The sequence below is a fragment of the Buteo buteo genome, chromosome 7, assembly GCF_964188355.1.
Source record: "Buteo buteo chromosome 7, bButBut1.hap1.1, whole genome shotgun sequence".
NCBI lineage: Eukaryota > Metazoa > Chordata > Aves > Accipitriformes > Accipitridae > Buteo > Buteo buteo.
Genome location: NC_134177.1, coordinates 4,955,816 through 5,027,904, shown reverse-complemented (window position 1 = coordinate 5,027,904; position 72,089 = coordinate 4,955,816). Strand labels below are relative to the sequence as shown.

The 72,089-nt window shown below is 37.8% G+C and overlaps 1 long non-coding RNA gene across 1 annotated transcript; it reads left to right on the top strand.

The window, feature by feature from the left end:
* Positions 1 to 38,047: 38,047 nt before the first annotated feature.
* Positions 38,048 to 42,890, top strand: LOC142033301 (uncharacterized). The gene is made up of 3 exons (XR_012651142.1): positions 38,048 to 38,431; positions 38,530 to 38,772; positions 42,767 to 42,890. It is a non-coding gene; the product is annotated as an uncharacterized LOC142033301 (long non-coding RNA).
* Positions 42,891 to 72,089: the final 29,199 nt, after the last annotated feature.

The following is a 72,089-nucleotide window of genomic DNA, read 5'->3' as shown; positions in this document are numbered from 1 at the left end:
GAGCAAAAAGTCTACTGCATATGACCCAGCTGCTGCTCTTTTTTTTTCTTTTCCATAAAATGCATAAACTATACCTATGAGTTTCATTTAACATTATAATTTCTTTCCTCCCTGAAAAGCTTTTGATAAGTAGCTTAATACCAAAACACTGTGGTGTTAGGTGGTTCGGTTTTTTTTATTTTATTTTAAATTTTTTGAACAGAAGCCTCTATCCCAAAGGAAAGAATTTATAAAGCCCGATAATCTCACTTTAGTCTGATGTTTAATTAATTTTTATTTCAGTTGCTCAATTTCAGGGAATCTAAAGTGTTTTGCAGGAAGAAATAGAAAATGGGAGCATTGTGAATTCTGCTTAAAAAGGAAAAAAAAGTCATGAAAACAAGCCTCATAGGAGAGCACTGCCTCCATTCAGAACAAAATCTTTTTATTCAAGTTTCTTTTAATGAAAACTATTCAGCTTGCTTGTTGTTTTGTTATTCTGATAGATGGATAGTTTGAATGCTTTGCAGGACTACTGGACCTCATACAGCAAGTTAGCACAGAGTCAGTGGACTTAAGCTGCAGCGAGCTGGAACCTGTATTTTATCATTAGTGAGTGTGATTATTTGCTGCATTTGCCTGAACCAGAGGAGCAGAGGGCAAAATCAAACTAGCAAAACCCTACTTCTTTACATATAAATACTTAACCTGGCCCCAGATGTTTCATCTGTAGATCATAATTCCTAAATAGTAAGAAATTACGGTAGTAAATATTTCCAAGTGACTGAAATAGCCATTATTTGATTGCTGTTGGAGTGAAAGGAATAGGAAAGAGTCTGAGTCTCTACCTGGATCGGTGCCGGTGTTTGAGAGGAAAATGAAAAATGGAAGCCTTAGAGAAAGAGTGTGAACAAAACAGAAGAAGGCTCTCTACCTTCTGAGTGGTCTGCTGTATGCAAAGGCTGAAAGAGATGATTTTTTTATGCTGTCTCTTTTTTTTTTTACCCTCAACTGTTTAGACTTTCAGTTCCATAATATGTATTGACTTTGCAGGCATAAGCAACATTGTGCAGGACTTAGCATTATTTACTATCCAAGCACAGATCAGGGACCATTCCCCTCACTGAGGGTAAATTGAATTTGTCCCTGTTCCTACAGCTTTATATGTGAACAGGTGTCTTAGAATATAAACTTCAATGACGAGGGTAAAAAGCAGATGCTCTTTTGCTGATGCCTCCTTTTAATCTTTTGGGAATGTGGTTAAGTTTAGTACATGTTGTGAAGATAATGAATTTACCCGTGTTGAACACCTATAGTCCAAATAGAAAATCCCTAGTTATAATTTGTTTTTAAGTAATGGTAACAAGACAACCCTTCATTTATCTTGACTTTCTATACTGCTCCAAGGTCTGGTAACCCCTAGAGAGTTCCATGTCAGAGCAAACCAATGAAAAAAGCTGCATTAACCATTCAAGACATCTAAGAATGAAACTTTTACTGTAATTTTCAAGACCTGAAAAGAATATGATAAATCCATTGATGAACACTACCAAATACTTACCAGAATATCAGAAAAATATGCTTTTAAACATACCAAAGATTGATAATTCTTCCTGTGTTTTGTATGTCGGAGTATCCAAAACTAAAGCATAGTGCTCAGAGGAAATGTCTGACTAGCTGAGCAACAAACTCAGAACAAAACTACCTGCAGAAGTGTTATTTTAATGTTATTTATTTGAAAGTAGAGCTAAATACCTTACAGAGTAATGCAGTTTAGACATGGGCGTAGCTACTGCTTGCCTTCAGTAACTTGCTTACACGCACTTTAAATCTCACCATACCCAGCCTCATGGGAATTCAGTTTTGTGGGGTAAAGATTGTTGAAGTCTGAGTAGAAGCTGTTCTGAAAACTGTTATTTCTTTTCTTTTTTTCTTCCCCCCTTTTTTTTTTTCCCCATAGGCATTTTCTACCTGTGCCCCTGCAGTTTGACAGAAGTTTGATCCAAACTTTAATGGGACAAGGGATGGGCTAATGAGGGACAGCTCTGGTCTTTTGAACAGTCTTATATCCCTTTTTTAAGTACTTCGGGGGCACCGGGCATGTTTATCATCCTTGCAGAGCCATGTCAAATTTTTTGGTAAGAAAAGCAGAGACACCTGCTGGGAATACCCTCGATGACCCCCAGTTTCGTAACCAGAGCTGTGAATTTCTTTAACTAGTCTGAGGTACCCTGACAGGAGGAATACGAGCAGGAGTCAGGGAAGAAATCTGAAGCTTTCCTGCGTTCTTTGTGCGGGGCTACTCTGACCTTTTCTAGTAATCCTTGTTTCATTTCTGGCTTTCTGTTGTATCTTTGCTTCTTGATTACAGCTTCTTTTTCTGTGGGGAAGCTGTAGGCCACAATATAAAGTGATTAATGCATTCAGAGTAGAGTGGTTTATTGCACTGACTACACTGGAAACTCCAAATCGGAGAGTTTGTTTTTGTGGCAATAATTGCAAGAATCGGAATGGTGTGAATGAGGAAGGTTACACAGGCATGAGCTTAACTTTCCTAGAAAAAAGCTCCAAATGAAACCTTCAGTCCAAACCCCTCTGAGTCCTTACTATAAAACGTCTTAATATCAGTGGGAAAGACGTTTGACGTAAGATCACTGGAAGCAATGCATACCGTCAGCATACGTACAACATTGTTATTGTGTAGAAGGGATTGTACAAATGGGCTGATGTAATGTTAGTGTGGGAATAACAAACACGCCATTAAGGACTGCAGTAAATGGCTTGTGAATTACAGCACAGCAAAAGTTGCATTTGGCAGAATTATAAACTATGGATGAGCATATACAGGTGGGACCCAGCAATCCATCAGAAAGACATGTTTCCTAATCCCTAATGCCAGGAGGCCTGGCACTATGCAGCTAATAAAATGAGAGAGACAAGGGTATGTGAATGCACACTTTGCAAAGGGTCCTGTCCATGTATGCAATTAATGACGCTTCTGAATTACGGAGTGAGGACAAACACCATCACTATTGCAAAGGATACCAGAGGGTTCATTCTGGGCAGATAAAATAAATTATGTAGTCATAGAATCACAGAATGGTTTGGGTTGGAAGGGACCTTAAAGATCACGCAGTTCCACCCCCCTGCCATGGGCAGAGACACCTTCCACCAGACCAGGTTGCTCCAAGCCCCATCCAACCTGGCCTGGAACACTGCCAGGGATGGACGGGGCATCCACAACTCCTCTGGGCAACCTGTGCCACTGCCTCACCACCCTTGTACACAGCTCCTTAGATCTTCTTAGCCAATGGCCTCAGGCAATTAAATGAGCCAGAAACTGAGCTCTCCACAAGCATTTAAATAGCAACTGTTCACATGCATGCACAAGCAATTATTTGGTGTTGAAATAAGAAAAGAAAATTGAGTATAAAATCTGTTGGGTAGGGAATAAAACTGTATTTCAGTTTCTTGGTCAGTCAGGAACTTTGCTAAGCACAGTTCCAAGGTTCGGATAAAAAAAACCAAGTATGAAAAAGAGAATAGAAACACCAAGAAATTTTGGATAATTTCTATATGTTTGATTAAGTTGTGGCACAGTGTAAACACTAGTCTGCATGAATGCACACCTGCCTGTATTGAATATTGTGTGTTTCAAAAAGTAAAAGAACCGTTAAATGACTATCTGTACCTAATTACCTGTAAAAGACCCTGCACTGTTAAGCAGACCAATACCTTAAACTTAGAATTACTGTATTTTGGTTTCCATATGCACTGGGTACATAGGCAGGGCATACAAGTGAATGATGACATAATTGGGAGAATCACTCAATAATTTGAACAGTGAAAAGCTGCAAGGCACATACTTGGTGGAGGCATTTTCTAAATATAAAAAATGGGCTCCATTTCTTAAACAAATAATTTTGCATACCTGAAACAACTTCCAGAGTATCACTCTGATTTGTTTTTAATTTCTTATCTGAGTTTGGTAGTAATGCAAACTTTTAAAAGATCACTGCGAGCTTAACATTTCAAAAAATCATTAGTTGTTTTTCTTTCCAATCAGCTGCTTCTGATTCCTTACTTTTTTTCTGCAGTGCCAGAGTCTAGCACATGTGAAATCAAAATTCATTAGCAGGAAGAAACTGTGAGTTATAGTATTAGATTATCAAGTTAAGTAGGTTCAGAATGTTAAATGTATTGAGGGACTACAAATTTAAAGGGCAGACTTTTGGGGATGGTTATGTCTCTACTCCTTCCTGGGCTACAAATTCTAAATACCTGCAGAGACTTTGATCTTTAAATGGAAACTGTTAATGTCAAGTTGTCCAGCTCTAGATTTTTTTTATTTTTTAAATGTAGTTAAACATCTCATGAGACTTTCAAATGCAACTGGGTCCCATTAAGTTCCAGAAAGTTTAAATATCTAAATAGGTTCCTATCTGTACCGGAAGGTCTTAAAAAGTCTGGCTCTAGTGAAGGGTGGACTAATGTTTCAACAAGGAACAGTCTTTTTTTTTTAAGATTTTAATTTTGTTTTATTGTGATCTCTTTGTGCAAGCCGAGTAAACGACGTTGGTGTCTGGGGGAACCACAGTGCTATAGGATGATGAAATCCTTTCCTGACCAGTAATAGAGCCTCCAGGGCTGTCTGTGTGTGTTTGGTGCTGCTGTCTGGGAGTTGTTGGGTGCGCAGCTGGGCTTTGGGATTTGGACTGTGGGACCTACAGCCCCTGGTGTCCTAAGGGTAAAGTGAAAAGCAATTCATGCCTTTGCTGGAGAAGGTTCTTCCTCCTGGATGGAGGAAAGTTGTAAGGAAGTTCTTTGTGAAGCTACAGCAAGGTGCTGAGAAATTCAGGGAATGTCATAAGGTTATAATACAAAGTAAGATTTTAGAAGTTTGCTTAAAATTCACTGCTTTGTAAGCGGCTCCTTTATTCTCACTGTTTTTATATTCTTTTCTTAATTGTGATAGCAGATGGTACAAAGGTATCTAAATAAATTCAAATCTGTAATGTACCGGATCAGTGCATGGTGTTTGCATTAACTCACTTTCATGAGTATCCATTTGCTACTGTTATTGTGAGTTTGTTGGTAGTGTATTGTGTTCCAAACAGGCACATGCACACACTGTTCTTTCCTTCAGATTTTACTTTGGTTCTCATCTTGCTGTTTTTTTCTTCATCTAAAGTAAGATGACTATGAACAGAAAGTGCATATTTGCTTTTCATATAGAGAGAAGATATTAAAGGTTTTTTTCCTATTTATTAAAGTTTTCTAAAGTGATACAGTAAGATTTCCAGATGTTAAAAGTGAAATACCTTGTAAGCTGTTTTTTAAAGGAAAAAAAAAAATTTTTTTGAACTATGATCTATAAGCTTATAGGCTTTGAACTCATACATAAAATGGCATGTCCTTATTGTGTTTTAAACTTGTGTATTTGGCTGTACTGAAGCCTTTCTCTGTAGTCCTGTAGATTTTTGCAGTGTCACCAAACCACTGTAGAGATGTGCTGGCATGTGTGTTAAGTAACCTTTTATTCTAAGGGAATTTTAATTCAGTGGTAACATTTTTAATAGGGTGCAATTAAAAGTCAATCAGCAGTATTCTGTGTGCATAGTGCTGACTTTCAGAAATGTAAGTAAATATATGGCGTATTTTTCTATGTTAACATGTGTGAGCGTCTTCAGTTGGAATAACTACTTTGACTTGCCAACTACAGAATCCATAAATATGTTTAACGTGTATTTCAGAATGTGCAAAACAGTGGAAAGCTTGGTGTTAAACGCCTTATTTTCAGAACTAACATAGTCCAAGAACCTGCTGATGTTTATTGAAGTTTTTCTATCTGATACCCTGTTATTGAAAGATCCTGTTTTGATAAAGATAGGTATCTTGGGGAAGACATAAGTGATTTGTGTGTGTACTGAATCACTCTGAACAGCAGTAGAGAAAGGCATTTTAAATAAGAATGAAAATAATGAAAGATAATCCTGGATGATACATCAGTTACTTCTCTTATCTTGTCCACTTCTCTTCCATGATAAAAACTGTTTCTGAGAGGGGAATTTAACAGGTATTTCCCATGAAATTTCTTGATATGTGCTGATCTGTCAAAACCAAATTGCTGATGGCAGCCAGTTTATTCTGATTTGTTTCTACAGTCAACCATCTTGAAAAAATATTTCATGCAGTTGACAGATTGGATTTTTTTATTTAACAAAATTCAAATTCTTGTGTTGAAAATTTAAGAAGAAATTACATCGAATCAACCCCCTGCCTGTAAAACTGAAGTTTGAATTAAATTCCAATGATTCAAATTCTTGAAAAGGAATATTAAAATTATTTCAAAGTGTGGTTCCCCCCTCCAGTTTTATGGCAGATTTTGTATACTCAATTTTTATCTTAATATTTGTAACATTCCAGCGTTTGTGGGTTGGTAAGGTATTTCACATTCATCTTCAATGTGGACTGCCATTGTGCTTCTCAGTGTTAAAAGGAAGTTAGTAATTTATTGTTAACAAGACAGAATTTATGATTAGAAATGTGTCTGGCTTTTTTATTTGGATAAGGATGCAGGTGCATGAGAAATTCTCAAGTCAGAAGTGCTGAGATCTAGATTGAGAGACTAGTATCGTATGTCTGTGAGGGCTTAAATATATTCCTCAAGAATCATAGGGCAGCCGGAAAAGTGTTGCTAAATTCTTGTACACCTGAAACTTTGTCTAATAGAGGGAAGTAGAATAGATGAAGTTAAAATGAGAAGGAATATCTAAACTGAGATTACACAATGAGCTTGAGGAAATTTTTTTCCCTATGTTATTGCCTTGGAGTGGTTCCTTGTATACATGGCTGTGACTGCACGGGAAAACAACTTGATGTTGGGGTGATTGTCCTTTAATAGTTTTACTTTTTGATGATGATTTAAATAGAGCTGCAGCTGACTTTAAAAATCACCAAACGTACTTGGATGCTGGCGGTCTCCCCTCCCTCGTACACCCTGCCACCACGGCATGATGTTGCCAAGATGAAACTTAGAGCGACATTTGCAGCCAGTATGTTTCCATTCAGTGACCTTAAAACAATTTAAAACAGCAGTTTCTGCCATTACAGAATTTAGTGTGCTCTGTTCCTGGGGAGGAACATCACATCCATTGAGCACAGCACTATAAAAACCAGCACACAAGTACACTCATGATAATATAGAGAATTCTCCTGCATGTTATCCCTTTTATTTTCCTGCTACAAAAATAAAGGGCAAGCCTTAAATCCGACTGAACTATAATGTAAAAGCTGAGCAACTGTCGTTTTTATTTTGGCTGGCTTCCCTGTGGAATTTCGAAGACACGAAGCAAACCAAAGGGCCACCATGTGGGAAGTATGTAGAGTTCGAGGGCTCCCTTTATGTCTGCTGCAGTTACTGAAGAAAAAAATGCACCCTAATTCCATTCAATTACCTTCACTGTAATGCTATTTTTGAACTACCATACATATGCATGGTGTGCTGCTGAGTGTGACCCTGCAAAGGTCAACAGAGCTTCAGGAGCTGCATGGTGAAAGGAAAATAATGATCCTACATGGGAAGAAGTGTTACTTTTTAATTGTGTTTTTTGGTTTCAGCAGCTCTTCTTTTTCTTTTTTTTTGCTATATCTCATTTGCCTCATATGGGAGGAGTGCTTCTTTGTGGTGTTATGATCAAAGGGAGAAGGATGTCTCATAATACAAGGACTTCCAGAGTGTGCCAACATTAGTAAAGAAAAAGAGGGGGAGGAAGGAAAAAGTGACTTTTCAAAGTATTTTATTTTCAAGAAATATGGTTTGTTTCAAGAAAACATTGGTGTGCAATTTGAATTGAGACCACTCTGAAATCATGCTGTTGTGCTTTTATGATATAGGAAGGTGTAATTGTTCTTTCACAGCCATTTTTTTTTTTTAAACTGTAATGCTTGTCAGAATATTTACCCTGGCTTCCATTGCTTTGGCTATGAATTCAATGGTATAAAGCAGAGAAAAAAAACGGGGAAGATAAATCCCTAGAAAATAATAACTGATTAAAAGATGGCAAATCTTATCCTTGAGAGTAGGAAGTGTTAATGAGACACAGAAGTGATTTTGTTCCTTTCTACCAATGAAGGATTCATCTCAGCAGAGGAGTCTCAAATTGTACAATTGATACCATCTGCCTTGGAAGCTGGGACTTACCACTGTCACTTCCAGGATGGAAGCACCCAACAGATAGATTTTACCCAGTTTTCACTAACTCAGACAGGATACAGAGCTGGACTTTGCAGCTCATGCTTATCTTAATAAGAAATAACTAATAAATCAAAAACTGTAGTGTTTTGTTGCAGTGCAAAGAGACAGAAGGTCACTCCTGAGCTGCAGATGAATTTAGACACATAGCCTTTTTTCCTACTTCTTACAAAAAGTTTACTTCTCAACATCTTATCTTTGAAAGGCCTAAGAAATTGGGACTTAGAATATTTAATTTTTGTTGTTGTAATCTTTTTATGAAGATAAAAGTATTCCTTTTTGACATGGAGGACAACATTAGGGATTTTAGATTTCCCTTTTAACTCTCTTTTATCAAAAACATTGAATGTCTTGCTCTATTTTTTTTCTCATGTACAGCAGAGCTTGCAAATGCCTAAGTCTCTTGGGGAAACAGCAGTATTTGTAAGTGAAGAATAGAAAGGTGGATGAAAATTTGTTAAATGTTTACTGATTTTTTAAAATTTATTTATTTTTTGGTGAAAACAAAGCCTGTTGTGTGGGTTGCTTTCATAACTGTCTCTTCACCAGTGTTCCTACAAGTTATATTAATTAGGATCTGCACCATGTTCTCAAACTCTGTTAGGTTGTTCATAACTTCTAAGGAGGGGTCTTTCCAAGTGATGACAATTAAGCTCCTACTTCTTTACAGCCTAAGACAATTCCTCCCTTCATCCACAGCTATTATGGCTGTTGGATATGAAACCACCTGATGTAGGTTATGCTGAGCTCCTATTTTAAGTGAGATTCAAAAGTAGAGAAATTACAATATATACAACATTAACAGTCTTGATTCTAAGTCTTTTGCTTTCTCTCTTCTTTGCATCCAGTTTCCTTGAAGTGTGTGAGCTCTGCAGTCGCGTCTGTATGTCCAGGGGCGATGGAGAAGGTGCTGTTCAGAGGGTGGTTTGTGTCACCTTACCTGGCAGCCATCTCACAACAGCCTTAGTTTCATTCCGCTGCAATCTAGTGACCTCTGCTCGCTCCTCAGTGATGTGCCCAACCTGTTGTTATTTTTCTGCTATACCAAAGAAACATGGAAGTATTTTTGAGCTTTTTTTTAAAGCATCTCAGACATCTTCCGCTGAGGTGTATTTGAATAAAGCAACCTGATCAGCAGGTTGCCATGCAAGATGCTATGGCTGAGCTGGGTGGTAGGAATTTTGTAAGGAAAGAAGTGCTGGAATTGGTGGTGCCCTCTGAAACTAATGGCATCCCTGCCTCTGCTTTGGTTGTCCCTGCAAGTGGGGGAAATCATAGCATTCATCTGGGGAAGCTTTTCAAAAGCCTGTTTATGCTTGCAAATCCCACTGATCACTCAGCAACCTCCTCCTCCTCAGCCTTTGTCCCAGTCCTCGTTACTCAACATTCTCTCACGTTAAATTACATGAACTACCTGTTGGCGTTGAGAGACTAGAACTGGCTGGCACTTCACTGCCCATGTCTCTTCACATGGCATTTCCAGTTTGCAGGAATTCTTCACAGGGCTGTGTCTCCCAGATTTGGATCAGAGTTCACTGTCTTATTGCCTGTTGAGTCATGTTGAATTTGCATCTGGATCGAGAGCTATTGAATTGACTTTGAGGCTGCTCAGATTGTAATTAATAAGCTATGTGTAACACATTGTGATAATTTATATTTTAAAAAAGACCAATATATGCAGAGCACTGGGCTAAAATGTACGCTCAAACATAAATACTAAAAATTACATTTTGAAATCCATATATTGATTCCTAAGTATATGACCCAATTTCCTCCGTGTATGCTATGCATAGTCTGTGTTTCCGAGTCAGGCTTTCATTTAAACTAGAAATATGAGCTGGTCCTTAATAATTTAAATTACTTTATTATAAAATATGAAGGAGAAGGAAAAAAATAATCTCTTTTTCCTTTGTGTACCCCACATCTCCCTGAACAAAGTGTATGAAAACTTACCTAATGAGAAAGAATAGGCATCCAAATTAAGAGTAAAGTTTTTTACCTGGTTTCAGGATGCAATAAATGTCATGCTCTTAGCTGAGGTGTTAGGGGTCACTTGTTTAACTCAGAGAAGCATGGTATCCAATTAAATATGTCACTTAGTGTGCTGTAATTGTCACTTCTTGCTACAGAGGGGCCAAGGAGTGGGACATAATATAGTAGACTTAGTCACCCCTTGGGTTTAACTGAACAGCTCTAACTTCAGAGATAAAGGATGTTTGTGGGTGGTACATGCTGTTTCTCTCGGCTTTCTCTATATAAGTTACATGATAGTCAAATCATTAAGAAAAAAAGGGTCTTTCTGAGTGCCTTTTGGCAAATCATGAAAAATAGCATAGCATTGTTACTGATGCAGTGTCAATGATTCTTTACGTTCAAGGACTTTGATATAAGAATAGATAAAAAATAAAGACAAAATGAAAGGGAGCACAGAGATGCTGGAAGTGCGGGCAATCAATCTTTACATTATGCCTTTAATGTAGCTGGCTCCTCGCTCTGGGATTTCCCCTGTAGAAATGAGGTGAAATGACGTGTCTCCAGAAGCAGTCCACATCACCTAGAATAGGCTATTATTCAGAATAACCTTTTCAAAACCCCTCGTTGCTCTCCAGTCTTTGTAAGGAAGTCCGCGGAGACTAGCAGGCGAACTAAGTTAGGTGCCTAGAGTTAGATCGAATGAGTCTCCTTAAAACGATAATGATGCAACTCTGCAAATGTGAACAAGGTGTCCTTGAGGATGCCATGTGCTCAGAAGAATAACAAGATGTGAAACAGGCTATGTTCAAAGTTTCTCTTTTGGATGCATGTCAAAGATCGGGCAGATGTAGTGAGACAGACTGCTTCAAGGACCTTGAAGTCTGTCTATTATATTACTGTTTCTTCCATGAGTAATAGCAGAGTCATGGGCTCTAGCTAAATTTTCTCTTCTGCTTTTAAAATGTGAAATTCAGATGCATGCTGGTTTCTGTTATGGTATTGAAATATACTGTTGCTTTAGTTCTTTATAGTTAAAATGTAGTTATATTTATTCCTAGAGATGGTAGTATTTTGAAAGAAAATTATTACTTCTTTATTATTGGTTTGCAGAGTTCTTTTGGGATGACAGGTAGTACTTAAAAAGCTAGGTTGTTTTTTTTTTTCCTTTCTTTTTTTTTCTTTTTCCAGTGCAATGAAAAATTACACTCAGATTCTAAAGCAATTGAAACCAAATATTATAAAAGCTGAAAACATGATCAACAGACAAAACAAAACCTGTTTATTGAAAGACCCCCCCAAATCTGTCAAAAATAAAAAAACCCCAACCTCCTATTGATGTTAAGCAAATGTAGGTCATGGTTTCAACTATTATTTTGTAAAGCATTGATGCAGTGAAGTTGGGTTGCTTTTTGAGAAGAAAAGAAGTGACTGTTCCACTCCAATGGTAATAAACAACAGATACAACTGCATTCAGCTCTGGGGCCCCCAACATAAGGACGTGGACCTACTTGAGTGGGTCCAGAGGAGATGATGAGAGGGCTGGAGCACCTCTAATATGAAGACAGTCTGAGAGAGTTGGGGTTGTTCAGCCTGGAGAAGAGAAGGCTCCGGGGAGACCTTACAGCAGCCTGTCAGTACCTAAAGGGAGTCTACAAGAAAGCTGGAGAGGAGCTTTTTACAAGGGCAGGTAGGGATAGGACAAGGGGTAATGGCTTTAAACTGGAAGAGGGTAGATTTAGAGTAGATGGAAGGAAGAAGTCCTTCACTGTGAAGGTGGTGAGGCACCGGAACAGGTTGCCCAGAGAGGTTGCCCAGGATGCCCCATCCCTGGCAGTGTTCCAGGCCAGGGTGGACAGGGCTTTGAGCAACCTGGTCTGGTGGAAGGTGTCCCTGCCCATGGCAGGGGGGTTGGGACTAGGTGATCTTTAAGGTCCCTTCCAACCCAAACCATTCTATGATTCTATATACATAGGATATATTTTTTCATGCAGAATAACATGGTTTTTGGAAAATGTACCACTAGTGCAGATGTAAAGAGAAGAGAGGAGACCTCCTAAGCATGCCATAAACTCAAAAATACTGTCAATCTGATAAGCTGCAGTGATTTTGCTGTTCGTTTTTATCAAATGCAGTTTATTAGGTTCTTCATGCTTCAGAGATAACTAAAGCACAACATATTTGTAGTTTCAGTTTTCTAATTGACTCTGATTTTTTTTTTCTCAAGAAGTCTTCATTAAAGGGAAACGATTTTGCAGTCGATACCTTATGATTTGTTATAATGCAAATAACATTTAGCACATCTTGTAGACTGACTGAAGAATTCCCACAAGCTTCCTAGCAAATGTCATCTTACTTCTGGATTGAGCGAAGCACTGCCTTCCTTTTGCTTTCCTGCAATTTGTCATGCTTCATACTTGGCTAAATCTGCCAATTTTCATTGTCCTCACTGACAACAGCTGTCAGCATGCCATTTATGTCTTCAAAACTCTTGGTGGCAGCATCCTCTAAGTTACAGGACTGAAATGCAACCTGAGCAACTTCGAGATTTAGATCTGTGTGACTTCTCGCTGTATCATGCTCAGAAATAGCACCACAACACCCCTTAATTGCCCTAGGAAGGAAGAACACAGCTAGATGTAACAAAGTGGCCAACAAGTCCAATAAAGTCATCATTATCTCCGACATTCCTTTGAAGAACTCGTGTTGACAGTGATGGAATTAAAAATCGTTTGGAGAAGCATACATGTAATGAATCCAATCTCTGGAAAAGACAGGGTGCAGGCCAGCTAAATAATTTTCTTCTTTTGTTAGCTACAAGCCGAGTAGATGCTTTTCTTTGTACATTCTCATTTGTTGCAAACTCATGACTGCTTTTGAGTTCCTCCCGAACCTAAGAGCTGGGAATCTGTAAGATACAAATTGCGGACAATTCCCACTTTTGACAACAGAGTTGGGGATAATTTTTAGGCTGCCATGAGAGAAGTTCCACTCTTCTGTAATTAACCTATCAGCGGGGAGGTTATTTTGCAGCTTTTTCTTTTTTTTTTTTTTTTTTTTTAATTTGGTGGAAATGTTGGAATTCCTTCTGAATCGCAGCCTCTAATTGAGTTTGCATCTGCTGTAGATACAGATATATTGTAATTCAGTCACTGTTTATCCAAACTCACAGCCACTGTTGTAAAGAGTTGGGTAAGTTATTCCCATCTTCCTGATCTGTTGTTAGGTGGAATAACTCCAAGGAGGGTTTTGGTTTCTCAAAGCTATCTTGTTCAGAATTTTCTTTTGAAATAATTCAAAAGGTTGATGATTCTGGTCATTAATTTTATCTAACATAAAAATATTTGACTTAGTAATTAGGAGAAGTAGTTCCAGTTTGAGGCATGTTTCAAATAATCATTATTTATTGTTATTATTGCTGTTTCCTGTCATTTTATGAATACGATAATTTTCACTTAAATGTTTCAATTCTATGTAAAAGGGATGAATTCAGAAGACACTGAAAAATGATTTTTGCATATTTTAAAATGAAAAGATTTCTAAACATTAGATATATAATGTTGCAAGTAAGAAAACATAGGCCCATGGAATCTATAGAAGTAGAGAAAAATATATTACTCTGAGGGTTAATCTCCAGTAATGCTTATTATTTGGAGAAGTTTAAAAATAACTGCTGTTTTCCCTGCCTAAACTTGAATATGCAGCTTCAAGGAGGATGACATAATGGTTCAGATGTTACATTGGATATTTGGGATGCTTTTAGTTCATGCAGAAAAACAAACAGAATCTGTGAACTCATCTACCTGACAGCTGTTTAAGGAGCTGGTGAGGGTTCAGCGACAGTATAAAAAAGTTTGCTGGCAATACTTCTTCTTGCACAGATGTTTTGGGTCTTCTCCTATGCTAAGAAAAACGTGGCTAGCTCTTGGTAGCTCTGTAGAGAATCGTTAATAATCTATGATCTTTCTAACCTGTATTTCCATGGGTGTTTTTAAGGAGAGGGATGTGTATTAACATGGATTACTGGGTTTACGACTCTGGACGTTCTGGTCCTCCATAGTTGATCGTGATTACTTGTTAGATGCTTCGTGCAAAAGGGTTTCATTATGTCCGACCATTATGATGGCACTATACGCTTCGCTTGTATTTAGGGATTAAAAGAATAATAATAAAGTGACTAGAGTCTGTACCAGTAAGCCCCCCATCAGTTAGACTGGGTGTCTGGAGATAGCAGCCCTGGAGCTATTAGCTTAGCCTGCCAGTGGGTTTGCTGCAGGGTAGTGTTTTAGCAGCACTTCTCCAGGATGAAGAGTTTATAGTGCTGTTGGGCTCAAGTTGCTTTGGGCTGCAGGTGCAATTCCACCCTTAGGCAATCTAGTTTGTTGTTCAACTTTCTTTTCCACTGAAAGGTATTTGGAGGACTGTCTCTCTGCCAGCGTAGCTGTGGAGGGTGGTCACCAGAAGCGGTCAGGCATGGTGTAAGGGGTCTGTGGCTCCTGGGAATGGTTGGCCCTAGCAAGCGGTGTTGGGCTGTATTAAGAGGTTATGATTTTGCACTGAGCAGGGAAGGTAATTTTGCTCAGGTAGGTTGGTACAGAGATTTCCATAATAGACTGCCTGTAACTTTTTAGGGTTGTCAATATGGAAGTTTTCTGCTAATTTGGGGTACAGTCTCTAACTTGGCAACACTGCTGTTATAGAGCAGTTCAACTGTGGGTCTTACTTTGATTAGGTCTTAGCGACAGGACAGATCTACAATAACTCTCTCTCCCCTAAAATTTTTTGCAATGCTTTCTGGCTGTGATGACTGTATGAATATCCAGCAGCACTCCCTTACATGTCCATATAGACATGGTTACATTTCAGCGACTGCCACCTCAGTTAACTTTTAACAGATTACCTAGATACAGCTTTGCTCAAAAAGTTCCATAAGAGCTGTTGCCTAGTGGCTTATTTACTTCACTTTCAGGCAGGTTTCGAGCTCTGCTGTTGAAACCTCTTACAAGTACCCGAGACAGCAAATTCAGCTTCCATCCAAGCTGCATCTACACATCTCTGTGTTGTAGTAGCTGTATCCTAAAGTGCCGGTGATTGGAGAGGTACACCTGGTAATGAATTGAACTGTCTTATAGCTGGTGTTTGGGTAAGAGCAGAACGACACCGTCACTGGAAATGGTCTTTAATTTTTTTTTTTCCCTGTTCACCAATGCAACCACAAAAGCAATGTGTTTTTTCTGTAAGCAGTGTCTGTTATCTGCAGACGATGTGGTTTTCTCTTGCCTCAGAAAAACATCATTAGCTCATGCTACAGCAGCTTGCGCTTTTGTTTTTTGATACTTTCAGTTTATCAGCCAAAAATGAGGATTAGCATGCATAATCTAGTGGATCACATGAAGGCCAAGCACAAAGTTAGCCAAAATCACAATGTATCCTATGTAGCCTTCCCTCACAGCTGTTAAAAGGAGAGCTAATACCTTCCTTATCTCAGGGACTGAGGTAACAGGGGCCTATCACCTTGGGATCTGTGTCCTGCTGTGCATCCCGGAGTATACTAATCTCCGTATTTAGCTCTTCTTTCATATGCATTTATGAAAGAGCTTTGCACAGATGGGTAAGAGCTTTTATCCACATTTCTTGGTGGTTTAGTGTAGTTACATCAGGAGGAGTAATTATTTCTATCAGCAAGATTGTGACAGCCACCACATATTATGGAAATTTTCTTCATTGAAACTTTAAAATTTTTTTCCTTTTGTTTGATTCTCATAGTAGCACAAAGAATAGTTTAGAAATATAATTGCAATCTCTAGAAGAAATATAACCAGACTGGCTATGAAGCTGAATCACATTAGAGCACTGGGAATAGAGCCACCTATAAAAGAAAAAGAGCAGAGAGAAAATCACAGCTTGAGCAGTTGTCGTTTGTCAAGGAAGGGGAATCTGTGCTGAACCACCACCAACCGGCCACCCAGGAGAAAAGTCATCTTGACAGTGATGGTTTGTAGCCTGCCAGTGTTGGAAAACTCACAAGGTAGTTCTTTAGCAGCAATGATTACTTCATTGTCGAGCACATGCTGTATAGTTATGCTGCTTAACTGCATTTGTCTAACACATCTTACCTTGTATGGCCTTGGGTTAACCAGTGGTGCAGAGTGCTAATACATTTAAACTCTCAGTTAAGACCTTGAACAATCAACAAAACCTTTCCTAAACTCAAGGGTTTGACTTGTAAAACATCTGTGCTTTGCTGCCAAACAATAAACCTGGCTGCTTGTAAGGAATTGCAAATGAGATATTGATACAGTTATAATGTTCTCAAGAAAATCTTTGTAAAGGTTCAAGTTACTTTATTTAATGAAAGCATTAATTCATGACACAAATCTTTTAATGCCTCACCCTTTCTTAACATTGTGCTCACTGAATCGCAGTTATGTATATTACACTTTCAGATATTTTTATATTTTCCTTTCTTGGCTTTGCATACATGTACTCTGTAGTAACATATAATAACTGCCTGCAGAAAGTATTAATAATATTTTGTATTTCTATGTCTAGTAATAATAGACTGTTCTAAATTTTTTTGCTAGTTGAACCTTGTAAAAGTCTTGTGAGAAATCCGAATTAGAGTTTCACCGGATTGAGACATACACAAGTCAACTTTTGAACCCTGTTCTTCACATATGCTTTATGAACCTAAAACTTTTAGATTGACTAATGCTCACTGACCCAACAAGTCATGTCAGCATGTCTTTCTTACCTCTGCACTGTGAAGAAATCTAAAAGTCATATAAGTTTTTTTTTTTTAAATATGAGATAAATGTAAACCTGCAGCAATATGCGATATAAAAATATGTGTGCGTTCATATTCCAGTATTGCTGCGGTACAAAAATATTAGTCCAAGACATCCCAGAAATAAGTGTAGATCATCTTAACTGCAAATGAGAGCCTTGCATTTAAAAACAAAGCATATTTTAGATTGGAAAAGAGAAATGTAACCTTCTGACATTTGAGACTGGGATAATTATCTTTTATTAGTATTTAATTGTAGTGCATGAGTGTAGAGCTATTACCTAGAACTAATTACTAGTTAAAAACAGAGGTATGATTTGTTGAATGCTTTTATATCTGCAAATTCAAAATAATTGGCTTATCTATGAAAATATGCATTTGCCTATGGAGTAGAATAGAACTTAAATGTTTCCCCCTTAATTTTAGTAAGTACTAGTTTAAACATTATTTAAACATTGTTAGATACTTTCTTGCAAAATCTCGAGTGCATCATCAAATCCTTAATGTGGAAAAGGCTCCGCTGAAAGGGTGGCCTCTGTATTTATGTCCATGTAAGGAATTACAAGAAAGCTTTCAAATTAATAAAATCCTTACTGATTTTGATCATCCTGGAATCATTTAGGCCATGAGATACAGCTGGTGAGGAGCACTTTTATTGTGTTTCATGTTTCCACCACTCTCTTCAAGAACTCTCTAATGCCAAGATGGAAGGAGAGAATTTTGTCCCCCCTAGACACAGAGTGGACGTTTCAACCCTGATAATTGATGGAGAACTTCATAGAAAAGGACAGTTCATGTAGTGCTGTCCCAGCTGCTGCTATTTCTGCCGTTATTGGTTCATCCTCACTGTTTTTGTAATTGCTATAGGGACGTTGTGTCTGTAAGAGGGAAAGGTGAACAAATTTGTTGTGAGAGGTAGGGAGGTGATCTGATAGCAGCTCATAGACTTTTGGATTGTGCTATGGGAGTTTGGGACCATTGGGAAGAGATGGTATTACAGGGTTAGAGCATACATGTTATGTATGATAATCATACATGTTACGTATCCCAAGAAGCAAGACCAGAGATGCGGGGTTTGTAGGAAGAGGTAGTTATTTTTTAATTAGAATGGCTGACATGATTGAAAAAGTGATGAGTTTTGAGCTTTGTGTTCTTTTGTCTGGTCCTGAGAGCAGATTGGTTCTTTTCCATCAACATCAGGTTTTCTTAAAAAAAAAAAAAAAAAAAAAAGAGAGAGAGAGAAAAAAAATCTTCTGATAATTTTAAACTCTTTTTTTTTCCTCAAAGAACTTTATTTTGTGAGACCTAAATGGGGACAATAGGAAAATTTATTTCTATGTGTGATGATAGAGCTTGATTTATTTAGAGTGAATTACAAGAATCTGAAATCCTGTACCTGATCTGAAATGGTATCATGGTATAGCTTATCCAATTTTCAAACTGTAAATTAACAGTTGAATTAATCACTGCATCATGTAATTACTTTAGGAGTTGTCATCTTACCTCCACGAAGCGCTGAGCCCTCGCCTTAGACAAGTTTGGTGATAGTTCCCATTATGATCATCCGTTTTCTTTGTCTTTGCAGCTGTCTAGACTGAAAGTGTAGCAGCAGGGAACAGAGGGAGGAGGACTGGTGGAAAGAGGTGACAGTGGCATTTCTCTCTGAAACAGTCGCCTTTTGTGTCAGATGCACAAAGCCATGTGTTCAAGCTGCAGTCACCTCCCTACACATCAAGGCAAACAGCTCATGTTTGACATTTTCTTGGTCAAGTTTGTGCCCTTCACCAGACTTGCGATGCTTAGTTCTGCGTAAGGACTTCTGCGCTGTCTTAGGTATGTTGGGTCTGACTTTTTTTCCTTTTGAGGCAGAGGTTGGAGGAGGGAGGGGGCGAGTGGCTGCATCTCTGAACTTCATTACAAATGGCACAAATTGCTGGCTTGGGTTCTTCTCTTGCCACTGTTGCATGTGTTGGTGAGTAGAAAAAACATTTATTTTGGTGCCATCTGGGGACTTGGAATCACATCAATGTCACTGAACTGAGTCAAAACTGGTTTTAAGATACTCTTAACTCAGGCAGAAGCCACTGCACTGTCATTGTTGTTCATACCTTTAAGGCCGTTTCAGACTTTTTTTTTTTTTTAATCAAAATGTTTTATATTAAGAAATACTTAAAAATAAGGCTTTTCATCTAGAGAGTAAGTAGTAACATTTAAGAGCTCTTAACTGCTCTCAACTGCAGTATGTGAAATTGAAACAGAGCTTGACCGAATTGAGCTGACAGTAGTCAAGAAAAGTGATGTGATGCCCAGAAAGCCATGGGGCTGGCCAAGATACTCATTTCTGCAGCAGGTGAGTGGGAGGAAATGAGTTTCAATGAACAAAGACACCTTTAAAGATGCCTCCTTGACATTAAACCAAAGCAGCATTTTACTGTTAAGTCCCTGAAGTCCTCTGAAAGAAAATTTGCCTGAAACATCTATGGAAATTGGCAGGATATGACCAAGAATAAGATTCATCAATTTGATATTGCAGTGTAAATGACATTGATTTGCAGCATTCTTACACTGATAAAAGACAAAAATGAGAAGGAAAAAGGAAAAATTACTCTTAAGAACTACGTTTTCTCATATTTAGTTGTGATCACTTGTGACAAAGGAAATGAGTGTTTTCATTTCTGGAAATTATTCTAGATAAAGATGAAGTGGTGGAAAATGTGTGTTCAAAGGCTGTATCAATGCTTTCACTACTGGCACTTTTTTTTCTTTCAGCCATTCATTACAGGCCAATAAACTAGGAGCACAGGGAAATTTAAGCAGAAAGGAATGGCAAGTCAATAACAGGTAGCGTGTATTGTTCACATGATTTAACGCAAAAACCTCTGTTATGGAGTATTTCATGGGCAGAACTTGGTGAGTATCTTGCATCATACAGTTTGTATTTTAAACAGCTAGCAGAACTACTATGCTACCATTCAGAAAGTAGAAAACTACCACTGTGCAAAAGTGGAAAATACCTGCTATTGTGCTGATGGAGCTGTCAGGGGACTCTTGCTGGAAAAAATAGCTATGAGCTTGGTTCAGTTGAAATCGGTGAAGTTAAGCTGACATAAACTGGAGAAAAACAATTGTGAATTCAGTCTCGAGTATTTCATAGAAAATGTTAAGGGTTGTGAGAGGTATGTGTTTTCAGGTAAGCATTTAATATTTTATACAGTGACTTTTAGTATTGGTGTCACCACTAATAAAAGTATCATAAAAGAGAATTCTGCTTGTGTCTGCTTTCTTATTTTAACCTATTGAACATTTAATTATTTCTTGTAAAATTGCTTAGCTTTGACAGTTACTCTTACACCGGAATAAGCTTCAGTTGACGGTTGCTTAGGACAGAGAGGTTAAGACCTGTCAAAAAAGTAAGTGATATAGACATGAATCTTTTTTGGGTAGGAAAGGAATTGAATATGGGTACTCTTGTGCCTCTGACTACCCTAACTACTGAGCAGCCAAATAAATGGAAGATAATATTTTGTCCCTCAGCTTCTTTTTTTTTTTTTTCTCCTTTTTTTTTTTTTTTTTTTTTCCTAGCTGAGGAAAAATAATACTAGTTGGTTAGGTTGTTATGAGGTCTTTATGCTAGGGACCTCAACAGATATGGCAAGTTAGGGACCTTGATGGATAGAGCAAGAAAATGGTGATATTTGTTTTTTGGATGGGTTTGATTTTTTGTTTGTGAGGTTTTTTTTGGTTTTGTTTTGTTTCGTTTTGTTTTTGTTTTTTTTTTTTTAACCTGTTGCCTTTGTCGTTTCATGAATTTATCCAAGTGACACCAGAAATTCAGTGTATTTAAAATCTAGCCTTTTGAAATATAAGTATCATTAAAAGTCATTTTTAAAATTAAGGCAAACTCTTTTGAAAAATTTACCCTGGGACAAGTGTCAAGAAAAAATTAAGCTTTGCAGGCAAAGTGTGCTGAGATGCACAGTCATTTTGGGAAACACTTTTCTTTGGTAGCACAGAAAATGCAGACACAGAGATAACAGTTGATTGCTTTTCACTGTGGAATAAAGTATAGGTTTTTGAATTCCTTGGTAGTTACTAGCTTCATTAAAGATTTTTAGTGAGCAAACGCAGCTAACAGTGCTTTGATTCTTAGTTAAGTGGAAGTTATTAAAACAGTTGTCTGAAGTTTTTGTAAAAAACAAAAGATGTAAATAATTGAGGTTTTATATAAGTTAGGAGTAGTAAGTGTAGGAAAATATTCTATCTTAATAATAGGCTTAACAAGGGAAGGCAATAAATCATTTCTAATTACTAGTCTTGTCGATTATATGTTTCCTCATTCTAATCTTCCAAATTGCATCCTAAGCTCAGACTTCTTTGTAAATGAGATTGCTTTTCTTCTTCTTCCGTTTTGTAGGATGTGTCACATTGCAGAAAGACATGCATGTCCATCAAAATCACTTTCCTGCCTTTTGGATCCCTATCAACATTTTGTTGAAAAAGAGGGAGGACTTTCTACAGCCATCTGGAATATTGCTGTTGTATGGCTGGCTTCAGTTCTTTTAGGGGAAAAAAAATGGGCAAAATGGATTCTTGGTGTGGTCAGTCTAACGAATTAAATGTTGATTACTTTTGTGTGTCTGTTTGGTTTAAAGTCTGTTATTCAGATTCCATATTTAAAAAGAGAATTATTGAAACATTAAATCTCTGAGGATGATGGAGGAAAACCTGAGGTAGAGCTGCTGAAAGATGCATCTCCTTCTGTCGTTTTAGGAAAGCACGTGGTACACAAAGCTAAGTAAATACTGGTAACTTTCTTTTCCTGAAAATTAAATTGAGTCTTTGGTTTTTACCTAGCCCTAGGGGCTAGTAAATAAGTAGTGAAAGAGAGCTTGGGATCTCTGTTTTACTCCTTCCAGTGTGTGTTCCACAATACTTACTTTGCTGGTGTCTCTGAACACGCTGGGCAGCAAGGATAAAAATGCTCAGCGATCCAGCATATTCGGAAACTGTATGGCTGAGAAGTAGGGTATGTAGCTAAAATCAAATGGTCTTATGATTTTTGCTTCTTGTCTAACTGCTATGTTGTCACTTGAGCTCAGCATACTGATGAAAAAAAAAGAAAAGAAAAATCCCCCAAACACTTAAGGCAGTACTGTGCTGTGGAACAATATTTCTGAGTCACACTGCTTTCTTAGTGCTTCTCTGAGGGCTACAGATTGTATACGTACACCCAGGAGTTTACAAAAAGCATGTTTTAGTTTTAAAGTGTATGCAATGTGATACCTTTACATTTCTCAGAGTTGTTTACTGCTAAATTGGCAGAAAGTTTGGCCCAGTAGTATGTATAATTACAAGAAGAAACAAAAGCCCTGTTTTTGCAACCCTGGCCCCTGTAGGCAGTCACTTGCTGACATAACTGGTCATTTAAGTGAAGTAATTACCCGTCCCCTGACCCACAGAGGCTGCGCGTGGGAGCGCGGGGCTGCGGCTCTCGCCCAGACCTTGCCAACCCTGACGGGAGCTGCAGGACTGCGGACACCTGGTCCTCAGGAACTGCGCTGGGACCAGAAGCTGGTTTCACATGAGTCATTGTACAGCCGTCAGAGCGGTAATGACTTCTGGTTTTAATTATGTGGTTTAAAATCGCGGGGTTGTTCTCTGCAGCTGTTGGCGTTCGCTATCTTTTGACAGTTGTAGATTTAGACAGTCCATTCGTAGTCTGTTCTCCCAGGATGGGGACCTTACCGGTGGCTGCAGGAGGCTGCTGTTGGCAGTTTTTCTGACTACACGGCGGTTTAGTGTTATGAGAACCGAATGGCCGTCACTTTCGCACTGAGCTTAAATTTTTTTTTGTCTGGTCTTGTTCATGAAGTTCACATATCTATGTGCAGCTCAGGAAAATGAGTCTGGAACACCCATAACAGCTGCACTGCAGTACCCTGGAGCTGTACGTGGGAACCCAGTATATATTTGCTACCGCACATGCCATATATTCCTTTAAAAGATGATTTTTTCGGGATTAATGCAGTGGCCAGGCTTTAGTGTGTTGTGCAACCACATGGGTATCGGAGATTAAGTTTGATGGTTGGTTTCTGTTCCTTTCAGAGACCTGCTCTGGCAAGAGATGGAAGCACTAGCGAGGCAGCACACCAGACGCTGGGGGAAAGAGCAACTTGCTCACAGTTGATGATACCTCTGGCCAGCACCCAGAATGGTACTGATGAGCTTGGTAAGAGCTGTCTCCAACCCTGCCCAGCTGTGGAGATGGCTGTTGTGTCCGGCCTTAAGGGAAGGAAAAAGTAAAGAGTGGAAAATTAGAATGTCATGCAGGATAATTGGTCCTGAACTAGGTTTAATTTTTTTTTTTTTTTTTTTTTAATTAAGGGTTTAGGTTAGCACAAGAAGAAGACAGTAAGAGAATAACAATGTCTCATGACCTGCCGGTGATTTAGGGAATATACTTTGCGAACTGTGAAATTATAGGTAAAACACAGATTGATTTACTTATTTTTGTGCAATAGATTGCATCTATCTGTGGTGTAGTGGCTTAATAGATATTAAAATCAGAGATTTGGGGGTTTTATTTTATTGATTTCACCTAATTTATGTTTTTAAATCAGAAATGGGATCAAGTTTCTGGGGAAAAAATGATCTTGAGAAGGTTCTTATAAAGAGGTTTAAAGAAGCTAGAGGTATGATGGGAGAAGCTGGGAACCACAGCATGTGATGTGTTAGGGTAATCAGAAATATTTGAGTGAAGGATTTGCAAAGCTTTTTAAAAATCTCTCTCCTTTTCGTATTTAAGAGAACTATTATGCACATCTTCAGCTCTGACTTTGTTCACACGACTGGCTTAATGCAGCTCATAATAGTGCTGAAGGAAAGTATTTGCAGCAACATTTCTGAAGTATTTTGTCATTGATATGATGTAAGTCTCCAGCCACACCAATAAAACCCAATATAATCCGTTGAAATATTTGCCATTTGTCCTCCAAGCTACTATGACTAAATGTATTTAACAGCCTGGTATAAATATAACAGGTAAAGCCTGTAATATGGGCAGGTGTAGATAGTATGAGGATACCGAGGATTTAACATTGTCTTCGTTTATCCTATTCTATGCTCAATATTCAAAGCACTGTTTTAGAAGGAGTTTTAGCCTTTGTATTAGATGTAATAGTATGGAATTGCATTGGTTGACCAGGGATAATCCGAAGCAGCAGCTGCTTTTTTTTTTTTTTTTTCCCCTAGACATCTCACCCATTACTCTAAGTCTCATTATCTTGTAACCAAATAGTATATTTTAAAGAGCAGCAGTGTTTTACAATAAGGCATTCTTAAGAACATGGGCCCACAAACAAATTACCATAAAGTAAGGAAAGGTGGAAATTTACTGACCGTGTGTATTGGTTGCTTTGTTTTAACAGCCTCCGGGCAGAATCTTACCCCTTGTAGTGTAGAAGCAGTAAACTGCTTCTTTTATTGTATTGAGGGTATGTAAGGGCATGAGGGTAGTAAAGTGGAATAGTTGGGATTAGTTCTTACTGTGACTTACCTTCTGGAATCTCTGCTGTTTGCTTGTTCTTGATGGTAGTTTCTCTTCTACCAAGTTTTGGTAGGGTCTGCACTAAAACACATGTGAATAGCAGTCCAAAAGTCAGTAATAATTTTTTCTATACAAAGACCCACACAGTAACATGGACTAGGTGTTTAAGGGAGATATCTTTGGGCAGCGTTTCTAATGACTATGGAAAGTTGCATTTCTTTAACTCACATGAGTGTTTGTGACTAGAGTTCATGTTGCTTCAGGGAGCAGAGAAGGAAATAGGTTGTGAAAAGTCAGTGGTTATGACATGACTTGCAGTGAAAACCGGGAGGCAATGGGAGTTTGTTGGACCTCGTGTGCCATGGCAGTGCAAACATCTTACCACCAGAAATCTTGAGGCAAACTATGTCGAAAGAAAATTCTCCAGGTAACTGTTGGCTGGAGTCAGAGACTCTTTCCTCTTAGACTGAAAACACGTAAAACTTCCCGTGTATGGGTGTACAACAGTGTAAAGAAATGCGTATTTTACAAACTTTTGTTGTCTGCGCAGCTGGAGTTTTCCTAGGTTATCTTGTTCCCCCATGCATAGTCTCAGAAAGGCGTAACAATTTGTATGCTCCTGTCTGCGCTATGAAGCTCCAGGCAAAATGCCTCCAGCGCTCCCCTGGGGCAGTGATACTCTGTGTGCTGCCCAAATGGCCCATAAATTATTTGCTCACGTATTTTGAATATTTACAGCCTCAGCAAATGAGACCCTGTATAAACCTGATGACATTGAGGTATTTCATATAACCTGATAGTTTCATTCTTTGGTTGTCTCAACGTTTTGAATTCAAATTGTCTTAAGTATAATTTAAAAGTTGTCTTAGTGTGGGAACGTGAGAAACAACATCCTTGCAGAAATTTTTCAGTAAAATTCTCACTAAAAGACTAATCAGAGCACAATTCGAGAAATTAAAACTAGGTTTTGGGGGAGGGTGCTTTTCTTGTTTTAATCAGGGCAAGTTGTGTGCTAGGACTTGCAAGTCTAAAAACAAATTAAGCAAATCACAGGGGCAAGAAAGCGTAATGTAAAATTGGTGTCAGTACAAAATACATGTTATTCACATAAATCTCTAGGACTCCTTTCAGTGCTCAGTCAAAAAAAAAAGTTGTAATGAGAATATAATAATCAGCTAAGATATCAGCCTCATAATACACCAGATACATGCCTTTTTTCTTTCAAATGGTGTTTAGTACTGGTCAGAATAACACAGATAGAACTCAACATAATAACTAGATCTCTTCTGTTTAGTGTCCTGGACTGTTATGTTTAGCAGAACAATTTCACCACAAATGGTATTTTAACTCTGGCTTAATCACATTTTAATTGAAGTCCAAATTTTCTAACTAAGCTATTGCTATAGAAAGTTCACTGGAGTGCATTTCCATTATGTGAATTGCAGCATTCTGGGGGTGCCTAGCTCGATGGAGAAAGATAAAATTAATATCAATTCTCTTGTTTTAATACCTTGAGGATGGAGAAGGAGTCACAAATAAAGCAAATTTCATAACTGGCCTAAATAATATAATTATTTCAGGGGAAAAGGAGAGGAGGTGAGATTCCTTCAGACTGATTTGTTGGCCTTTTATGTAGAACTAGATAAAGAAGATCTGTTACAGAAGTAGTGCAAGCTGACATAACTGGCCTTTGTAACAGAGGCTACAACGGAGTTAAGATCTCTGAGCTTTCGACTGTGTCATGGAATATTTGCAAGGTGTCCAGTTATTTATCCAAATTCATCCTAAAGACTTCATCTATTGGTGAATATTGTATTGAGATCAGGATTTTTTTCTGGTGTGTCCAAGTCCATTTATGACTAAGTTTTGATTGTTTGTAGTTAATAGAAAACTTTGTCGGTACAGGTGTCTCTTTAATAGTCCAGATGCTTTATTTGAGAATTCAGGTAATATACAATTTACAAGTATCCTAGGTATGGAGAGAGTAAGGCTGTTCTTTGTTTTTAATGCCTTGGCTTCGTGTCTGCCCTTTTCTGTATTTTCTGCTCACTCTTTATACTTTTAATGGGTATAAAGTTGTAGATCTCAGACCCAAATTTCCTCAGGTAGATGGTATTGCCTGCTTAACCTCACACCATTTCTACAGATCTTATCTTCAAGAGAGAAAAGGAAACAGCATTTGATACTGCCTTTGAACTCAGACTTTGACCTAGAGCTCAGGAGAAGCAAGGACTCTTACCTGCCTAAGTAAAGAGCTGATATCATCAGAGAGCGAAAAAGATTTGCACTTGTTACCTTTTATTCTTTCCCTTTTTTCTTCTATCTGTGTTTAAGTTGGTATCATGAATGTGGAAGAGAAGTTTCTATAATCTCCATTTTTCTCATGGGGAGAATGCAGGGGAGCTTTCAAGAATTTAGATTGTGTTATTGCAAGGGTTTATAGCATAGAGTGGCAGACACATGATGCTGGTATAGAGGTACAGACAATGTTGCCATATCTCTACAGGTTGAACAAGTTCTGCAAACACTTCACTGATGCAATAAATACTTGACAAAGAAAACGATGATGGCTTTATTACAACCTGTCACATGTAATGTGTCAGTTGTATAGTGCTAGTGTATGGTCTTGTTTAAGCTGTGTACTCACTTTCTGGTGGAAATCAATTCTAAACCTGCTAACAGTTAACCAATTAATTCCTCCTTCTGAAAGACTTGAAGATCTTCTGATGTCTTATGCTGCGTGGTGTGTTGGAGACACTCTGGAACTTGCCTGTGTGACACTATCATTGTGGTTACTTACTCAGGCGTAAAGGAACCTTTGTGGCAAGAAAGTCCCAAGTTTTGGATGAAGCTTGTTACAGCACTGAAATCCAAACAGTGACTTAAAACACAATTACATCTTAGGTCAAGTGTCTGTTATTCTCGTACGTGGCTTCTAGTTATGTACTTTCCGTCTTGCATGTAAATTGCATACATGTCCATCTGTGTAGTAGTTACAGATAACTGTGGAGTGTCTTGTGTTTCCCATGTGCCCAGATTAGCCTTTATGGTAAATTTGCTCTTTTGCAAGTTAATATAACTACAGAGTTTTAAACATTCTCATTTCATTACTACCATTAGACTAGTGAAGTATTACATCAGATCATACTTTTTGCGAATGAGAACTTTCACTTCCAGTGGCACTCACCTCCCCTTCCTAGCCAAAGCAATTACGTTGAGTTATACTTCATATGTATAGCCACTCAATTACTTCCAGAAGGCAGCTGCAAAAGTCATTGTCTTAGGCCAGAGTAATCTCTATAATGCAGGTCTACTGTATGTATTAGCTCTTGCTCTTTTTTGTAGCAATACTGGCTCTATCAGCCTCTTTACTTTGGTTTTCTCTGCCTAAAGCTTCTCCAAGTTGTAAAGCTTAGAGAAGAAGTGCTCACTAATTGGTTATATTGTAAATGGAGAAAAATCTCATTAAAATCAAGGAGTTATTTGTGGATGTTGAAAAAGAAAATAAACCTTTGTAGCTGGAGTTCACTGCATCATTATTTTAATTTATATGTGGCTTGGACCCACATACAAAGGGCAGTCTGAGTCACTCCTACAGGAACTTGGTGGTAGCTGTTACTGTTTAATCAAGAAAGGAGAAGATGCACTAACAATGGAGATACATACACATATAAATATATATATATTTTGCTGTGACAGAGAGCTGGTTACAACATTCAGAATTCCCCAAGGGTCTTGAAATAGATTTTTTTTTTCATTTTTTTTTTTAAATACATGAGGAAAGCTGATCAGTTTGAGATAATTTTTTTATTACTGAAGTATCGCAGGCATCCAGACTGAGATTAACAAAACTTATTAACACATGTGTATGTTGGAGCACAAACAGGGTGAAGTTGGGAATAATTCCAGACCAAGTATCTTTCAATAGCTTTGTTCAACTATCTGAGACGTTATAGTTTGATTGTAAATACCTTCACATCCAAAGGATGAAATCAAATATGAATAAAGGTTGAATAAGACTTTGGCGAGGTTTTAAAAAAAAAAGATTAATCAGAGAATGGGAGAGGGAATAATAGGAGAATAACTATGAATCAACTGTAAATCTTTGTATTATAATGCTCTTGGATTTCTTTACCTTTCTCTGCAGGTCTCTTGGATTCCCATTCCCTTTTTTCTCACTCAAAAATACATGTTTGGGTTAATAGGTGAGTGAACCCACATTCCAACGATGTTCCTGTGGTGGGTCCTGAGAGAAGTTAAGTGTGAATATCAGCTTTATCACAAAGAACTTGCAAGAGAGCAGTAATTTTTCCAAAACAAAATTGTATTAGTTTGAGCTGTGGAAGGTGGCTGCTTTTGACACCATGAGGATTCAGTAAGGAATCATTTTTCGAGAGGCAAGTGTGCATTTCACGCATGCTTTCAGGGTTTCTTGAGATACTATTTTAAAAATTAAATTCCCAACAGTGTGATATGATTATATATTTCCCCTCTGTACTCCATTTTACAAGGTGTGGCCAGCAACTTGCAACAAACACAGAGGTGATTTCATTAGCAGGTTGTTTCATGGCTGGGAGACACAGAAGTAGTTTCAGGATGTGATCTTCATGAATGGTAAATAATGTCCTGGGTTCTGTTCTAAGGAAACTCATTTTTCGATAAATGAGACAGAGCAGTGCATGAGATTTTAAATGAAGGTTGCTCTAGTTATTTTTCCTTAATTTTGTTGGAGTTTTTTGTTGGGTTTTGGGTTGTTTTCTCTTTGTTTGTTTGGTTTTTTTCCCAATGGGAATGCAATTGATTTGGTAGAAAATGTTGCACTAATAGCTAGATATATTTCATGGGAAAATAAATACCAAAATAAAATTAGGGATTAACTAGCTCTTCTTAGTACTGAAACTAGTTCACATAATATTCTAAAGAGTTGTTATGCTACTGGAATAGAGACCCTAATTAACTAAACTATGCCAATTAGACATATATAAAAGGAAGAAACCTCCACGGACTTAAAACTGTAAATTAAGTTTTCCATAATTAATAATGATATATATTAATTATAAAATTGATTCTGTTATCCTTGCATTAAGAAATACCTTGGTCTGCAGCATACCAAGAAAGAAGTAAAGAAATTACTGCTCTGAGGGTTTGCAGACAAGACTCTTCTCTCCATGCAATTAGAACTTCTCTAGAAAGGTTGTACTTGTTTTACAGCTCTATAGATAATTTACTTGTTTCTTGAAAAAACTGACACTCTTTACAGCCTACTAAGACCCTAGGATGGCCTGGCCTTGGTTTCTCTTTGTTGACTAGTGCTAAAGTGTGATTCTAAGTTCTTTAGGCTTGATTTGAAGAGCATTAATGTCAGTGAGGTCCTGGATCAGGACTTTATTAAAAACAGTCACTAGAGCATCCATCAATAAATGGTTCAACACCTACTGTTTAGGATAGTGATACCACATTGTTACTTATTGCTTATATTACCATATATTTCTTTTCAGAAGAGCAATAAGAAATACTTCTCAGTGAAGTTACATATCATTGAAAACTCCAGTGATGTTGTGTTCTCTTCTTTCTCTTTCCACCACCTACCTTTGGTCTAAAAGATGGTAATGTATTCATCCAGTATATCTATGCACAGCTCCAGAGATTTTATGAGTATCTTGTCTAACAAAAGTTTACGAAAGAGAAAACTCCTTTTATTTGCTTTGTTTAAGGCCAGAAGAGAGTACGTAGCCTGACCTTCTGTAAATGTCAAACCTTAAGAGCTCCTGAATTGTTCTTTGCTTCTAATAGAAAACATGCAGTCATTTCTGTTACTTCTAGAATTGTTATGACTTCTGATGGGTTGTTCCAATAATTCATTAACTTAGTTATATACACTTCAAGGCTAATTTGCCATGCTCAGCCTCCATCTAGTTTTTCTACTCGATGACAAAATTATGTTGTTAATATTTTGTTCTCGAAATTCATGTAGCATTCTATACAGATGCCATTGTAGAGGTAGTAGAGGTTTGTGAATAAAACGGTAGACGTTCACATACCTCAACCTTTTCGGAACCTTGAAGGTGGATACACATAATTCATGCACATTAAACAATCACATTATTTTGACAAATACAGTTTGTGATCCTATAGGCCAGAACACAAAGCTAGTAGATAGATAAATGTAGTTAATCCTTCAAATAACTTTTGACAAGTAGATTAAAAAAATTACAGTCTGATTCTGTATTATGTCTTTTCCTGTATTCATTGATGTAAACATCACAACACCGGTAGCCTAAGTAGTACCCACCGACCATACAGGGTGCACAAAGCATATTCTGTACCACTTGTGCGATCGACTGCATTTCCAAACTAGCAGAGGTGGTGGATTGCTGACTCTCGATTATGTGCTGAGCAGTTTGTAACTCCGAAAATAAGACATTCTTCTGAAAGATGGAGTAAGAGAAAGAACAGTTTTGAAAATGTACACGGATGAGTTGTTCTTTCTGAGGGCAGTCATGAAATACTTAGTAATATTTAACCAGTCAGACTGCACCACTGATTTAACCATCCATAAGCTGTAATTAAGCAACACAAGCTGACGGGTGGTGCATTTCTATAAGCTTTTTGCACATCTCAGATGCCTTTGAGATAATTAGGCTTTCAGACTCCTCACTCCTTTTACTCTGGGCCCATAGATTCGGAATCGATTTGACTTTCAGCAGTTCCTTACCTCTGTCAGGTGCAATTATATTTCCATTCTTTGCAAACAAAAGAAAATCCCAAAGTATTTAATGTTTCTTTTTTTGGTCTCAGAATCAAACTGGTATATGTGGCAACAAAAGAAACAGTCTTGAAAGCCACTGCATGAATCTGACATTCAAGGAAAGGAACTTAAATACTGCTGGTGTTATACATTTCCCAGTCCTTCAATATAAAGATGTGTTTCCAAGGAGGAGGAATACTGCTGACATACAACCCAACTCATGCGTTTTTTTTTTAATTTTTTTTTTTTTTTTAATACAGAGCCCTTCATTGAGAGCATCATATAATGCTTTATAGCAAGTGTGAATTACAAGCTGTGGATAGTAGCTTGACTACTGCATTAAAGGAGCTCTGAAGTTGAAAGCTGGAATTTAGGGAGGGCATAAAAAAGGGGAAGGGGCCAGCAGTGTAGCAGCTCAAGCATGGGTAAATCCTTTCCTGGTAGGGTCAAGGTGGGATCTGTGCTGGCAATATTCCACTTGTGATGGAAGATCTGGGAGAGAAACAAGAATCTGGAGTCATAGCAATCCCCTGCTTTTTTGCCACCCAAGTCATGAGTGAGGAGAGTGTGGAGGGAACGGGTGGATCCAGAAGGAAGAGTGGAGGAAAGTGCTGTAACCTCAAGGAAGGTTTCTAAGCACTGTGAAGCTGTGGCTCTCTGGGACCTAAGCATAGCATAGCAGAAATGATGGGAAAGTCAATGGTGATGGGGAACTGTCTTTGCAAACACTAGAAAATTAGAATGGGACAAGGGTAGATTTCTGAAAAAGCTAACCAAACAAAATACCAAACCCCTGGGGCTTTTAAAAGACTTCAAGGTCTCTTGCAGGTTACTTCTGAGTTATGGAGAAAGCAGTCAAATTTGAGAATGTTTCATTAAGTTTGCCTTTTCACCAGATAAAGAACACATTGCTGCCTATACCGATTTTAAGACTACTCTGATCAGAGACTGAAAATCATCATAGAACAGTTTGTCTTCCCAAAATCTTACAAGGGACCAAGACTTATTTTCACTTCTTAAACTATTGTGGCTTGTATGCAAGACCAAATATGCGGCTGTTTTAAGCAGGATTGTGTTGAAGTCTTTTGTATTGAAGTTAACCAATTTCCAGCTTCTAGAGACAAAAACTAATCATACTGAAAATCCAAAATGAGGATCCAGAATAACAAGTTATAGGTGAACTTGTTACTTTTATAGGGTGCTCGGTATGGTGTTATTACTGTCCCAGATCTGTGGCTTTTTCAATACCAAGAGGAGTAAATGTCATATTTTTGTCTGTCTTTTTTTCTTACATAACTATTCTGCTTTAAACACTGAGAATTAATGAGGATAATAGAAAAAAAAAAAACAGTCAACTAGTAATGCTTTGCTTTTCTAGTTAAATGAATTTTCATAGAGCACAAACTTTAAAAGTAAATAGTATAATTTCTTAAGAAAGTTTGAACAGCTAACAAGTGTCAGAGAGCAGTTAGATGATTATTTGGAGTTATATTTATCAGAAGGAAAGAAGTTTCCCATTTAATATCTTGACAGGGATAGTAAGCAGACCAGAGGTCTGAACACAGAATCAACAAATGCAGGCCTCATTGATGTCTGCAACATAAATGCTAGAAGGGACAATCTGTTTTAGTTATGCTTTTGAGCACACTTTACATCTAATTTTAGTGCACAATAAAAATGAATGCTCTGTTTTCCAAATGCATCTGCTGAGCTTGAGTTTCCATACCAGATGGCTTTATATTATGTTAAAACTCAACATACAGTATGCTAGTGTTCACTGGATCTGCTGAAAGTGACCTTGCATTTTTTTTCTGTGTGAGCACAAAATATGACATTTATTAATTTTGACATGCAGAAATGTTGGTATTTCTAGCTTGTTGTCATGTTCGGTTTTACCTGGTTTTAAGGGTTAGTTGGTTTTTTTTATGGTCAGAAGTGTGTGGTGTTTCTGCTTTAAAGATTGATTCAGATACAAGCCATAACAAAATTGCATCTAAATCTTGTACTATATATACAATGTATATATTACTAAATTCTGTGCACAAATCACACCTAGGCCTCCAGTTATGTCTCTCTAAATTTTGTATTTTTGAACTTACATCTGGCTGATGTCCACGCTTTATCTTTCATTCATTCTTGAGCTTCCTCTGCCCTTGCGCTATGTCATTGCATCCATGCAAGCTCTGACCTAAAGGCGTTGCCATGCTGACATTAAACCAGTGCAGCAATGCTTTTGGATGGGAGTCAGCTGCTGTCCCTGGAGCTCTGGTGGCTTGACCTCAGTTTTTTCTGCAAAGACTCTGTGGATAGAGCAGTGCCTAAAATTAGACCGTGAGTAAAGCCTGGGCTCCACCTTACAGGTGAAACCTTGATGAAAAATGAAATTTCACCATGTCATTGACTTTTGCATGATTTATGCCGCTTCCTACACTGAAAACTCTGCAGTCCTGCAGAGCTGTAGCTGTGCAAAGTGTGTGCAAAATGCTCCCTTTTTGATTGTTTTTCTCGTATCTGCTTTAGAATGGCAAACGACTATCCAAGCTGCATGGCAGCTGTGAATGTCTAATTATATATTTCTTTCCATAGTCCTCTCCTCAGAAGCTTGGCCCTTCTTTAAAAGCAGGGTGAAGTTATAAGCATGATAACCTGCTAAGGGCAAGGGATGCTTCTGAGCACGTGCGGATGTGGAGCTGGTTGTCTTTGCATTCCTTTGTGGCTGCCAGGTGCTGATAACAATTCATTTTACCTGACCTTTAGGTGGTAAGTATGCGGTGTAAGAAAGAAGTGCTGCTTGGGTTGGTTTCACTTTGATTCTTCTATTACTTGGACCATATTTCCTAGCCTACAGGTCATGCAGACTACCTATTTCTCGGGGATTTTGTTAATTTGTACTTAATTGGCCTGGCTGTTTATTAGTCTGAAATTTTATATGGTTTCCATCCTATTTCCGTTTCAGTTATCAACAATCATTGATAACATTAATCCTCACAGAGTTTCTGAAAAGTGGAAAAAAATGTATAATACTTTATTCTGAGGCTTGAGAGATTAAAAAAAAGTCACTTGCCACCAAGTGCACAGGAATCTGTTGGGGATGGATTACCTATTCCAGGATATTTTCCTAACTACTGAATCATCTGTTTTCCTTCTAGCAGCAGACTATTATTTTATATGTGAATATAATGTATATAAACTGCGTATAATTTAATATTATTTAAGTATTTGGTGTGACCCAAAACTTGTTCTCTCATTATTTTTCCACGTGTTTTCCACTGTTAAGTCAATGTTTACTCACAATTGAAACACTGTGATAATATTTCAGCTACTGAAATTATTCTCTTAGCTTAAAAACAGGTATATTTTAGAAAGTGAAGTAATATTCAAAAAATTGGGGAACAGCTCCATGCAGTGACTCGTTACATGTTGTTCTGTTTCTCTGCACGCCAGATTTCATTAAAAATTTCGACCTGAATGCTTTATGTCCTCAATGTCCTTTTGAAAGTCCCTATGACAGCGTTTGCTTCTGACTTTCCTTGGTGGACTTAGTCACTGAATTAGCGGGTGTCTAGCAGGCTATCTCTGTGAGCGTCTCATATCTTCCTGACATTAAGTGAAACAGAGAAAATAGTGATTGAGACTGGCAGTTTGTTGGCTGGTTTTTGGTCATGTTTCACTGAAGTCAATGTCATTTGAGAGCTTCTAACACCTTTTTAGCCAGGAACTTTTGTGTTAGTTTTGGCAGCAACTTGTCTTTTTCATTTTACTCTGGTACCTTATCTAAGTCGTGTCACCGTTACTTATTTGGTAACTTAAAATACACACAGAGACACGCACAATATTCTGACTGCTAATGTTGCCTGCCATGCCTTAATCTAAGGGTTCATAGGCTTAGTCATGGTGATGCACAAAGAGGTGGACATTTCCTTGTTTTGATGTCTTAAATGGCTTAAAAAAATACTGAAAGATGCGTGAAGCAGTTTTCTTTGTAAGCAATCCTCACATTCCTACAGGCCATTTGTGAAATGACAGATGGAATAGTAAGAATCCCAATGGCAGGTACTATAGAAATTCTTGTTCATTGAGTAAGAAATGTTGAGCACCCCTATAATAAGCCAGTATATGGTAATTTTGTATTTGGGCCAATTCAGAAGTTTGTTGGATGCATTTTCTCTCCTTTCCATTGCGTGTGTACATTATATCCAAAAAAAATCTTGTCTACACAGCATTCTCACAGAACGGGGAAAGTGGAATGATGCTGCATAACAAGCACAAAGCATTTTAGACTTAAAAACAAACAAAGAAACTGCAATTTGTTAAACGACAGCAGTGACCGTGTTCAATTTTAGGCTGGACTTGTTCATTTTTAAGAAAACTATTGAGTGCAGGTACATTTTGGTAACAATTATGGCAAAGAGAAAGACAAGGTAACAGGAAAAATGGTTTAACTGGGTCGCAGCTTTATTCACTAATACAATAAGAAAACTATCTAACTAACTAACTAACTCAGCCGTAATCCATACCCTGGCAGAGCGCTACAAAAAGTGTGTTTTGTCTTCTCTTAACACTGTTGATAGAAGCTCATTGATGATGAGAGGGACAAGCAAGAGGCAGGTCCTCTCTTTAGGGGGTTTTGGGAACCCCAGGCCCTTTCATTCACCTTCTTCGAAGGCTGCTCTCTGTTAAGCTCATCCCAGTGTACCTTGCCAGAGAAATGTGTGTGTGGAAACATTTATACGCTCAGGAAGCTAGGGGTATTTCTGAGACTCAAATTCACAGCTATTTGTGTAACTGGTAAAAATGGTTAAAATTGTAAAATTTGGGAATTCAAAGGTTATTAATTTTTTTTCAATGGTATTTTCAGTTTTGGAAATGGAAAACTCTTGCAGTATTCTAACTCCTGTTTACCTAGCTATCCCATCTCAAATGAATCGTTTCCTCGATTCACTGGTGTGTTGGAGTTCCATCTACTGATGTCACTCCACCTGTTCCATCTGTGGTGAAATTAAATGTGATAGTTCAATGTTTTCTACAGCTACATTTTATTTAGTTATTTTAGGTCAGTTCCTCTAGAGCAATGTAGCATGTGACAGGGAATTCTCCTTTTTCTTACTTTGCAGCACCTGGCTGCTATTCTGGCTTTGATCTCAGATACGGAAATATTTTTTCAGTGACAGCATCGGTGGTCTTTTGGGGGACTGGAGCGGGCAAAGTCACCAACGGAGCCGTTACAATTTTGCAGCTCACTGGAAATTGCTGTCAGGGCTGTGCTCGGCCCTGCGTGGCCGAGTGGTCACTCTGGGATCTCTTAAAGACCCCTGGCTGGCAAGGCAAATTTTTCCTGAGATGTAAGTAGGAACGAGTCAGTCTTTTATACTGATTTCAGTAGACAAAGAAGCAAGAGAAAAAGATATACAATTTTGGTCTTAATTGACATTTGTCATCACCTGCTACTTGCAGCCCTAAATGAGTTTCTTGTGGAGGCATTTGGGTCTGTATCTAAGACTTCTGTTAGATACCCTTTGGAGATCTTGTGCTGATTCAGGATCAGTTTAATTTATTTAATCAATTTTTTCTTGTATGACACAAAACAGTTTTACTCTATACTTTTAAGATTAGACTTAGTGTTTTTTACTTCTTTGTGTGTTCTGATATTATTGAATTATTATCTGTTTTACCATACTTTGTCCAGTATTTATGGAAGATTGCATATCATTGAATACATAATAGTAATAATACGTAAATGCAGATTCTGAAAATGTCCGTGTACGGTTGTGAAACATAAAAAGTCATCTTATTATTGATGTGTTACTATTAATATTGATGTCATAACACAGTGTTGCATCAATTGTAATAAATTGCTCAGATAAGGAAAGTAAACAGAGAATGTTCCTAGTAAAGTAATTCAAACCTTACATATAGAACAGCAGTAGCAAAGTCAAGCAAGGAGACTTTACAATGGCATTTTACTGAATAACTAAAATTTTATTGACTTATGTTCCACATGATGGAGCATTAAGCAGTCCCCCACACCCTAATTCCTTTCTCAATGGCAGCAGGAATGACCTGCAATTCCCATCAAATTATGTTTCCTTGGTACTGTATCTTTCGCGCTTTATGTTGCTTTTTGACATTACCGATTTTTTTTTCCTTCCTCAAACCCATCTCTAGAGTTAAGGATTTTCTTTAGAAAAGTTTAGAAGTGTGTTTTTAATGCATTTTGAGAGACAAAACTTTTCACACGATTTGCCTCTATTTCACTCTTCTTTGGAAATGCATAATGATAATAAAAGGAGTCCTGCCTACCTGTAGAAATCTTTATCACAGATCAGACATTGGAAAGTGTTGATTCATTTCCCCAAACCACAATTGAGCTGAAAGATGACAATATGCTGGGTTGTTTGACTGCACCAGCACTTTGAAAAGAAAACTGCTGATGTGAGGACTCAGAACTTGTCTTTTAAGGGAGTGTATTTCAGGTTCTTTTATAGTTCTTATACAACCCGTACCACAGTAGCATAATACATATCCAGACTGGTACTCAAGTACACACAGGTCAATGCAGACAGAATCTTAGGTTTTTAAGTTCAGGTTGCTCTCAGGCATGCTCTGGAAGTTGCAGGACAAGCAGGGGTAAAACGCTGCTGTCCCAAGCAAGTGCTCCGCTTGTTAGGCCCAAAATGGGTGGTGGTTTTCCTGCTACTGTCTTAATTTAAAGGGAAATATTTGATTATGCAACCAGTTGTATACTCTCAAACATCCTGCTCTGGTCATCCACGTGAAAATACAATATGAAAATCTGAAAAACTGGGGTTTAGGCCTGTGAATCGCTCCTTCTGCCTAGGTGAGGTAAGGACATAATCTAAGGAGTTGTTTGGAGTTGGAAACTATCTCACTGTTGCTTTTTTTTTTTTTATTTTCAGACAGATGCATTGAGAGGACTTTCCTCTGAAGGCAGTACTGATAGTAGCTGTTCTCACGCTGATCCTAGAAGTGAGGAGGTACAGTCCTGCCCTGAGTCATCCAGACTCATGGCCAGTTATAACTACACTGAGGAGCTGCATCTAGTTGGATTTACTTCTACTTATATGTATGCTAAAGCAGCCATCTTAACATTTTCAGGATGAAACTTGATAAGTTTGGTCTAGCAAGGTAAAAATTCTCGATCATGACATTGGAAAGAAGTTTGCAAAAATAAGGAGAACATGTCTTTGCTTCTACCTGACACTGATTCTTTTCTCATCTATCAGAATTCTTACAGCATGTCTCAAACCCTGGGACTGTAAGAATAAGTCACAGAGCCACGTTTTGCCTCCCTGATCCCCCAAGAAATGAGCTGCAAGGCAATGGTTATGAACTTCTGTAGTCTGATGTCAACTTGAGGCCATGTAGAATAACAGCCTTCTGAGCTACCTCTTCCTTTGTGGAACTTTGCCTTTTCCTTGGGCTTCTGGATTTGTATCCATACTTTCATCTTCCAGTTAATTCCTCTGGTATGTTTGGTAATACAGAGCTTTATGTTCATTTTTGCATCCCTGACTGCTGTAGAAATGACACCTGTCACTAGGAAACAGACACTGAGGAAGCCAGATGTGCTTATGAGACTCAGATGCTCAACCAAAGGAGTCATAAATTATAATCCTGTTCAGATTATCAGTGTTCCCACTTTATTAGTCTAGATATTGCTCATGGGATGGTTGTGGCTAACTTTATTGCAGTGTTTAATCAAGCCTTGTATTGTGCGTGCTGTCCTTTTGCTAGGTCAAAACTTCCCCCCCCCCAGTACTCTTAAATTTCTTTATTCTTATGTGGTCATTTTTCTCTCTTCTTACCCTGAAGTTCTGCACTTTCTGTACTCCTTTCTATATGTTTCCTCACTCTTCAAAGGCTTTCTTGTTCTTTTTGTCTTCAGTGTCCATTTCTGAACTTGACATCTGACTTTTGAGGATACTGCTGGTGACTCTTGCAGGGGTTTTCTGATTAACACCCAGTAACTCTATACTGCAGTTGCTGGTCTAGCCACCTTGCTTTGGACTGTTATACCTCCCCTGGCAAAAATATCGAAGACACAACAGGGAACTTTTTCAAAGATTCACTTCTATGGTGAAAACTGGTACATGAAATATGAACAGGCTTGAGATTTCCTTGCATGAATTGTTCCTTCCTAATTAGAGATTTTGTCCTTATTAGGTGTTTAAAAAGGGCAAATATTATATTTTTTTCCACAGATTTTAACTATGAATGAAGTCTAGTTAAATTCCCATTTTCTTCCTGTTGCTGAAAAGAATGTTTCCAGCGCTCATGAAATAGTTTAGAGGTTAGACAAAGTGGAAGTTATTGAGTAAACTTTATTGCCTCAGGATAGAAATGATAATATTTCCTCCTGAGTCATCTTATTTTTGAGTAGCCATTCTGTTCGCTTAGATTGTGATATTTTCAAGGACATTTTCAAGAAGCAGCATGTACTCTTGAAGACAAAATTTGCTTCAGATGTCCTTGTATTACAACATGCAACTGCAAATGGTCAAACTTCTCTTACAGTTGGTCCCCTGCAAGCACCTTGGCCTTAACACATCCTACCTAGTACCTGAGTGCTTGCCAAAGAGATTTTCCATACATACATACACAGAAATATTTGTAAATTGCAAGGGCACTGTGAAAACTAGATGCAGTTCCAGTGGAAGATGCAACTTTTAATCATTTACTGGATGAATTCCACATTTTGAATTGTTTGAAGTGGGGAATACCACAGCAGGCCTTTAATCCTTCTGATGTTGGCTGAGCTCTGTAATGTCATGATAAAAGACAGTATATGACAAGAGATAATATAGCCCTAAAAAGATTTTCCTATTTCTCTTCCTTATTTGTAATTTGTATTAATTTCCTTTTTGGACATTCTATTATCTGTTAATGATATTTTGCCTTGTAATCTTGCTAGTTTAATTTAAAGGAGTGATTTGGAAAACAAGGGCAAGATAGGCTGGTGAATAATTGCAGAAATATGTGATATGTGTTGAAAAAGTCTGAGCTCCTTAGGCAAGACAGCCAATATTTTCAGCTGACCTCTAAAAAAAAAAAAGTTTGCAGGTGCATGTATTTGAATTTGAAAAGACCAACATTTGCATATGCATATCACATAGCTGTATTTGCATAGTATAGTTGGATGAGCAACTGATTATTCTATGTGCAGCAATAGTCATTTTTGTGTAGGTGGTGGCTGTTTCACCCCTCTTTTCTTTAATGTTAGTTTTGTGAAGCTGTGCCTGACCATGGCTACTTTCTGTGTCAAAGGTAAAAGACATCAATTTTCAAAGCTAAGCATCTGCAGAGATAGGTGGACATTAGAAACTTTGACTCTGAAATCTCCAAACAGTCACATATTTTGTTTTTATTTAAATCCATAGATCATAACATAGCTCTTCAACTTTAGACTTTTCATTAAACATAAAATTGCAAAATCTATATTTTTATCATTCTTATGCAATATTGTTATTGAAATATGTAGACTTAAGATTACAAATGTTTAGAACAAATCTTGCAAGGGTTCAGCATTTAATGTGAAGTGCAAAATCTAATAGAACCAATGTAAAAAGGCATATTTTAAAAGTTAATAAGCTATGCTTTGTCTAATGCTGCCTGCCTACTCCTGTTGCCTCTTTTTCATCTCTGCCTATTGATTTTCTATCTCTGCCTATCTATAGAGCATAATTTGGAACAAGAGGCTGACTTCTTTTGGTCTTCTTAGAAGTTTAGCTTGGATTTTTTTATGGTTGTGTCCCAAAGAGGACATAGATGTCTAAATCCCAACTGTCTCCTTGGTGCTTAAACTGAAGATAATGACACCCCGCTCCCTGACCTGTGACAAATTACCTGTCTTGTTCATGTCTGGAATTCTTATGTGCTTCAGATTTTGCCCATGGAGTCCCCTAAGGGTTGAAAGTTTGGTTTCTGGGCGTACCAAGCTCCTTGCTCTTGATACTGTAGAAAAAATAGAAACTAAGATCAGGCAGTTGTACCAGGGTTCACAGACTGGATATGCACATATCCACAAACATACCTTGATCTGATAGGATTTCCCAGACAAGACTACAACAGATTTCAGAAAAAAAAAAAAAAATCTAGGTAGGGTTGCAATGGCTTCCTTATGAAGAGCTTGGCAGCCAGAATAGTCAGCTGGCAGCACGCAGGAGACAGAAGCTCATTTCTTACCGTCTTGCAGGCATTCAAATCTCCCTTTTCATCAGGAGACTGTGCAGCTCACAGGTGTGTAATAGCTTTGCTCAGCTCCTCTATCTGACAAGATTAACTCCCTCCAGAAAGTGGTAGGCCCCTCTTGGAGGGAGAGATGTTAGGTGAGAGAGAGACCAAGTAAGCTATTAATCTCATCTGGTTTTTGTGCCAGAGAGAAATACAGCAAAAATAAGCCTGAATTACTAGCCTAATATTAGAGCAATCACTGGGGATGATTAGGTTCTGGAGCTTTCACTAGTGACTGTGCCAGTCATTAGGTCAAGTCATTAAATAGTCATGGAAGCTTTTGTCTCCCCCTCTTTGGTACAGACTTTATCCATCAGGAAAGAAATTTTTTTTCTGCCTCTGGAAACGAGAGCGATCAGGCAAATGATCCACAAAAGAAGCAATTACTAGCTAGCTGAACATCATGGTTCAGGTGTAGCAGAAAGAAACCGGGTATGCTTCTGTCTGAACCGCGACTGCTGGAGGAGGAAGTCAAAATGAAAATCTGAGGCTTGTTAGTTGTTGATGTAGTTATGAGAGGTGATCGGGAGTTTGTGTGTGTGAATGCTTGTGAAAAACTTGGATCAATGGGAGCCAGAGTATATCCTGTGCTGAGCCTGGTTTTTACAACCCTTGTGAATCAAACCAGACAGATTTATATGATGCAAATAGAAATGTCCCAAGTTCAGCTTTCTGAATATATCTTTGGTCAGCCTGGCAGGAAAAGTGAATTCTAGCTGCAGCGAATTGCACCTACAGATACTTGGAAAACTGAGTGCTGAGATGTAGGAACTATGTGATGCTAAAGGAATAAATTTCAGTACTCAAATGGAAAGAAGGGACTCATCAAAGAAAGACCCTCTCGATTGATTCTCTTCTCACATGCATCACTTCTAGATTACATTTTGTTCTCCAGGAAGCGCAATATGGCTTGTTACCATCACTATGTCAACAGAGACATGTTCCAGCTACAGACTGGGATAATGAATAGCACTAATTTATATTAATTTTCTTGTGTTTATTTGGTATTCTGTACCACCATATAATTTTTTGAAGTTTAATTGTGATTAATTTTAACCTTAATGATTTTTGCAAGCTGCAGAACTACTGTGACACTGCAAGCACTGTGGTGTTTTCCAAACAAAGATCTTAAGAGGTATTATCTCTTGTTTTTAGTGTGAATACAGGTTTTGTTGTACAGAACTTTTCTTTCTGTCTTTCCAGCTTCTGATATATGTTCGTTTCCATCAGGTCCCCAAATAGCACATCCAGGGATTGGTTTCTGCACTGTGCTGTCACTAATTCTCAGTGTGGCCATCCCTATGAGGTATTGAAGCAGAAGTGGTGGTTCTTAAGGATTTTCTGTGTAATGGAGAAGACAATGTATATTAATAGAAATGCGACTTTTTTCCCTCGCACACACTCATCTGCATTGGGAGGTAAATATTACAAGAGATCCTGACAGAACTGGAATGTCAGGCAAAGCATTTTGATATCTCACTTAACCAAATAGCCTGGAATCACTGTGCAAGGGCTAAACCAACTTCATCAAAAGCAAGAATGAGTGACCCTTTTTATGTAGATTGTTGACCTAATAATGAAACACAGTTCTTGGATTAATGATTGCGATCATGACTATATGTGTCTGAAAATAAGAATTCATTAAATATTTGTGTATTGAGCTCACAGGCAACGGACATTTGTTTATTGCTGGCTAATTAACTACAACCCAATACACCTACTAATGGTATCTTTTCTCCTGTGTGGTAGTATTAACCTTTCTTTGCTCTTGCTTTTATTCATCCTTTTAGCCACTCAATAACATTGTCTGGAGAAACCAATACTGATACAGAGGAGAAGCATTCATTGTAATCAGAAGTGGAGAGGACAGAGGGAAGGGAGACAGCCTGAAAGACTATTTTGCCTGGTTATACTGCAAGTCAAAGCTGAAGGAGGTCTTCTGGAGTGGCTCCACTCACACCTGCTCTGTTTTTTTTCCCTGTTGCACCCCAATGTGACATCTGCCTGAAAGTCTGTATTTCTGGTTCCATTTAGGTCTTTTCTGCATCTCATTTCCATCATTTTATGAAGGAGAGAAATTTTGCAAAATACCTGTTGCTGGAAGTGTTTTAGAGCAGGTAAAGATGCATTTCTATCAGGAAGGATGTAAGTACAGGGGAAGGTGCAGGAATGATGGGTTTAGATAACCTCCTGATTTCATGATTTGGTCATTCAACCTCATTTGATGCATACTGACTCCCGTATCACTTAGATACGCTTCAATCATTTCCTAAGCAAAGGCTCTGAAGGGAGCACTTTTTATCAGGGATTAAGTTAGACTTTAGCCTAGGGTGCTTGATGAGTTCTAAGGCTTACTTTTTTTTTTTTTTCCCCCCAAATGTGGAAAGGAAGAAAAAAGAAAGGAGAGGCCATTAGTTTCATATGTACCTTCCGTCTTAATGAATTATTGTATATTGGTCATTTTATTTCTATAATTTTAATTCAATTTGTAACAATGCATAATTATGACATAATGAAGTGCAAAATATAAAGTGTTAATGCAAAAAAAAAATTCCAAGTCTTTGTGAGTATATGCACTCCTCGTGTAAGTTGTTAGTAAGTTGTGTATGTTGTTAGTAATTTGAATTAAAAAATCAGAAAGTGTTTCATTTGCAGGGTTACCTGTTTATGCATGCAGCATATTTTTTTTGTTAGTACTTTTCTCTATACAAGAGGAAGATGTTGATTAGAGTTCTCATGGTGGTTTTTTGATACACTTATTTATTCCTTGCACAGAGGTGCTATCTGATCTGGAGCATCAGACTGGTCCCACAGAGGCTCATTCTGTTCTTGTACTGAACTCACTGACTTCAGTAGAAACTCCGTAATAGGTGTTGGATTTCCTCTCTATGAACAACTTCCAAGAGTAGTACACATTTGCCTTTTAGAGAAGGTAATCGATTAAACAAACAAGGCACATCTACTGGGAAAATTGAGTATCTTGTTAGTCCAGTGGACAGAGATTATGAGAACTTCATCCCAAACACTAGTTCACAGGTGGAGTTACATGGGAAGAAGGCAGACAGCCCAGGTCATTCCTTGTACTTCATACAAACTTGCACATCTCCGTAATGTCTTGTCTGTCAGAGAATTTTTCCTTCATGCCAGAAGACAAATATCGTGTGTATCACAGAAATGCATCACTTAAATATTTTCATCATTTTTATAGGAAGGAAGTGTTTTACCTTGTCCTGCAGACCAGATTTCTCTTTCATTCTTATTCACACAATGATACATGTAGTAAAATCAGTCACTATATTTCAAAATGAAACACAACTCTTTCTTCAAAATACTCAGCCTTTGGGTGAATTGCATGAGTGTACATAGCTTGATAAATTAGGTTGAGATATGTATGCATAAAATGTAACTTCTGTGCATCTTCATGATCTTCCCTGGTCTTCACTCACTCCTGAGGTCATGTCACCTTTCTGATCCTTTTCTTGTAGTATCTGTGGCTTTACTATCTTGTATTCCTTCCTTATGAATTGAAAGCAAAAGATTTGCGCAGATTGTTTCTTATGCTGAGGGACTGCATGAGCTGCCTGCGTACCATGTATTTTCTTCGAAAGGATTAAGTGGTCAGTTAGGCGATGCCTTTTTGTATGGGGGTGAATATAGGACTCGCACACGTGACCACCAAAATAACTAGGACTTGAACACAAGCAGGACAGAATTTGACCAGCGTTCTCTGGGGAAGCATCTCCCTTCAAAGAAATTCATGTACAAAAGTTCCATCTCTGAATGATCATGTCAAATAAGATAATGTTGTTTTAACAAGGCTATTTACATCACCCTTAAAATACAGTTAAAAAAGGATTAGAGTGGTCTCCATAGTACATTCTCACTTTCTATACAAATCTGAATTTCATTTATACAGAGGGACTTGGACAACAGGAAAAGGAAAACTTTTTCTTGATAACGATCTTGAAAGGAAACTTTTTTTTTTAATAACTTTGAGGCTAGAGTGGACAACAATATAAGATACAAGGATGAAAGAACAAACGCAAATACTTCACCTTGAAAGAAAAAACCTAAATGTGTGATTGAAGTGGCCATGAATTGCCATCATTAGTATAGTGCTGACAAAATACTGATCCCAAAATTCATTTAAAAATCTTTCAGCATTTGACTGATTGTGGTGCTAATAATAGGGTGATGCAGCAATTTTATTGTCAGGGTTGTTCTTGGACTTGACATTGTCTTTATCAATCTGTTAATGAAAATAATGCTTATGTAAGGTGTTACTATGAATTCCTGGTTCGGAGCCAGAGATGGTGGCAGTGATATTCTGTTGTATAGCATGTTACAGAATAGTTTTGTTTAGTTTCTTTTGTGAGCACTGGAGAGAGAAAGATTTGGGTAGTGGAGTCTTATTTTTTTAAAAAAACCCAACTGTTCTGAAGCAAGCAGTGAATCCGCCCACATTGTCTTTCAGATTTGAAAAACATCAGCATCAAAAAGTGAATAAAAGCTAGTAAATTCAATGTTTGATATAATTCCATTGACTTTTTCAAACTGCAGTTCCCTTTCTAACATCTTTAAAATATAAACATGGATCAGTCTTTGCAGCTATGCCTGCGCTTGCAAAATCTTGGGAGGAAAGCAAATAGCTTGCTATTAAATTCCTAATCTATGTTAGTGCTGGGTGTGCTATGTTTCTCAAAATAAGTCAAAGCTCCATGTTATGTGCTCGCATAAGCATTATTTCCTGGACTACTACATTTTTTTTGAATCCTAAGTTTAGGCGCATTATAGCAATATTTTGTTCCCTAGTTCTGTAGGAACTGGAAGGATTAGAAGAGGCATGTGCTTATGGTGCTGTACTGTTTGTCCCTGCCAGATGATTCCCAAAGTCTTCTTCTGGGAGAGTGCAGCTATGTTTCAGCTGCTTTGCGGGCAGATTGTAAACTGGCAATCTAGGTCATTGTAAATACAAAATAAAACAGCTGCCAATAAAACTGAAATATAATTCAGTATTCCCAGTACATGCAAGCAAAGAAACAAATCCAAGATATTTGCACTGACAGCTGACATTCTCTTCTCAGTTTATGGTGCTGTGTTCTTCCACTCGCTGAACAACCTCAGGTGTTGCAAGGACAAAGAAATAATACGGACATAGAGGAAGGAAGTTTCAGATTCTGTGACACTTATGTTGTAAAGGACCTTACTTTGCAACTAAGCACCTGGCTTTGAGTTGAGCTATTTGCAGGATAAGATATTGCCAAAGGTGACTAAGGGCAATGAAATTAGAAATCAGATTTATTTTGAAAGAGCCACAAAGTTTGCAGTGTCATTTGGCAGCACAAAGTACTAATACCAGTCTGAGCTCCATTAACATCTGCAGGAGGTAAAAGATCAGGTAGGTATTTAGCTTTTTAAAAATGAATCTCATGACCACATGCTAGAAGCTGCAATCATTTCTAATCATGTTATCACCAGACAAAAATATAAATACACAGGAAGTTCAGCAAAGATAATCAAAGGTTTAGAAATACTAACTTATGTGGATTAAAAACCTTTTTAGGCATAGCTTGGTTAAATGCTGGCTGAGTGGTGAAGCATGCTAAACCCAAATATTTATATACACTGTATGCTAGCTTGCAAGTTTCCAAGGTGATTTGTGTTTTGTTTTTTTTCAAACCTTCCTGTTGTGTTTCCAACATTTCATTTTGTCAGAAGGGTCTCTTGCAGGTAGATCATTATTTGAAGATGGGAAAATTTAGAAGGAATGATAGATTTTCCTAAAAAATGAACCTACCTGAGAAAACTGTCAGGGATACCTGAAGTTGCCCATTGCCTCTCTGGCCCCACCTACACACAACACACAAGAAAACACATATATGCATACAAATGCAGCCAAGGAAAAAGAGCAAGATTTTGCAGAATGAGAAAAGGTTAAATAAATTTAAGCCAGGTCAGCATGACTTGGGAAGTAATTCTAGACTTGAAGCGATTCATTGGAAATGCCCTATTTCTTACAAATTTTTATTGTGAGGATAATCTATTAGTTTAAGCAGTTTGAGAAAACCACCTCAGATGTGCTAACTTCATTTAGATGTTTTGCAGTTCTTCTCTCTAAAAGCAACTCTTTCTGATCTTAACCTTTGACTGGAATTTGGCCCTACTTTGTTGCTTCCACAGACATTGCTTTTAGTTTGTCAGTCCCACAAATTATATCACTAAGCGGGTCTCTAAACATTTGCCAGTGTCATCAAACACTCCTTAATTGACCCTCTTTGCTCTGGGACTGCTGACTAAGTCAGAATAACACCTGTGAGGACTGATGGCATTTTTGGTGGCACAAGCTTGCTGTCTACCATAAAGTAATAATTGCCATACCGCGGTGTGTTTTGTCTGGCAAAAAAACCCGGTGTGAATACTGTGGTTTGCTGTTTTGTTGATATTAGTGGTCTGGACTGGGCTTTCTACAGCCCTAGTGAATGGATTCTCAGAATGTCTCACGGTAAGCATCTTCTGGCTGTGCCAAATCTGAGACTTTGGTTTATTATGGTGATATTCTGCTGTCATAGCAGATGACATGATTTCCCCACTGGAGCAATGTCAGGTTCATAATCTGATTCATAATAGGAACAAAATTTTATCTATGGATATAACATATGGATTTTCTAAGTTTTATAAGAGATGAACTTCAGCATTCACTGCCTCTGACATTTTCACTGACCTGATTCTTGGCCTGATTCTCATTAAAAATACTGCATATGAGGAGTAACTCTGTACAGTTTTAGCAGTAAGGATTGGTCTCATTAAAAAGCCAAATCTATATCTTATTTTCACTCTAATACTGAACTGGAGAGAATTAAAGACCTGTTCTGACAGATTTCTGACAACACAAAAAATCTGGTGACATGCCATGGACTTCATTGGAGTCAGTTCTAGTTGCATTAATTTGAGAGAAGACCCAGAAATTCTGTTTGTTTGCTTAAAAATAAAAAAAAAGAGCACAGTTCATTGTCTCTTAGACAGTTTTAGTAATTTTACTTGCCAAGTTTCTCTCTCAGCTGGATTAAGATAAAGTTTAACAGTTTACTCTCCTGCTCTCCCTCAGATCAGTCATGAGCCTGTGGGAGATGTACATGGCTTTGGAGCACAACCTGAATCTGTTCAAACCCAGGCATGGCTCATGTTATTGCTTCTCTGATTAAAACTGTATTCAGGTGCAATGGCACACACATTTGTGAAGCAGTGAGAAGGTAAACAGTCACAGCCATATACATTTTACACCATGTAAATCCTAGAGTTTGAAAGGGACATCACATAACCACCTTTGGTCAAACAAGTTGGTAGCATTTGAGTCCAAAACCACCTGGCCTTACCTGCAGAAAAATAGGAATTATAAGGAAGCTATGGAGGAAGGACCTCCCCCCCCAACTTTTTTCTATAGAAAAAGATTCATTTTATTGTGACTTAGTGAGGTAAACACACATTCTCCTTTTGCCTTTCTTTCTCCAGTGGCATCACTTGATGTTCCAGAGGCATACTGAAAAAGAAAAGAATCACTAACAAATGAGTCCTCGTGAAGACCCAGCTGAAAAGATGTGTTGTTATGCTTTTTCCACTCTCCCTCATTCGGAAGCAGATCCAGACTTCACTGGAGTGGATGGAAGGATTTTTGTTGGCAGCAGTTTGCTTTCAGATGAGACAATTTATAAGATACAAAGGTTCAAATCCAATTTTGTGAGTGAAATTTATTCACAATGGAAGTTTTATCACTGAGTTCAGAGACACCAGAACATTACCATAAAGATTTCTATATATTTCTGTTAACACTAATGTTATTTCCACATATGGTTTACTGAAATCAACAAATTCTATTGTTGCAAATGAAGCTCAGGAGATGCAGCTTAAGTCCATACGTATCTGTGAGTCACACAAGGCCTTTTCGTAAGTTTACTATGGTGATCTATCTATGTTTAAAAAAAAAAAAAAGAGAGAGGAAAAAAAAAGGAAAAAAAAGCAATTCATAAAACAGTGAGCAGAACAGGGAATGAGATGCCTAGTTTCTGTTCCAAACTCTGCCAGTGTGACCTTGCACAACCACTTCTCTGTGTTCCAGCATCCACAACTATAAAATGTGAGTAACGAGGTTATAAACGCATCATTTTTTATTGAGTAATGGTGTTGCATGGTTCTGTTTTGTCCTTATTTCTGTTTGCTCTGTAGTTTAATATTTGCCGGTAAAAAGCATGCAAGTAGCTAATTACATTTCAGGGTTCTCAATCCTCAGTTCATTGCAGCTGATGTATTTATTTGTATCTGTACAAAGGTGATATTAATCATTTGGAAACTGCTACAGCCAAGTTACCTAAATGGAGAAAGCCAAATGTGTAGTGCTTTTGCAGGCTGCAGGTGCAAGGCAGCACAAGGGAATCAGGTTTGAAGCGTTAGAAAGTTTTCTACTACTCACTCATCCTCTAAAACCCAACTTCCACCCCACAGCCTTCCTGCCTTACACAAGTCTATGCAGTAAAATTAATCTCCTTTCTCTTTAAGCCATTTGCAAATCATTAAAAACATTTGTTATGGTTTAGTCTTACTATATTCAAATTATTCCTGTTCACTTACTCCTGTGTCATCTAGTTTCTTAATCTTTTCTTTCTACCCAATATACATAAATAAAAGTCACTACTAGAAGCTTTGCAGTGCACAAACTCTACAGGTAATTTTTTTTTTTTTTAATTTGAAGTTGCACCTTTGAAGTTGAAAACAAGTGACATGAAAAGTCACAATGTCTCTGAAATTATATTTACCAATTTAGAATAAAGCTCCTGATGATTGCGTAGTAGTAAAATTGTACATGTTCTGCCCGTATGGTGTATACTATCTGGCTCTTTCTTTGAAATTCTAACAGAAAGGTAAACTGCAAGAAACTTACAGATCTACAGAAATACAGACAATAGATTTGTTTGATGCTGAATATGTTATCCATATGAAAACAAGGTCTGCTGTGCCCATTGTAGTAATTTTTCAAATGTGTACTCCTCACTGGAAATCTGAAGTGTCAAAGTGTGTTTCAGAATGATGTTGTGGTGCGGTAATTAAGAAAAAAAAAGGTTGCCTTTTCTTCCCATTGAAAACTTTGTTAGCACACTTACTATCATCAAAGCGTTTGTGATAGTTAATTTAGCTACACTTTTTTATTCCAAATTACAAAATTATTCTGAAATATGTTAAAAGTATTTAATTGCTTTAATGATATTTGTAAAACATTCAGTATATTGCTCTGGAAATTGTGCTTCATGTTCTCTGTTTTTTCTATTCATCATTAGATACCTGTGAAGTTTAACAGAAATATACCTTATGTTAACCTTACTGTTAACAGGGAGTAGTTTAAGTCTTTTTTTCTCTCTGTTGCACATCCTGTGAAGAAAAACTCATATTTCTTTATAAGAAACAAATACATGGATTGTGTTTGTCATCCAAAAGAATGCATGGCTTCTATTTAAATTGCTGGTGCAGCCTTTTTGAAGTGATGCTGGATGTTTAAGTGTCTTCTTGCTAGTGGACAAATACAGAGTTTGAGAGAAGGCATGGTCTGACTCACTTTGCAAGCCTGTGGTGGTCTTAGACCTTGCTGTTTGAAAGCTGCAAAACCTGCAAGAGATCTTGGTGGTTCTCTCAGTTGCAAACACTGGAGGAGCTCTGCTAAGCTTGTCTCAGCGTATTTTATAACAATGATGTTTCTAATTCTGCAAAATCTTAGCTTTAAACTATTCCATCTCTCTCTCTCTCATCTATTTTAGTCATTCTTCAACTAAAAGTCTTTGATTTTAGTCATTTAATCACAGTTTGCCTCAGGCAAGCCGTGTGTCTTCCCCTGAATGGCCATTTGTTTCTGTGTTTCTAAAGAGCATCGTAATAAGGAAGCCAGAGAGTTTTGAAGATTTTAAAAGGTGTCTTTGTAAGGTCTCATACAGTATGAAATTCCTTCATTTATATAAATGGGAATGTTCAGGTTTTAAAACTTTTCCATTGATGTGTACGACGCAGGTAGGTAGACTGCTGAGTGTTAGGAGCTGACAATGCCCTCAGTACTGCAGTGATGGTCTAAGATACAAAAGGGGGTAAGCTTTCTGAGTAAAATACAACTTTTATTAGGTCAATTGACTCATGCCCATGTGTCTGAGATCTAGTACACTTTTTTAAGCTTTATCAATTAATCTAGTATAAGCTATTGCCCCTGCCTTGCCCCCTTTTTTGTGTTGTGCATTTATCTCAAGGACAATAGTTTATCTACACATTTTTACATGGACATTGGCTTTTATGATGTTTTTTACAGATTTTCAGAGTAGAGATTTAAAGGGAATGGAGAGATCTGAAAAAGGTAAAACTAGTAAGCAGTGATCACAGGTACTGTAAAAAAAACCCAACCAACAAACCAACCAACCACTATTATTTGTATTATAATAGTGCATCAAAAATCCAACAGAGGTTGAAGATCTGTTGTACTAAGAACTTCACAGTTAGTTAATTTCTGCTTCAAAGGAATTGCATGCAGCAGGCAAAGCTACAAATGTAAACTATATTCTCAAAGTTGCACAGTTCAGATCAGTGGCGAGTTGAGGAATTGCCATGAAGTCTCCTGGCTATCACCTGAGCATTCAATACACTAAACCAATAAGAAGAAGAACCAATAAGAAAAGCAAGAGCAAAAATTTTCTGGCTACAGCTTTATGTAGAAAACATTAAGAATTAGCGTGGTGCGTGAAAGAAACAATCATAGCCAAAAGTAGACTTTCCAGTCCCATACTGTTAAAGCAAGTGACGCCATCACCCAGCACCTGCCAAGATTTCCTTAGATAAACACAGATGTAGTATATTGATTTTTATGAAAAAGAGCAGGCCTCTGCTTGGGCAGCGGGCCGTTGCCCTGTGTGGGAGGAGGCCATGACCCACCCCGTGCCGGCCACGGCCCGCTTCCCGCCGGCTCTGTAATGGCTGAGCACGGCCCGCTTCCCGCCGGCTCTGTAATGGCTGACCACGGCCCGCTTCCCGCCGGCTCTGTAATGGCTGACCACGGCCCGCTTCCCGCCAAGGCTTCAGCCAATCAGAGGCGGCCATGTGGCGCCTCCTCCCTGGTCCTTTCTGGAAGGGGCGGCTGCCGCTGCTGAGGCGGGAGGCGTGTGAGGAGACGTGAGGCGTGTGAGGAGACGTGAGGAAAAAAGCGAAGGGGCTTGTCTGGAGAAACAGAAGGGAGGAAGGCCATGAAGGGGGGCTTGCTGGGGGTGCGGCTGGAGGAGCAGCCTTGGAGGAAGGTCCTCCATGCTGGGCCCGAGGGGGAACTTGGGCAGATCGACAAAGGAGCCCTCTCAGGTCTCCCCAGTTACAGTAATCAAGCAGACCGACAGGCTGGTGGCTCAAAGGAGGGCATTGCTGAGGGATGGGTGGGCCTGTGCCGCTTATAAACACCACCCTAGGCAAAGGAAGGGTGGCTTTGGGATCCGCTGATGGAGGTATCTGTGGAGCAAAGGATGATCCAGTTCATCCTGCCAATGAAATACCCCTACAGGGGACCGGGGAGAAAGGAAGTAAGTGATCAACTGCAGTTTGTTGGACTGTGGGACTGTGTTTGTAAGCAAGTAAGAAAAGACCCTGAAAAGGTAGTGATCACTAATGTCGTGTCTGGCCAGCTGGGCACTGATGCCACTTGGGTATCACCTGATAAGCTTGCTGGACGTCCAATTGATCAAGGAATGATGTATGGTTAACATAGTGGGCTTGAGCACATGGAAGACAGGTTTGAGATTAGCAGCATGGCCATGGATGAAGTAAGGAGTCCAGTAGTATGGTCAACCTTGAAAAAAATGTCAAGAAGTGCTGAAAATTTTCCATGCTTCTCCACCAGGAGTTACAGATATTCCTAAACAAAAAGGGGGAGGATGTGATGAAGGGAACTAATAACTGTTTTGAATTTCTAGCCACATTGAGAAACCATTTCCAGTTGCTTCCAACGCGTTCTGGATTCAACTCATGATCTTAATGATGAAGGACGCCACATCCCATTAGCAATCTTGTGAGCCATACAGTTCTCCTGAGAGCCTGTTTCAGTAAGTTGGTTGATGTTTCTGTGTGATGCATACAAAATATATTTTACAATTAAAGTATTTTTTTCATTCATCATTTAAATCAAATTACAAGGCACTTGAACATTGAATAATTTATATTCCCCAAAAAGATGTTAGGATATTAAATAGCAGGAATAATGTTAGGTTTATTAAATTGTTGCAGAGAAATCTTTTCTATCTTTGGTACTGCCTCAAACTCTTCATTCCTATCAAATAATTGTTTCCATCTTTGGCTTGATTGTAGGGTTATTTCAGAGGGGGTTTTTTTGTTTGTTTCTTTTATTTTTTTTTAATGTTTACTGGGCAAATTGTTTCAGTTCAGGCATTCCCCAGCTGGCTCATCCTGTCACTAAATTCTGTAAAAGAAGGTTCTTTTCAAAACCATGTTCCCATGTATTCTCTGCATTTGGAGACAAATGCACAACTCTTTTCCCAGATCCGTATTTCCCTCCTGGCAAAGGGCCGCATATTGCCTCAGTGCCTGGCTTGGTGATATATTATCATATTTATATAAATGGATGCATGTCTTCTGCTAAAGAATTTTCAGAGAGATACAGAGGCATGTGGAGGGACAATTGTATGTGGGTTATTTGTTGGCAAGCTTCAAGTTGGGATGCTGACTATGTGAGAATAACAGCAAAAATGTTATGGTTGGTTTTGCCCCTGAATTTTGGCAGGATGATTTCAGGACCCCCCCAAACTGTTTCAAGGCCGAGGCAGTATCCATAGGAATGGGAATTTGCCCTTGTGAGAGTTTCATTTATAGACAGAATTGTGTAGACACAGTTGCTGCAATCCAAAAAGAAAATGGGGAAAGAAAATTTCATTGTGATCAGGCAAGTTAATGCTCTGTTTGAGGGAAGAGTTAAAACCGTAATGCAGGGGTCATATATAAACCTTACCTGCCTCAGAACCACTGAGATGAAGAAAAGGAAGCACTAGGAGGATGATAACAAGGATATTATGATGGGTAACACGACATTTAAGTGCCAATGGAATGGGCAATTCTATAAGCTCTCAGGAAGATAAGTGTTGCTGAAACATGACAACTTATTGAATGAATTTCCTAACACACTTGTTACCATATATTTTTCCCTGCAGTACCACAGTGAATTCTGTCCTGTCGTTTGGCACAAAAATAAAAGGAAGAGAATGTCATCCAGCAGCAGGGTGCTAGAGCCTGGTGTCTGTCTGTTCCCAGATGAAGAGGGTGAAGAAGTAGCTTGCTTGTTTCTGCAGAATATGGAGAACTTCTCCACAGAAGATGGAAGGTCCAGATTGACAGATATTGCCAAAGGGACTTACTGTAAGGTTTAGCTTATCTCGCTTCAAAAGATTGAAAGTGGTAGTAGGAGGTATATAAGTGAGGGGGAAAAATAATTTTCCTCTTGTGGAAGGTAGATGGGGTAGGATAGTTTTTACATGGAGGGAAATGGAAGAGGGGGAATAATCAAGGTAAGGAAATAACATGGCTTCATTTGTAGTGGTGACTTCTAAGTGGACGTTTTGATTCCTGATTTCAAATAGTGAAAATACATACAAACCAAACTGAAAAATAGTTTAACTTCGACCCCATCCTGCCCAACACTGCCTGTTTTGTTTTATAGCAAAAGCATATTGGTGGATACTGGGTATGAAGGCTGGCATCTGTTCCACTTTCTTGAACAGCTTTGGGAACCGCTACAATGCTATATTTGTAATGAAGGCTGATCTCGGTCCATATTAAAAAGTGACCACATAAATCAGCTGTGTTTCTCATCTCAATCAATGCCCTATAGTCATAGAGCTGCAGAACACAGTATTGACATAAATAGTAATCCATGCAATTAAAGTGCAGTTTCTACTTACTGTTATATTGCATGGTTTGTCTGTGTCTAGCCACATCGGGTGACATCAATCCAGAGTCCAGTAGGTGACCTATCTAGAGACTCTATGTACTGGAGGTAATAAAAATTATGGTGTAAATTACACACTCTTTCAGGGAGGGTAACTGCTTGAGCTCATAAGTGAAAATAGTCTGTGTATCCTTCAACACAGTATAGGAAACTGTAGCAGCTGGGAGACGAGGGTTTCTGTGTCTTCTACCAAAGCACTCCTAACAGCTGCCAAGTAGAAGATTCATGCTAAACCTGGCTTTCTGAGCTGGAAAGGGAAAACTGCACCATTTCAGCTACAAAGAGTTCTGTACTTTTCCCCCAAATTATGTCTGAATCTGATCACTAAAGACAGAATATGGTATTTTCTATGTGAAAGCAATAAATAAGGGGTATGTGAAGTCTTTCCTGGCTGCAATGCAAAGGGAACATCTTGTCTACACTACAACTGAGACTTGAAATCCTTTGGAAACAAATGTGGGATTTATAGTTGCTTATCTAAACCAAACAAAATCTTTGCAAGTTTATACAGCAATGCACAGGAACATCAGGTGATAGTGTCTGTTTCTAATGGTTTGCCTAAAGACTCTGGTTGTAAATTTTCCAGTGAAATGGAAACTTATCAGAAAATAGCTATTTTTCATCCCAAAATGTTACAGAAAATGCCTTAGTTTCAGCAAGCTTCAGCCAGACCAGTTGTAATCTAACAGAATGGACTTCCATGGGTGTCCATATCCCTGATGTGATGCTAGAGTAGTAAATATTAGTATTAATTGCTCCAGGTTATGGCTTTTAGCCACTCCTGATTAATACTCCAGCCTATGACTTAAACCAAGGCTAAAATACTTTGTGGCCAGTATCTGTAAACTGATCCAATTTTGTTTATCTCAGTAACTGCATGAAGTTACACTGTCACTTTTAGTGCTGTATCTAGTCTTTTATGTGTTTTTAAATTACTAGGTATCTGCTAGCTAGAAAGGAAGAGCTCAATGAAAAAAGGAGATGGCCACAAAGAGGGACCTTGTGGAGATGATAGCAGCGAAGTATTTGCTTCAGCCTGAAACAGTGAACCAAGGCTGAATCCCAGCACCTTCACTACTTCGCAGTAAGTCACTTAACCTCTCCATGTTACAGGGTTTTTTAATAAAATCAAGCTAATTACCTGCGTGAAAGAGGAGTTGTGAGACTAATTAATTAATGTTTGCAAAGTACTTCAGAATTGTAAAGTGCAGCAATAACTGCTGAGTGTTGTTATTACTTTTTTTGAGGCAGATACAGTATGAGCAGTACCTGCTGTTGTAAATCGGTATGGAGGACTGTTTTCTGTTTCAGACTTTCCTGCCTGACTTCACTGATTTCTTCAGTCTCTGCTGTAGTAACCTAAAAAGAAACAAAACATATCAGAAAGCTAAACCCTTGGCTGCCTGCCCCTGTCACTCGCTTCTTGTGTACATTCCCACTCACAGGGATGGTATGTCCTTCACTGGAGTTGCCTGGAAAAAAGTGTTTCCGTTTATGTTCAGTGAACTTTGAGAGAATTTTCCTGTTTCAAATTTTGTCTCAGTCACCCTGCCTTTCTCTATTCATTTATTTCTATCATTTGGTGTTATATGCCAGCAGGTTGCTGCTTCAAAAATTGCAGACAAAATAAGACAGATGTGCCAAATGCAAAGATATTAAGAGACCAGTTTCCATAGCAATTGTAACTATGGTCTAAGATCTTCATTCCTGGGTTTGGAGTTATGTTGTAACAGCTGAGCAGATAGAAAATGCTAGATATTGGTGAATGAGTACTTAATAACATACTGGCTGCCATCTTGTCCCACATCAGTTTGAATGGAGATAACCAAGTTCAAATTTCTGGAATTTCCACCACTTTTTGTGTCATTCGTTCCATTTCCATAATACAGCTCTGTCCTGGTTTCAGGATCTCATGTAAGGGTATCTCATGAAGATTGGCTAAGGAAAGTAGTTAAGAGCTTAAATAAATATTACATAAATCATTGTATATAATAGGATTCATACATATAGCATATAGTTAGATTATAATATGTAATAATATATGATATATATATATACACACACCATATAGTTAGAATATAATATATAACAATATATATTATTTATATATTGGACAATATTAAGATATGAAATACATGTTAGATTACCTAGAAAAGTACTAGTTCAGAATTGAGGGCTTCAGGGCTTCATCTGGAAAAAGAAAGCAATATACAACTTTTCCTGATATATTTTAATGTTTATTTGCTTTATAAACTCTTTGTTTGCTCTTTCATTGATTTTGCAATTGTCTCTGTAGAAGTATGCTTGCATACATCCACCTTCTACCATGTGGATGTTACATAAATAAAAATATTAATAGATAAAAGTAGCAGCCTCTTCACTGTAGCCAAGTCTGGGAGTAGATGAATTGTTAATTCAAATTAAATTGCTTTTATGAACTTCTTGTTCATTTATATTAATTGCTTGTACTGACCTGACCTAACCTACTTAGGTGGAACTGCAGAAATTAAAGATGCTTCCATTTTGCATGCACAAAACGCACAGAGAATTACTTGCCTAAATGCACTCACATACGCTTTCTACATAAAAATTAATAAAACTCATTGATATTGTGGCTCAATAAGAGTAGACGTGCCTTTGAGGTTTCTTTCTATCAGGATTTGGGTTGTACTTCACAGCGGGATGGACCGGAATGGTTTGCCTTGAGGTTTGAATGCCTGATGGATTAAAAAATATTCCCATTGCTTGTCCCACGTGTGCTGGAAGAAAGACAGAACTCCAGAGATGTGGTTTATTCAGTTTGCCACTTTATTAACTTAGCTCAGTAGGGAATTATGCAGCAATAACTCATGCAGTGTTAATTCTCATCCTTCCTCACCTTCGTGTATTTATTTGAAGGCTTCCATCACTGCTCTTGACTTTGATTTTTGCTGGTTGGTCTCATGATATTGCAGGAAGAGGTTTAGTTCTTGAGAATGGTTAAGATGAGGAGTGGAAGAACTAGCCAAAGGCACAAAAAGACCTAATGTGTTATGTAAGCTACTAAGACTAGGTCAGCTGCTTGGAATTTTTTGTCTCTGCTTCTCCATAATGCCTCCTTCCTCTAAGGCTGGGGCCAGAGTAGTGTCCACTTCCTTTACATAAAAAGGTTGTGTGCTTTTGAGATTGTGGAAAACATAATAAATGCTTTGAGAATGGGTTGTCTGCAATAAACGGATCCATGAAATTCATACCATTACCTTGGCAAAACCTGCACAGCATACTTGTACATCCTTTTTGTAATTTGTCAAAGTGAAAATAATCTTTTTGGTTTTGTGCATGTGTGTGCTTCTGGATTTCTTTTTCAGTCAGTGTAAATGTAAACACTGGGAATTTGGTCATGGAGATTTTATTTTGAGTAATACCACTCAGCATGACCAGGAGCTCTGGAAAAGGTTGTCAGAGCCATCTAGAACACAAAGAACTGATGGAGCTGTCTCATATATTGTGAAATTTTTCTCAGTTATGTAAACTAAAAAATTAACTTGAGAGTGTTCTAAGGTACTCAAAGTGGGCAGGAGAGGGAGCACATGTTGCAGCAAAGCCCAACATCCTTAAGAGTTCTGTATTTGCATACCTGGAGTTAGAATGGTTCCTGTTTTGTATCAAGCGTAAGTGTCCACATATTATTAACTTAATTGTGATTCCCATCAATCCCATGATAACTTTAAGAGAATAAAGATTGAGTGGCTTCTGTGAGTAGGCCAGAACTAAATAATGGATATTTTGTATTTTAATTTTGTATTCTATCTTTTTTGGACCTGTATCCAATTCAAAAATGAAAAGGAGAGGGGAAAAAAAATACTTGGCATGTTTCATCAGATATCTCAAAAATACTTTTTAAATCTCAGAATACCTTTATGCAGCGTTTAAGGAACAAAACTGTTATTACTAACTTCTTATTTAACCATTTTCTGTGTGATAGTTGGCTATTTTCTCAACATATCAGTCTCTAGAGCCCCATGAGTAGATGCGTGAAACAGTTTTATTTTGTACTGAAGTATGCTTCTAGCCATTTTGGCTTCAGAGTGACTGTGGCAGCCTTCTTCCCTTGTAGAATCAAAAACCAGAAAGCAAGTACAGTAAGACTTGACAATAATATTTATGATTCTCAGGTTTAGAGTGACTCTCTCCATTTTTGTAAAGCAGGGAAATTCTCACTGGAGACTTGCTTGTTTAGCCCCCTGTGTATGGTTAAGTTTTCTAAAAGGTTTATAGAGCTTCCAGATAAATACTTGTAAAAGAACTACTACTGCTTGGAGAGAGCAGTGTTGAAACCCTAGTGATATGACAACTTAACTGAATACACAGCAATCATCTATTGTAGATATTATTTTGAAGACTTTTTGTCATGCAGATTGGTACTTTGCTGGGGGTGGGAGGGGGGGGGGGAAGACACACACACACACACACACACACGCACACACCCAATATATTAGGTACGGCAGTGTCTTTTAGTTTCAGGAAACAGGCATCTCCATTGAAACACATTATAGTCTGTTAGCAAGTTTTTCTGTTAGCCAAAAAAATTTGCACATGAAGAGCACAATGAGGTGCAAAGAGATTTGATAGAGAACTGATTAGGCTTTAGTAAGCAAAGCTCAGAAGTATTATAAATGTGTATCATCCTTTGTGCTTATGGGTTAATAGGTGCTCTCTGTAGATTTTTCTGGTAGACATTGTGGGTTTTGATTCTGTGATGAAAGCCCTGTAACAACAGGAATAAATTTGTGTTTTGTCTGCCCTGTACTCGAATAACAAGTCTTTGCTGTTCTGTCCAGCTGATAACACCCATTCTGAAACTTTGGGGACAAGGTTGTTCTTGTAAAGTCATCTCCAGAGACTGGTGAGCAGTGCAGAACAAAGATTGTCACTGTACTTTATTCTGATTACTTCCATACCTTCGATAATGCAAATTCTTGGCCAGGATCTGGATTCTAAATAACAAACAAGCATCAGAGGGTATCTCTTACTTCATAGTCTGGAATGATTTCCAGAGTTTGGCATTTGGGAGTCAGTACCTTGGAAAGGGGAAGAGCTCTGCTGTGTTGTATAATTGATGCATTGAACATATCAGGTGCATGCTAATTTGATGGCTGCGCTTTTTTTTCATGTAACTCTGGACACAGATGATTAGCCAAAGCATATACTTAAAGACTGCAGTAATCCAAGGGTGTTAGCTCTTTTTTCCTCAGCCAGCAATATAGGAAACTAACAAGTAGATGGCATTCTATCTCTGTTTTTAAATTAAGAAAAAACTGCTTAGGATGTCTTATAGTCTATTTCTTTCACTTCTTATGTTACATTGTTAGTCTGAATGAAGAAACTCATATTTATTTAATTTAACAGTTATAGCCTCTGATTCTAAAAAATATGATGATCAATATAAACATTGAATTAAAATTGATTCAACACAAAATAAATTCACTTTTAGGTTGAAGAACTCTGGTTTTGATAAAAGATCTGACAGGAAATGACCTTGTGTTGGAAATGGCCAAGTAATGCAACACCAATTTCCTGAAAATCAAAAATATCTGAAAGTAATCAATGGGGCTTAAAACTGAAAAGGAGAAAAAGGACTAATCTTTTTTGGCTGTAGTTTGCATCTTCAGGTTTAACATTGAGGAAGGAATCTTTCTGCCTCCAAAAGTCAAAGGAAAATGTGAACTAAAATGAGAGCATGAGTTTATCAGAAGGATTCAGTGAACTGTAGCTGAGTCTAGTTGTGGTTTCAAATAGAGATGGACAACAAAAAAACATATATTGAGATATTGAAAAAATTTTTATCATGATGCAGAGAAAAGTAAAGTACTTTCAGTTTGTCTTAAAAATTCAGCAAAACCAAAGAGCAAATACTCTCTTTTAATTTTTACTTTTCAAATGTTTTTTGCTGTCTTTGAAAATGTTTTACTTAGTTAATTACTTATATTATAGTTTTCCAGATATTTTTCCTTTTGAAAAATTCCTGGTCATTGACCATTTGTATATGTTTAGGTTTTTAATAAAATAGCTGCTTTGAAAAATTTCATGAACTGTTTCAGAAAATTCCACCCTAGTTCCTAATAACTACCCAATACTTGCAGGTTTTGTTTCCTTTCTTTTTCTTTCCTTTCCCTTATTTCCCTTGATGAGTTTATTCAATATCTCTCAAGAAACTATTTCTTTATTCATGACATTTATTTCTATTGTACTGTAACTAGAAATCTTACACGAGGACAAAGGGAAATTAAACCTGGAAGAAATGTGAGTAATTGAATCCAGGTGCCTTCAGGCAGGTGTGCCACGTGATCCCATTTATTTATCTGTCAAATTTCACCTTAAAGCTTGCTCCTTGAACTTTCCCTGCTACACCTATTTGTAATTTTATTTACTGATTGCCATCAGTCTTGACCCGTAAAGATTTTGATGGGGAACTCTTCTGTATTTAGGAAGTTGAACCCATCTTTTTTGTATCCTTGCCACTCTAGTCATCGTTCCTGCTAATTCAGCCTAGTGCACATGAGGGAAGTAGCTGCATGTTTTCTTACTAGAAGATAAAACATGTAAGGTATACAAACTGACCTGGATCCCAAAGTTGCTGATGTTACTAGTGCGTGCTCAAGGCATAATGGCTCTGGCTGGCTGGCAGCCAAATGTGTTTGTGCAGTTTAGGCAGTTCAAGTGGATGTGGGGCCAGGTACTTGCTCTATGAACTTCTCATTTTGCACATCTGCTCTTCTGAATCTGATTCTCAAGCTGTTGAACGTGGGATGGCTCCAGTTCTGTGAGGAATGTTAAATCTCTGAGCAGAGCCTGATTCAGATAGTCTTAAAAAGTGACACTCGTCTTAAGCAGTTGGTTCTAATAGTTGGTTCTTAGCATCTTTTATTTTCTTTTTTAAAGTGCAGAGAACACTGCTAGAGTCATCACTATTTTTATCGCCAGAATGGACTTCATCTTTGCTGGATGTGTACATTATGAATCACAAAGTAGCTTCTACTTATTCACCAGGAAAGTGAATGGACATTTGGCTGAACTTTGTAATTAATATTTCCAGCTGAATTGGCCCCAAAGGCTTGATTTCTAGGTTAATGATGAGATACATATGTACATATATAAAGATGTTTTGCTTCTTTAAAACCCTTTCTTCTACACAAGCAGCACAGTGGTTAACTCTAAACAGTTTCCATGTCTCCTGAATAGGAAAAGCACTTTTTATTTTTTCTGCAAAGTTTTACCCTCCATTCAAGGAATTAGCAAAGGTGGACCACTAAAGGTTCAAGGTTGCTGGCGTGCGTTTGAACTTTGATAGGAAAAAGTAATTTAGCTAGTGAACTTAATTTTACACCAAATAAATATCTTACACACCTTCCAGTACTTCACGTTTCTGGCCAAGAAAACAGGCAAAGCCTTTCTTATAAGTGAGCATTTATTGTTGTTTTTTTCTCCACTTTTGGGGAAGAAAGAGGAAAAAAAGATGATACTGTGTTGTAATATTCTAATACTTTCCTCCACACATGCTGCTAATACCATGCTCTCTATGACACCTTGGAATAGAAACTTGAGATTAAATGTTCCCAAATTGTCCCAGTTCAAACTCTTACACTGCCAAAAAGGTTTCAGTAGTGTGTGATGGGTCGGGGACTCGACTGTATCTGAGGAGTGCTGCAGTGCTGCTAGATGATGATGGTTGCTATTATCAGCTAAGACTTGCAGAGAACATTTTCATCCTCTAGCCCAATCAGTTCACCTACCCAAACCATTTATTTTGGGTTTACAGTAATGATGTTCTCATTTTTAATAATCATTACCATTTGAGAGAGCAAATCTAAAGTTAGCAATTCAGATAAGCATTATGAGTTGCAGTGGGTTTTTTTTTCACAAAGCAGCCTACTTTCATTTGAAAGGAAAAGGGTTTCTTCTTTGAATATCATCAAAATATAAATCCATGAATGCCCAGAGAAGTGTGAAAAGACAAAAAGTGCAGCACAAAGGCAATCTTATGGTGTGTTGAAATTCCAGACTGCTTAAGCATAACGTGGAGACTTATTTAATTAGTGTCAGAAAATAACTTGGGATGAATTATTTTCAGCCAGCTCCTATTTATGTTTCATTGTTTCCTTAAGATTTAAATTCTTACATATACTTTGAAGAAAAAAACAATGCAGAAGCTCTAAATATTAAACACTATGCAATGCGTAAAAATACTTGCTGTAAGTATATGACGTTTGATTATGCTTTTAAACATACAGCAGAAGTTATTAACTTTAAATTTTCTTGTAAAACGTATGTTTCATTTTCATTTTCCTTCATAGGCATACCCAAGGTTGTTTTTATACCTTATATTTGCATTACATTAATGTCTAGGATTCCTGTATGTTAGATATTACAGTCATATATGTGTGTATGGGATACGGCCATAATGGTAGTCCTCAACTCAGACAATACGCTGTCTCTTGTCTCTGACGAGACAGATAGCAAGACAGTAGCAAAATTAACATTGTAATCAGGCCCCAAATCATATTCAGTGACAAATTTGAACTTTGCTTAGCTCCTGCCTGCTGGAGAAAGGTGCTTCCGAAATGAAGGTAAAGGTGTTTCCCTTAACTAGATTGTCCTTATTTGCTGTGGCTTGAGCAAGCAGACTGTGTCAGTTTTGATGCCTCTTCTAGCCATGCTTAGCTCTAGCTGGATTCAGTGTGCTCATCACAAGGAAGGGCACAGTAAATACACAAATACTGTTTCAAGTTGCCTAGTTATTCCCGGTAGAATCTAGGGTCAACACCATTTTTTTTCTTTAGGCCAGAAATGTGGCCTAAAGTATCTGACTTTTCTCTAGGGCTCTGAACTGATTAACCCATCCATGGCAGATTGAAATTTATGGACCTTTTGAGTAATTTTCTGTGGGACTGTGCCTTTCATAGCATTGCTATCTGTAATGGCAAAAAAAAACCTGTTAGAAAAAATAACCTTACTCTTTAAAAAAAAAGAAAAGAAAAAAAAAGTTAAACTTTGCTTTTTCATGGTCCAGATTTCCTTGATATTCTTTCCTTTTTGAGAAGATTTGCTTGCCAGAAAGGTGACTGCAATTTAAGAGACTTGCAGTTCTTGCCTGAGGGCTTTCAAGAAACTACCTCACCTTAAAGTGCTTTTTTGAATAGAGGTTAAAAATGCAGTTTAAACTTAATGAATAGTGATGAAGTGTTAAAAGGCAAGGTATCTAAATGAGAAACAAAAATGTATTTGAACTCTAGTCCCATAGTCTCATTAAAATCATATTAAAGTTATCTCTCTAGGAAAGATTGTCCAAACTGCATGAAGATTTGCAGCACTGACGGACACGATTGCATCTCTGAATTTGGTGGAAAATCTTTGCCTGGGTAATAAAGTGCTACCATGCCCTGCTAGGAAGGGCAGATTCCAGTGTTCAGAAGGGAAGGGAAGAATATGATCAGCTGTAGCTGGAAGTTGCATGATGTTTCCAGGCACAGGAGGAAACAGACTCTTCTAAGGATTTCATAAAGCACCCCTTGTCCTCCTTCTCTCTAAAGGGTGAGATTTATAGAGCAGCAATGGGACTGTAATATCAATAGTAAGGGAAGGGAGAAAGGTGCAGTACAGTGTTTGGACTATGAGAGGGTACTGTGCTAACCGAGTAGGTTACCAGCTCCTCAGCCTTTCTGGTAAATCTGTGAGTGCAGATATATTAGTTTTACTAAGCCAGCTTTTAATATGATTGAGTGCAAGGCTTTTATGAGCTTCATCAGCTGCACTGGCTCTAAAGAACCAGCGTCTTTGCTGGATGAGAGATTTATCTGGACTGCAACTGCAGCTGGAGCACCGTACTGCTGGGTTCCATGGGCCAGATTTTCAGCAGGTATAAAATGGGGCAACTCTTTCCTAGATGATGTGTAGAAATTTGTGTCAGTCTGGAAGATCTACAGCTCTCACTGCAGAGAAATAAAGAAATCATCAAAGGCATCCTAATTAAATAAGTTAATAATGCAAAGGGGTTATAAAATGCTATATAATTAGTTAAAAAAAATATTTAAGTTCAGTCCATATAATTAGTAAACAAAATGATATATTTAAGTTCAGTCCTACAGCCTGTGTCTATAAGCAAATTGAGTTAGTATTTTTAAAAAATCTAAATCGCTATAACTATTTTTCTGGGATAAGTATGATAAAATATTCAGTAAATATCACAAACATGATAAATTTTGGACTAAGAAATGCATGTGGCTGGTGAGTGTCAGCATTCTGGCATTGCTACAAATAGTGGCCAATTTTATTTTAAACTTGTAAATCCTTACTAGATTATTTAATATTAGCAGTAAGTAACTCTAGGCAGAGAAATGGTGACTGCAATTTTATTAAAATAACACTCTTGTAGATTGCATCAGTAAATCTAGAAGATCATCAAGATAAATGAAGAAATTAATTAAAAAAACACAAAGGCCATATCCTCAGTGATTCTAGCTATTGTACAAAGAAGTGGTGGTACTTAAATAAAAAAGTCCACAAGTTGAAGGATTCAGTACAGTTTATTGTGAAATAGTCCCCTCTATTCAAATTCTTATCCCAGGAGTAGTCATTTCAGGGGTTATCGGTTTCATGTGATTGTGTTCTTTTCTTACACAAGTATCAAGCAATTATTATAAAATTAACATTTACAAACAGTTGAAGTCATTGATATTTGAGACTGAAGAAAGAAGCATTATATTTAATGAAAGGAAGATTGGAGTATCTCAGGTCACCTTGCATAATAAAATAGAAAAAAAAAAAAATCTTAGCAATAATGACTGCACCCATATTAGTAAAGGTTGTTTCTTTATTTGGATACTTTTTCAATGTTACATCTGCATTAGAGCAACAGGTACAGTTTGTGGACACTAATAACAAAATACATGAATATAATATTTCTTATTTGTGCAGTAAGCATCACGAACCAGACTGTATCACCCTAGTTCCTTTTTCTATATGGCCTGTTAAGATTTTGCCACAAATACATGTGTTGCACCAGAAATGGGACTACAATGTTTATCCAGCTTTTTAACTAGTGTGCTTTGAGTTTTGGCTTTGATACTTGCTCTGAAAATTTTTGGCATTTGCTCAACTTATGTTTGACATTTAACAGCCCTACTGCAGTTACTCCATGTGCATGTTACTAACTCACCCCTAATACAACTTATTGTTCTTTCACTGGAATTCAAACTAAGTCTTGTTTCATCTCATCTGAGAAGGCAACAGGCATGCACACACATGGTCACAGTTGCCACAGCTGCTCTCATATATGCTGAATTTGTAAGCCATTGAAGTGTCTGTTTGAGCCTTCCTTAGAACAATGAAGGATTACGCCTTACCATGGCAAGAAAAACAATAGCTTGATTATATAACACTTGCTCACTGAAATAGAAATGAAATCAAAGAATGTGAGTCACATGGCTGCACGGATCATAAATCGTGTTCCCATTACTGTTTGCTTTCTGAGAATTTAGATACGTAAAACATTTTTCATGGAATGCTCTACAGAAAATACCTTATTTGGATCTTATAAAGGTCTCAGTCAGCTAAGTCTAAAGGCTTGCTAGACTCAGTCTACCTCAATCTGCCTAAAATTGCCTGATCTTACAAGGTAGGGCCCACTGGGCCTACTTGGTGACAAACCCCATAGATACCATTGACAGAAAATTGAAAGTCATGTTTGATCAGTTGGCAAAATTAGAACATGAAAATTGTATGAGCTGGAAGTATCAGCTCTTCTCCATCTTAAAATAAACTTAGGGAAGAGAAAAGACAAGGAAATTCCAATGAGATAAGAAAAACTAGTGATAAGCTAATAAAAGAGAAAAATTAAACTCTTAATATAGAACCTAACTTTGTGTTTCTTGAAACTCATAAAATCCGAGTGCTGTTATCCACAGCCAGGGGACACCTCACCTAACGCGACCATGATTTCTACTGTCCAGTTTTAACCTCCTGACTAAAAGCTGGGTGAATGTGTTAGTCTGCTGCAGAGTCCAGGGTGATAAAACATGCCAAAGAGAAAAGTTTATTACCTCAGGTTTTGTGGTTTCCGCACTGAAACTGGCTTGGGTCTGGTTTACCTGGTGCAAACATTGGAAAAGGAAATATTAAATTTCCATATTGTAACATTTTTATGAAAATAAAAAGTAGCTTCTGCATTTTTGCAGAAATTCTTTTGATGTCATGGTCAGTTTTACTAATGTAGTGATCATGAGAGATGTGTGAACCTGGGGGGAAACTTGGAGGGAGAACAGATATTCTCTTGTGCGAGTGAAGGGGAAAAAAAAAGCTTATTAAAAAGCCCAGAAATATTAAATAATTAGATTCAACAGAGAAAATTTAAGCAAAAAACTAATCAACAAAAAAAATGAAACTGATAGATCTAGAATTTTTTTTTTTTTTTAATGATCTGGAAACCAGAGAATTTTCAAAAGAACTATAAATACAGTACAGCTTACTGACAACATATACCTAGTTTATTTTTGAGAATTTTGTTGATTGCATTTTTCTCCACAAACGCACGTGGGATGATAACTTATAATCAGTGTTAGAGGTGCTGCACGCATTTGATCTCCAATTCTGAATTTGTAATATAAACTTCGGAATTATTGTTATATTGCTGCAGTTTCATGTTATGAATATAGACAACTATTCCTATTGGAAGTGCTTCAATTTAGGCTAAGTGGTTTTTTTTAAAGTAAGGCTTTGTAATTTACTCCAGATCTGAGGGCAATCATCCCCACATTTGTGTATATAAACCTAGTTCATATAGTGGAACACAGAAATGTTTTACATTTCAGATGGAGTAACTGTGAGAGAGTGGTTTGAAACGATCTGGGCAAAGTTTCTTGGCCTACTGGTGACAATGCAGAGAAAAGAATCCATTATGACATTGCCTTTGTTTTTGTTTGGGTTTTTGTGTGTGTGTGTATATGTGTATGTGTATACATTCACTTGTGTTAAATTTGTGGCTAAACCATTTAAGGAAGGGCAGCAGTGGTTAAGGTAGACTATGTTAGTTTCAATTTTTATTGGGAGAAATACTACTGGATTTTTAAAGATATGTCCAGTAACTCAGAAATTTGATTTGGATTTCATGACTTTGGGGGGCAGTACTTATGTCAATACCATACCGGTGCTGTTAGGTAGCCATGTATCCCCCAACATGTGCCAAAAGTTTGGGAAGATCAGGTAAGGGTTAGAGTAAAGGCATAATTTAATGGATGTTTTCATATCCCACTACATTACTTTCTGCTTTTTTTTGTGATTGTGTAATCTGCATTTAGATTATATGTGTCCTGTCCACTCCCCCCCCCCCCCCCCCTTTTTTTTTCTACTTTAAGCCATGACAATATTTTTGCCCTGTAAGACAGGTGTCTTATTTTCTGGCAGTTAACTGTTCATTGTTTTTTTTATATATCCAAGCAATGTGGATACAAGGTTGATACCCAAATGTTTCACTTGGCCTGTATTGGTCTTATATAATGCCTTTTGTTAAATGTTTAATTATGAACTAGACAATCCCCCCCCCCCCCCCCCCGTAAATGACAAGATCAAGCTAAGTTCAAAGCTGTATTAGATTGTCAAATACTTAATGTATTTGCCCTGTAGTAAAGCTAGTTTTTCTACAAATTAGAAATGCAACTCAGTCCTTGATGTACCTAATGTAATTTCCTCTATAAGGACTTTTTTGTCCAGGTTGTTGTCCTGCTTGTATTTTATGCATATATACTGCCCTTTCCCTCTTGCTACTTTAGCTATCATCACTTTGTAAAATCCTCTCTAATAGCACTTATTCTTTTCCAGCTTGAGAGGTGGCCTTCCTTTCTTTGTGCCCTTTGCATGCTTTGAATACTGATAGATAGTATAGGATCTACCTGGTGTATACAGGTGTATGCAGGAGAGAAAAATTTGACTTCTTGTTACAATTGTTACTAATATTAAAGGCTACAAAGGTCTCCAGTCCTTAAAGAGGATGCTTCAAAAAGCTGCAGCAAGGTAATGTCTCAAGACTTGACCCTTTATTTAGAATCTCTCAGCAGAGATATGTGCTCATGCTGTTATTCAGAGCAGACATTTTATTGCATTTTTTATTTCAATAACAGAAAGGTATAACTTCATGCATTGAAGATGCCTAGAACTTTATCTGTAGCTCTTTTGGATTTGTTATTCAAAAGCATCTCAGTGACTTACGTATCTAAGTCCCAATGAAAGTCAGTGCAACTTAGATAAATGGATTTTAGGGACGGGATTATAAGCATTTGCTATGAGTTTCAGCATGCCACTCTCCATGGAATCTTAATTACTAACGAAGGTTACAACATGCCTCTAACTTCTTTTTGAGCTATAATAATTATCTTCGAAATATAACAGTCTTGATAACAGTCAGCTGGGTGCCTGGGCTGCATAGGTGAAAACCTTACTATTTATTTTTTATTCACTCTTCTTACTGCGTCTCTGGAAATCTCCGTCACTCACTTTGGCTGGCATTCTTCTAATTTAATAGACTGTGCTTGTCAAGATTGTATATCAAACACTGCAGACAATCAGCTAAGTCCTTATTCATCTGTCAAATAATGGGGTCTTAGGTGCACTGAGAATAAGTTGGCAAAGTAGGGTATGTTGCATTCTGAAGTTTAAACTGGAGCCCTGTTTACTCGTAATACAAAAAGAGCATTAAGAGATTGATAGTCTATTTGAAATTCCTTTGAAAATATATCCCAGACTGGATCTTTTTTACTGCTTGTCTCTTGTGAGCCTCTTCTTTTAAAAAAAGCCATTCTTTTAGATCCACACTGCTATAAAACCAGAAAACTGTCAGAGCCCTGCTGATCCAATTACAACTTTAAAACTTTTAAGCTTTTGATTTACAGTAAGCTCATTCCAGTTAAATACAAAGGAATCTTTTTCTTAAACTCTACATTGTTTAACAGTGTATTTCACACTGTATTTCACCTCTTTTCCCCTTCACTTATGGAAAACAAAATAATCGTAAAATCATAGAATGGTTTGGGTTGGAAGGGACCTTAAAGATCATCTAGTTCCAACCCTCCTGCCATAGGGAGGAGCACCTTCCACTAGACCAGGTTGCTCAAAGCCCCATCCAACCTGGCCTTGAACACTTCCAGGGATGGGGCAGCCACAACCCCTCTGGGCAACCTGTTCCAGTGCCTCACCACCCTCAGAGTAAAGAATTTCTTCCTTACCTCTACTCTAAGTCTACCCTCTTCCAGTTTCAAACCATTACCCCTTATCCTATCACTACAGGTTTTGGTAAAAGCCTCTCCATCTTTCTTATAAGCCCCCTTTAGGTACTGGCAGGCTGCTGTAAGGTCTCTCCAGAGCCTTCTCTTCTCCAGGCTGAACAACTCCAACTCTCTCCACCTGTCTTCATAGGAGAGGTGCTCCAGCCCTCTGATAATTTCTGTGGCCCTCCTCTGGACTTGCTCCAACAGGTCCATGTCCTTCTCATGTTGGGGACCCCAGAGCTGGACACAGGACTCCGGGTTGGGTCTCGAGAGAGCAGAGTGGAGGAGGAGAATCGCCTCCCTTGACCTGCTGGCCACGCTCCTTTTTATGCAGCCCAGGATATGATTGGCTTTCTGGACCGCAAGCACACATTGCCAGCTCATATTCAATTTTTCATCTTTTTCATAGGAATTAAAGGTAGGGAATAATTTATTTTCCTAACCTCATTAGAGCTGGACTATGAGCCATGCGCTGTTCTTCTGTTGAGAGAGGCAGTGTTCTACTGAAAGACAAAAAATGATTTGTTTGTTTGTGTTCTTTCTTTTGTTATGTGAAACCATCAGTAAGTTGCTGGTAAAGATCAGTGTAGGACTGTGTAGTGCAACAGACCAACTTTGCCAGTAGGTGGTGTGACTATATACTTAGGTTTTATTTACTTATAATGTAACTTTTAGGCAAAATATTTAAGACAGTTTAGGCATGTGCTGCTGTAACTCAACTGTGTCATTAATGTCTCTTTTTAGTCTGGCTAGAGTTCTCTTAAGAGAATCCTCTGGCTCCCCAGTTGTGCATTCAGAACTTTCTTGTTAAGATGTACAAGAGGAGAATGCTAGGAAATTTGGATTTTGCAGTTTTTCCCAACACTCCACAGCCCACCACGAACTACAGAGCCATGAAGTGTGGAGACTTTATGAAACGATTTCTAGTGAAGTCTGCTGGACATATTTGTGTGAATGTGGGGTTAGTTCAGTTGCAGGGTAGCTGCATTTCAAAAGCAATAAAATTTCACTCCAGAAAGTAGATACTTGACTATTTCATCCTCCCAATAACAAAAAGGCCGAGGGGAAGAGACAGTCTCTAATACGCAAAATGCTTCAGGCACCAGAGGTTAGGCTGAATAGAGATGACCAAAATAATTATTTCCAAACAATCTTGTAATTAGTTTAAAGAGGCAGTATTATACAAAGAAAAAGCAATATTTAAATGGTATCCTTTCAAGCCTTTGAAGTAATTGTCACGTAG